Here is a 60,948-nt window from a genome sequence, read left to right on the forward strand (position 1 = left end):
GTTCTGGACGTCACGCGTAGGGAGATATCCAAACGTTTCGGGTCGGCGTCTTAATATTATTTTGAATCATATTTAGCTCTGTAAGATGCATTATAATTTTTGTCTATTATTCTGTAAACATGTCAAACCGAATTAATATTATGTTTTTCTGTTGAATTATATATTATATTCAAGGTATTGTGTAATACGTTTTCGTCGTGTTTGCACGAAAAGCGTCACTAGGTGCATGTAAGTACGTTTAGTCTGCCTTGGCCAATCAGGTTCAAACTCCATAGATGCTGATTCTATGGACCAATCAGGGGTGATTTTGTTAAGGGGGAAGGAGTACTCTACACGCGTGGGAGAGAGAAAGACTGAGGATAGCACATAGAGAGGACGTGTCCTCGAGCAGAGATTATCGGAGATTATTGGGAAGCCTGGACAGTGAATTTCTCGATAAGTATTTCTCTTTCACCCCCGTTAAGAATTGTGTTTAAGAACTTGGAATCGAGCTTAGAATTTATTTGTAAATCCTTAATTCAAGTATAAGTCCTTGTTTATAATTATCTTGTTATTTCTGTTAACTTTAATGAATAATGTTAAGATTTCCATTTGTTTCATTTTTTTCCATTTTCATGATAACGTACAATGGAATGGCGACCTGACACAATTTTATTCTCTGAGCAGATATCCCCAAAGACATAGGGTCTTGGGAACCATTCAGATCACCTTAGAATATTTTATGTTATAAGTCAAAAGTACTCGTAAGATTCGTAACAACACACACACACACATACATACACACACTCAGAGAAAGAAAGAGAGAGAGAGAATACACAGGGTAGCAACCAAGGTAATCCCAAGTCTAAATGACAAGACATATGAGGAAGGACTGAAAAATAAATCTGGAACTTCCCACATTGGAAGAGCGAGGAGAGAGAAATGGCACGATGGTATCTAGGTATGATAAAGGCAAAGAAAAAATGGACAGAAAGGGTTCGCTGTAATGGGATGGAAGATCAACAAGATGTCATAGTAACGAATTGAGAACATAAGAATAGGGGAAACTGCAAGGGACCATAAGGTCTACACTAGGCAGTTCCGTGTTCCTTACCACCTGTCGTCCCTATCCATAAAGTTATCTGATCTCTTAAAAAACAATTGATTCAGCACTTACTACATTGTTTCTAAGTCTATTTAATTCGTTAATCACTTTGTTGGTAGATCAAACTTTTTTGAAAGATGTTAGGAAGTATATCTTTGTGCATAGAAGTGTAAACTTATAGAACAAGTTGGATGAAAATGTAATCCAAGCCAACAACGTGAATGAATTTAAAGCAAAATTTGAATTACTGGAGGCAAAGAGACGGGACCCATGAGGACGATTCCAACCCTATATACGGCAAGCAGGTAAACACACACACACACACACACACACACACACACACACACACACACACACACACACACACACACACACACACACACACACACACACACACACACACAGCGAAAGCTCGTTGGGACCAAAATGTAAACGTCTTTGTATCTCCATTTTATCTTTTTTTATTATCATTATTTTTCATCGTTCTTAAAAAAAAAAAAAAAAAAATGGAAAGAAGCGAAGAAACTCCAAGAGACAAAGAACCAGCAAAGAGATGCTTAGAAGAAAGTAGAATTGAGACTCCACTTGGTGTCACTCGAAAGAAGACGTGTCCTTCTCAAACACCAAGGGAATACCAAAGGTTTGAAAGAGTTTTTTTCGGCGTTTGAAGGGGAAGGAAATGTTATGCATAGAGGATTAGAAATGGATAGAGAACCCAGGTATAGAAATATAATGAGAAATATATATATTAATAACATTTTGGATGACTTAATGGAACTCAAAAGTGAGTACAAAACAATGTATAAAGAAGTATCTATGTTAAGGAAAGCCAATGAAGAGAATAATAGGGAGATAGATGACTTAAAAAAGGAATTAAATAAATGAAAGGTTGAAAAGTGAACACATAAATAGGAATGAGGCATTAAAAAAGAAGATAAAAGATCAAATGCAATAAGTGACTAAAAAGGTTGAAGAAAAAATAAAAGAAAATGACTTACAAGAAATAAAGAAACAGTGGAAAGTTAAACAGGAATGTCAAAAAGTATCCCTTAAAGAAATAATGAAGCAACAGGTCAAGGAAAATACCAAGGAAACGGTGATCCAAGTAATTAAAGAGAAAGGCAATTTAGTCAGGGACACAGTGGATAAAAAAAAGATATACTGTAATCTATGGCATTAAAGAGAAGCATGATGTACCTAGATATCATAGGGAAAAGAAAGAGAAAGAGATTGCTAAGGAAATTTTGAAAGAGTTACAGGCGGAAGGACAAGGCTTGGATAGGGAAATTGAGGAAACCTATAGGATGGGCAGATATTCTAAAGAAAAACAACACAGGTCACTGAAAGTAAAGCTTAGATCTCAAACAATTGCAGAGGAAGTACTATCCAGAACAACGAAATTAGCAAATAGTGAACATTACAAAGATATATGGATAAAAAAGAGACGAGTGAGGAAGAAAAAGAAAAAGAACTTAGAAACGAAGCGAATGAAAAAAAAGAGAACTGAAACTGAAAAAAAACTATTTTTTTTTTATTTATTTTTTTTTTTAGAGTGGTGGACCTGAGGCTGAGAAAATGGTATATAAGGAAAAAGGAAACAAAGAAGACAGAAAAAGACGAGGAGAAAGGAAATAAAAAATAGCTTATACCAATATAGATGGAATAACTTCAGGAATGAATGAATTAAATGATTACCTGGCCTTAGAAAAACTAGACATAATGGGAATAGTGGAAACTAAATTAAAGTGTACTCCACCACCCAGCACTGTGGGACAAGGTTTATACAACTGCTGGACGAAGAACAGAAAGGATAAACAGGGTGGCAGAGTATTAATTTTGACTAATAAAGATTTAAATGTAACAAAAATAACTGAAGGAAAAAATAATGTAGAATCAATTATGATACAAGTTGAAAGCAAACATATGAAGAGTAGAAAATTTGTAGTGGTGTATGTGCCCCCCAAAACACAGTCCTGGACAGAAACTGATCATTCCAAAATATTAGAAGATACAAAATATGAATTAACTAATATACTGAAGGACAGAGGAAATACAGTTATTGTGGGTGACTTTAATTCAAAAGAAATATGTTGGGAGGAAATGACAGTGAAGGGTGGAGAGGAACTCTGGGGCAGCGTTCTGCTCGACATGACCATCGAATACACAATGACTCAGTGGATAAGGGAAAATACCAGATACAGAGGTAGTGAAGAACCATCAAGGTTGGATTTAATACTTACGACAGAGCCTGAAATTGTCGATAAAACTTATTACAAAACTCCGATAGGAAAGAGTGACCATGTACTATTAGAATTTGAGTTGAAAGAGGAAATGGATCAAAGCAGGAATGGTAAACATAGAATAGGAAGAACAATGTACAACAACAAAAATTTTGAGAAACTCAAAAAACTCTATCGCAACGCGAACTGGGAAAAACTCCTAAATGAAGAAACAGGGATGGAAGAAAAATGGAATATACTAAAAGAAATTTACAATGAGGGAGTAAATAAATACGTACCACCAAAAAAAAAAAAAAAAAAAAAAAAAAAAGGGAGGAAAGAACATACATAAAAAGCTGGTACAACAAAAGTTGTAGTGAGGCTAAGGATAAAAGAGACAAAGCTTGGAAGAAATGGAAAAGAGACAAGAAAACAAGCAAATGGCAAATGTACATCAAACTAAGAAATGAGTATGTAAAAATACGCAGAGATGAAAAGAGAAACTCTGAAAAAAAAAAAAATGCAAGGAAGAACCCAAACTATTTTACGGGTATGTAAATGGCAAACTGAAGAACAAACAAGAAATAGAAAAGCTGCGCCAAGGTAAACATGAATATACAGAACTGGAAATGGCTGAAATTATGAACAACCATTTCAAATCAGTATTCACAGCAGAAAACTCACCTAACTGTGAGGAAATAGAGAGAGATCCCCCTCAATGAGAGAAGTAATTGTAACACAAAAGGAAATCAACGATCAAATCAAAACCCTTGACGTCAGAAAATCACATGGACCAGACGGAATTGCAAATTAGATACTGAAAGAATGCATGGAAGAATTAACATACAAAATATACAATATAATCAAATTCTCACTTAAAGAAGGAAAAGTGCCACAGGACTGGAAGAAGGCAAACATTGTACCAATTTATAAGGGAGGAAACAAGGAAGGCCCATCAAATTACAGACCGGTCTCCCTGACAAGCACAGTAGCAAAGATTTGCGAAAAGGTCGTCAAAAAGAGATGGGTTAAACATTTGGAAGAAAAAACTATACTGAATCCAAATCAATTTGGATTCAGACAAGGAATATCATGTACAATAAACTTGATCTGCTTCTACTCAAGATTAATAGACATAATACAAGAGAGAGATGGGTGGGCAGAGTGTGCCTTTCTGGACCTATAAAAGGCATTTGATAAGGCACCACACAATAAACTAGTAAGGAAGATAGAATCAATAGGTGGCATCAGAGGAAAATTATTGGAATGGATGAAAGGCTTCCTGACTGGGAGGAAAATGAGAGTAGTAATTATAGACAAATTCTCAAACTGGGAAGAAATGATAAGTACTGTCCCTCAGGGATCAGTACTGGCCCCGATCATGTTTGCTATACACATAAATGACATGGACGAAGGAGTAGAGTGTTATATGAATTTCTTTGCAGACGACGCAAAAATACTAAAGAAAGTAAAAACGGAGGAGGATTACAACTCATTACAACAAGACTTGGACAAGATCTGGAAATGGACTCAAAAGTGGGAAGTGAAATTCAATATCAAGAAATGTAGTATAATGGAATTTGGAAAAAGTAAAAACCAAATATCGAGAGATTATAAAATTGGTTAAGAAGAGGTCAAAAAAGTAAACTCGGAAAAAGGCCTTGGAGTGATGATCAGCAAAGACATGACACCGGATAAGCATATTAATAAAATAGTCGGAGAAACCTATAATTCATTGAGGGCAATAAAAGTGGCATTTGCCTATTTGGACGAGGAAATGATAATAAAAAAACAAAAACAAAAAAAAACTACACTATTAAGACCAAAACTCGAGTACGCAGTAACACTATGGACACCCTGTACCAAAAAGAATATAAAAAAAGGTAGAAAGAATACAAAGAGCAACAACAAAACTGGCACCAACTCTTTCCAAAATGACATGAACAAAGACTGTCCAAATTAGAATTACCAACTCTTGAACAAAGAAGGGAAAGAGGAGACTTACTATCTATAGAATTATGAAGGGAATGGAAATCTTAGATAAGAATGACTTATTGAAATGGGACAATGGAAAAACAAGAGGACACGAAAAAAAAAAAGATAATTACAGAAGAGATCTGAAAAAAGCCTCCTACACAGAGTGATACATACTTGGAACAAATTAGACAAAGAAACAGTGTATGCAAACACTATTCAAGATTTTAAGAAAAAACTTGATGCTGAGAGATACAAAGATGGGTCACCACGAGCATAGCTCTCTTCCCGTATAATACAACTAGGTAAATACAACTAGGTAAATACACACGCACGCACACACACATCACATACACACACACACACACACACACACACACACACACACACACACACACACACACACACACACACACACACACACACACACACACACACATCTCTTGATAGAGATGATCTATTAAAATGGGACCAAAGAGAAACAAGAGGACACGCAAAGAAACTAAAGAAAGACAGCTACAGAAGAGATCTGAAAAAGAACAGTTTCCCACACAGAGTGATTGACGTCTGGAACAAATTGAACAGTGAAACAGTTAATGCCAGAACTATACACGAATTCAAAAGCAAACTGGATGTGGAGAGATACAAAAACGGGTCAAAACGAGCATAGCTCTAGTCCTGTAAAATACAACTAGGTAAATACACACACACACACACACACACACACACACACACACACACACACACACACACACACACACACACACACACACACACACACACACACACACACACACACACACACACACACACACACACACACACACACACACACACACACACACACACACACACACACACACACACACACACGACTCGTGGCGCAGCGGTAGAGTTCCTAGCCGCCACTACGGTGGTCCGGGTTCGAATCCCGCCCAGGGCTGAAATAATTCCAGTGTCGCTGCGCTGCGAGTCGTTACTCCAACTCTCGTGATCGGGAAGTTGTGTGTGTGTGTGTGTGCGTGAAGGTCCCAGCATTACCCATAGATCGGTCATATCTGAACTCTGAGCTCTCTTCCGGGAGGGTGGTAGCTGTCGATCACGAGTCCAACACGTGATCCAAGACCATGGTGAATTACACGCATACACACCACACACAAATCCTAGAGCAGTGGCTTCCTTTTTCTTCAAGTTTGTTTTCCCGGTACACAAAATTGGGTCAGTATGCGTGATCACTAGATTGGTTAAATTTTAGTTTGGTCTGAATATGTGCGATAGACTATACTTGATACCCTGGCGACAGGATCACATTGCTTTCTCGTTTTTTTGTGTGTGTTTTATAAGTTAATTTATCTATTTATTTGTTTATTTATTTGTTATGCATCTTCGTAGCCTTTCCTCCTAAATTGTTTTATTACCCGTAGGAGTCAATTTACCTTCAGTTTGGGAATCATTGTCCTAGGAGGATGGAGAGAGACATTGTTGCACCTGCCCTCATTTGTTTACAGTACATCGCCACTCCCACCTCCACCCACCTAGACACCCTCTCCCTCCCCGAACAATTCACCTCCTCCTTCTCCCCTCACACTCCCTCCATGAGAGGCGAGGTGTGAAGCGTGACTATCGAAGACTGCAGGAGGGAGGTCTGACTCCTCTTCAGAGTACATAACGCTAGTGTGGCTCCTCACGTCTCATTGGCAACATCAGCGTCACCACCGGCACATCGTGGGCCACTCTTTCCGAAAATCGGAGAGCGTGACAAGGAAGTCCTCACTCTGCTTCTAGGTAAGGGGTACCGCGGTTTAAGGATGGTCACTGGATGGTGTATAGCCGCCCTTGTGATTGTTCTGTAGGTCAAGGGTTCTCAAACTTTTTCCAACTAAGGACCCCTTTTATGACAGAGAATATACCAAGGGACCCTTTCACATAGTTGGTTGACACAAAAGGGGGGGCATACACAAACATAAACTAACAATTAACAATACAGATATAATTACATGCACTCCTGACGGCCACTAGATGTACAGTGCCGGTGGATGACATTCCACCAATGTTGCCAGATGGCTGTCAATGACCCCCTGTCAAAGTACCACGGACCCCACTTTGAGAACCCATGCTCTAGGGTACCTATATGTCTGTGTACACCTCTTAAGAGCCTTGAGAACCAAGTCCTCGAGGGTGACAAGGCCTTTAGGGTGTTGGGGGCCTCTCAAGGGACCGCCATCTTCACAGATTACACTGCATGGCCTATAGAACTGGAACCACCTTGGAAGACGCTTTCAGTCCTTGCCTAGCCTTCATTTATTTTCCTCTTCTTTTCATCCTCCCTTTCCTTGCTTTTCCTCCTTTTTCAATCGTTTCACCTTTGACTTAGCCTTCATTTATTTTCCTCTTCTTTTATTCCTTTTCTTCGCTTTTCGTTTTCCTCGTTTTTTCAATTGTTTCATTTTAATGGACTTGTTATGGTTTTACCTTGTTTTTTTATTCTTTTTTTTTTTTACTCTGTTTTCTCTTGTTTTTGTTTCTTCTTTTATCTTCTTTTTTTTCTCTTTACTAGTCTTTCCTTTCCTTTTCCTCTAATTTCCCTTCCTCAATTGCTTTCCGCTATATTCGTTTATTTTCTCTAATTTGTGTGGTTCTGTTTCTTCACCTTATTTATTTATCTTTTTCTTTTCTTTTTTCATTACTTTATTCCTTAAAATTTCCACCTTTCTCTTCTATTATTTTATCCTATTCTTATCTATTTCATATTTGTTTTTATTTGTTTTCTCTTCTCTTGTTTTTGCTTTTGTTTGCTCTTCTTTTTCTCTTCTATCATTTGCATTCTTTTCTTTCTTTTTCTTTTATCTTTTCTTTTTTAATTTGTTTTGACCTATTTTTTCTTTAATTTTAATTAGTTTCTTTGATTTAATTATTTTTCTTTCCTTTTGTTTTCGTTGTTCTTTGCACTTTCTTCTCTTTTTCCTTCTTTTCCTTTATCTTCTTTTCTTTTGTATTATCTCGTTCATGTTCTTTTGTTCTATTTTTTTTGTCTTTAAAATCCTTATTTTTTTTCTTTAATTGTTTTGCTCTATTTTACTTTAGTTATACTTTTTTTCTTTATATGTTTACCATTTGTTTACTTATTTACTTATTCATTAATTCATTTATTTACTTGTCTATTTATTCATGTAATGATCCATTTTTCATTTCTTTCCATTACTTATATTTTATTTTCTTCTTTATCCTCTCTTTTCTTTTGTTTCTAGTAGATTTTCTGTATTTTATTTCGATTTATCTTATGTGTTTCAATTTATACCATTGTGTTTTTTACATTCTCTTTTTTATAATCATTTCTTTTCCTTTCCCTTATTTTCTTTGCTTCTTTTTACCTTTCTCTTTGTTCTCCTTTTTCGTTCCTCTTCTTTCCTTGCTTCCCTTGATTGTCCCGCCGAACCCCACAGCACCCCACATCAAAGCACGGCACAGCACAGCACAACACAGCGCAGCAGGTCTAAGATGCTGCGTGTTCGGCCGCAACCTAATGAGAGACCTGCTGCGTTGTTTTTTCATTGTTGAAAGAAAGGCATGGCGAAAGTATTCATATAAGAGATTCCATGCGCATGTCTAATTTCTATTATATACATGGACGATGCACTTTTCGACAGTAGGCTACGTGTGTGTGTGTGTGTGTGTGTGTGTGTGTGTGTGTGTGTGTGTGTGTGTGTGTGTGTGTGTGTGTGTGTGTGTAAAATTGATGACTTAACATGCAAGTATCGTTTTGCTCGTCGTGTGTAATTAACGATTCTTGATTTTTCCATGACTTGCACGAATATTCTTGTAATTACAAGACGCTGTCGAGAATATTCAAGAATGGCGTCACTATTTAAGAATGACGTCACTATTTAAGAATGACGTCAATATTTAAGAGTAACATCATTTCTGGATATCAGCACCTGCGCATCATCACAGAAATAGTCCTGTTTATCCTGGCGTTGTGTAAACTTGGCTGGAGTGCACGCCATTGCTAACTGTAATTTATTAAAATGTGAATATATCTTTGATAACATATTCAACGGGGTTTATTGAATCCAGGGATATGCAACAGTGTGTATATACCTAATTGTATTTACCTTAATTGTATTTACCTAATTGTACTATACAAGGAAGGAGCAACATTCGTGGAATCCTGTCTTCTCCTCTCAAATTATCATACTTATGTGTGGTTCCAACTTGGGTTATGTTCATAGTTTCCAATTATCATATTTATATTTGAATTCATGTAATGTTCCAGCCTGGGGCCATATCATCTAATTTATTCCAAGTAACTGTGCATCTATATGGAAAACTGTATTTCTTCGAATCCTTTAGACGTCTCTGTTTGTTCTCATGACCTCTTAAAGCTCTCCTATCTCTAATCAAGAGATATCTTCTATTTGTATATTCTGATTTAGCTGCCTGAATAATGTAATTATATCATCTCATTCTATCCACTCTTTCGAAGTTATCAGGTCTAGAGCTTTTAGTGTGGTTTATCTGTTAGGCTGGTAACCAATTTGGTTACTACCATTTGTACTCGTAGTCTCTCGATCTTACCACTGGCGTGTATTCGTGTCTCAGACGCAAGTGTATTTACCTAGTTATATTTACCTAGTTGTATTTTACGGGAAGGGGTGCTATGCTCGTGGTGTCCCGGCCTTCATATCTCATTTTATCTAAACTGTTTTTAAATTCATGAATTGTTTTTGCACACACCACTTTTTCGTCTAACTTGTTCCAGATGTCTATTACTCTGTAAGGAAAGCTGTTCTTTTTCAGGCCCTTCTATAACTATTCCATTTTATATAGATCCTCTCTAGGGTGTGTTTGTGTGTGTGTGACTGTGTGTGTGTGTGTGTGTGTGTGTGTGTGTGTGTGTGTGTGTGTGTGTGTGTGTGTGTTTACCTAGTATTTTACGGGAAGGGGAGCTATGCTCGTGGTGTCCCGTCTTCATATCTCATTTTATCTAAACTATTTTTAAATTCATGTATTGTTTTTGTACACACTACTTTCTCATCTAACGTGTCGTGTGTGTGTGTGTGCGTGTGTGTATTCACCTCGGATCTGCTGCAGTCTCTGTCGAGACAGCCAGACACCACCCTACGGCAGTGAGCTCAGAGCTCCTTATTAGCCGATCTCTGGGTAGGTCTGAGACCACTCACACACCACACACCGGGACAGCAAGGTCACAACTCCTTGACTAACGTCCCGTACCTACTCGCTGCTAGGTGAACAGGGGCTACACGTGAAAGGAGACAAACCCAACTTATCTCCGCCCGACCGGGGAATCGAACCCCGGTTCTCTGGCTTGTGAGGCCAGTGCTTTACCAATCCGCCACCGAGCCGTGTGTGTATTCACCTCGGATCTACTGCAGGCTCTGTCGAGACAGCCAGACACCACCCTACGGCAGTGAGCTCAGAGCTCCTTATTAGCCGATCTCTGGGTAGGTCTGAGACCACTCACACACCACACACCGGGACAGCAAGGTCACATTGACTAACGTCCCGTACCTACTCGCTGCTAGGTGAACAGGGGCTACACGTGATAGGAGACAAACCCAACTTATCTCCGCCCGACCGGGGAATCGAACCCCGGTTCTCTGGCTTGTGAGGCCAGTGCTTTACCAATCCGCCACCGAGCCGTGTGTGTGTGTGTGTGTGTGTGTGTGTGTGTGTGTGTGTGTGTGTGTGTGTGTGTGTGTGTGTGTTTGTTTGTGTGTACTCCCAGCACACAGTCGCTGAACTGATGAAAAGTCTGGAAAAGAATTAAATAAAAAAGTTCAAATGGAAGTGATTACACTGACTCTCCTTTGCTGATTATCGACCCGGCCCGAGTTTCAGCAAAGTAGTGTTAACGTGATTACCTCAATTATAACTCTTTTTCTCCAAAATTGTGTAATCTATTTTCAGGCACTTTCATTAGTTCAACTACTGTGAACTAAAAGTACCAGCGCGCGCGCATACACACACACACACACAAACACACACACACACACATACACACACACAAGCACACACACACACACACACACACACACACACACACACACACACACACACACACACACACACACACACACACACACACACACACACACACACACACACACACACACACACACACCGTGGTGCGGTGGTTAGAGTTCTCGCCTGCCACTACGGCGGTCCGGGTTCGAATCCCGCCCAGGGCTGAAATTATTTCAGTATCGCTGCGCTGCGGATTGTTACTCCAACTCTTGTGGACGGGGAGCTGGGGGTATGTGTGCGTGTAAGGTCACAGTATTACCCATAGATCGGTCAGACAAGCTCTGAGCTCTCATCCGGGAGGTTAATAACTGTCGATCACGAGTCCAACACGTGATCCAAGACTATGGTGAATCACAGTGGTTAGAGTTCTCGCCTGCCAATACAGTAGTCTGGGTTCGAATCCTGCCCAGGGTTGAATTAATTTCCGTATCGCTGCGCTGCGGGTTGTTACTCCAACTGTCGTGGGTAGGGAGTTGGGTATGTTTGTGCGTGTAAGGTCACAGTATTACCCATAGATCGGTCATATATGAGCTCTGGGCTCTCTTCCGGGAGGGAAATAGCTGTCGATCACGAGTTCAACACGTGATCCAAGACCATGGTGAAAAACACACACACACACACACACACACACACACACACACACACACACACACACACACACACACACACACACACACACACACCACAGTAATTTTAGCCATCTGCTCCCCCCCTCGTCTCAGAGAAGCGGCCTTACAACTAAGAGAAAATGAAAACATCATTGTCCGTAAAATAGATATGTCTTCATGCTATGTAATCTTAGACAAAGACATCTATCTTCAAAAGTGTAGTGACATCCTGAAAGATCGTACTAATTTTAAAAGAATTTCCCTTAACCCTATTGAAAACTTAAAGAAGTATTTAAACAAACTTATCTCTGTAGTGAATGCAGAAGCAGGAGGAACCAAATTTGCTAAGGTAACTGGTGATTTTCAACCCGGTTACTTCTATGGTAACGTAAAAACTCATAAACAGGGAAACCCACTAAGGCCAATTATTTCCCAGATTCCCACCCCTTCATACCATGTTGCCAAACGGCTTCATGATATCATCTCCCCTTACATCCCTAAAATTTACTCCCTCCGCTCTACTGAGGGATTTGTAGATATCCTACGGGAATCCTGGCGTCATTAAATGCTCAAAATCTTTTCACTGAAATTCCTGTAATAAGAACCATCAAAGTCATTCTTGACTATGTATATCACAATAGTGAGATCCCACCTCCTCATATCCATGAGTCAACTTAAAAAGAATTACTTGTCACGGAAGTTCCATTCAGGTGCCCAGAAGGAAATCTATACGTTCAGCAAGACGGCGTAGCGATGGGGTCACCATTAGGTGTCCTCTTCGCTGAAGCCTTCATGTCTGCTGTAGAAAGATCATTCTTCCAGGACGGAGAATTAAAACCATCTATCTACTATAGATACGTAGGTGACATCTTTGTCAACACCCCTTCTGCTGTTTTATTAGAGAATTTACTATGCCGCCTTCAGGAAATTTCAGGCCTAACTTTCACCACAGAAGTGAATAACAACGGTCTACTCCCCTTCCTGGACGTGCTGGTCGATTCTAAATCTGACAATTTTATTACAAATGTGTATCGACTACGACTGTCCCTCCGTTATGCTGTCCCCCAACCCCTTGTTGCTGTCCTGTACCATTTCTCTGAGTATTCTTTTTCTGTGATGGGGGAATTCCCTGTGGTGGGGGAAAAGAATACTGCCACCAAGTATTCCCACTTGGATCGTAAGAGGCGAGAAGAAAGGGACGGGGATTGGGACTAGGCATCCTTCTCCTTGTAGCCCCACAGGGGACATTCCTAAACAAAAAAGAGAAGGCATAAGAGGGTCTGGAAGTTCTCGGACCAGCACCCTAAGGTTTGGGTCTTTTAATGTGCGTGGATGTGGTACAGATGAGAGTAAAAGGGAAGAGATAGGTAGTATGTTTGTGAGAAGAAAGATGGATGTGTTGGCTTTGAGTGAAACTAAGTTGAAAGGGAAGGGTGAGTGTAAGTTTAGGAGTGTAAGTGGGAGGTTATCAGGAGTGAAGAGAAGGCGAGGGAGGGAAGGGGTGGCTATTCTAGTAAGTGAAGAGATAGGTAAACGGGTAGTGGAGTGGAAGGAGGTTTCCTCAAGGATAATGTGGATGAAGGTGAAACTGGGAAAGGAGATGTGGGTCTTTGTAGGTGCATATGGGCCTGGCAGTGAGAAGAGTGTAGAAGAAAGGGAGGCCTTTTGGATAGATTTAAATGAGTGCATAGAGGATTTAGGGAGAAATGTCAATGTAATAGTACTGGGAGACCTTAATGCTAGGGTGGGAAATGGTCCAATCGATGGAGTGGTTGGGAAATGTGGAGTTCCAGGAAAGAATCGTAGTGGAGAGTTGATGGTGGAAATGTGTCAAGAGAGTTGATGATAGCAAATACAGTGTTTCGGAAGAAAGTCAAGCATAAGTACACATGGGAGAGGGTGGTGGATGGAAGGGTGGTAGATAGAGCGCTAATGGATTATGTAGTGGTAAATAGGATTATGATAGGAAGAATTGAGGATGTACATGTGCTAAGGGGAGAGGGTGGGGGAATATCAGATCATTTTTTGGTGGAAGGTAAGTTGAGAGTGGAGGATAGATGGAGAAAGAGGAAAGGGACAAAAGGTAGGGAGGTTCTTAGAGTGAACTTTTTGAATGAAAAAGAAAAGGAGAAGGAGTACGGAAAGAAGCTGAAGGAGGAGTGAGAGGGAGTAAAGGATAGAGTAGAGCTGGGTGTGGAGAAGGAATGGGGATGGTTCAAGGAGGGAATCACAAAGTGTGCAAAGATGGTGTGTGGAACAAGAAGGACAGGGGGGAATAGAAGAAAGGGTAGTGAATGGTGGGATGAGGAAACAAAGAAGGTTGTAGAAGAGAAGAAGCGAGCTTTCACAGATCGGTTACAAAATAGGACGAGGGAGTCATATGAGAGGTACAAAGAAAAGAAAAGAGAAGTAAAGCAAAAGGTAAAGGTTGCAAAGAGGAGAGCAGATGTGAAATGGGGTAAGAGTATGACAGAAAATTTTGAAAGTAATAAAAAGATGTTTTGGAAAGAAATTAAGAGAGGAAGAGGAGGCGAATCAAGTAGAGAAGAAAAGGTAAAAGGTGCAGATGGAGAGATGATAATGGAAGAGAAGGCAGTAAGGGGAAGATGGGCAGAATATTTTAGGGAGTTGCTAAATGTGAAGGAGGATAGGGAAGGAAAGATAGCTGCAGTGGGAAATGCGAAGAAAATGAGAGTGATGAGTGAGGAAAATGGAGGAGAAATAAGGAAGGATGAGGTGAAGGCAGTTGTTAAGATGATGAAAGCAGGTAAGGCACCTGGTCTGGATGGATGCCATGCAGAATGTCTGAAAAAGGGAGGTACAGTGATGGTGGACTGGTTGGTGAGGTTATTTAATGTTTGCTGGAGAGAGGGTAGAGTGCCAGAGGACTGGAGGAGTGCCTGTATAGTTCCTCTTTACAAGGGAAAAGGGGACAAGTGTGAATGTAGTAGTTTCAGAGGGATTAGCTTGTTAAGTGTAGTTGGGAAGGCTTATGGGAGGATCTTGATTGAGAGGATTAGGAGAGGAACAGAAGGAGTTATTGGTGAAGAACAGTGTGGATTTAGGACAGGTAGAGGTTGTGTAGATCAGATCTTTGTGGTAAGACAGATATGTGAGAAAGCTATAGGAAAGGGGAAGGATGTTTTTTTGGCTTTTATGGATCTGGAAAAGGCTTATGACAGGGTAGACAGAAAGGCACTGTGGGAGGTTATGCAGATATACGGGATAGGAGGAAAGCTTCTGGGAGCTGTCAAGAGTTTTTATGAGAGTAGTAGAGCTTGTGTCAGAATTGGAAATGGAGAGAGTGAGTGGTTCGAGGTAAAGGTGGGACTTCGTCAAGGATGCGTTATGTCGCCCTGGCTGTTCAACTTATACATGGATGGGGTAGTGCGAGAGGTAAATGCAAGGGTAGTGGGCAAGGGATTGGAGATGGTTAAAGAAAATGGAGAAAAGTGGGAGGTGAGCCAGCTGTTGTTTGCTGACGACACTGCGCTTGTGGCAGGATCGGAGGAGGGACTGAGGAAGCTGGTGACAGAGTTTGGGAGAGTATGTGATAGAAGAAAGCTGAAGATAAATGTGGGTAAAAGTAAGGTGATGAGATGTACAAGGGGTGAAAGTGGCAGTAGACTGGAAGTGAGCATTAAGGGAGAGCGACTGGAGGAAGTGGATAGTTTTAGATACTTGGGTGCAAATGTGGCAGGAAAAGATGGAGTGGAGGTGGAGGTAGAATGTAGATTGAGAGAAGCGAGTAAATGCCTTGGTGGATTGAAGAGTGTAATGAGGAATAGACATTTGGGAATGGATGCTAAGAGGAGACTGTATGAAGGAGTGATTGTGCCAACAGCACTGTATGGGGCAGAAACATGGAACATAAGAGAAGAAGAGAGAAGGAGTTTGAATGTGTTTGAGATGAGGTGTCTGAGAAGTATGATGGGGGTTACTAGGCTACATAGAGTAAGAAATGAGGTGAGGAGGAGAACAGGGGTGGAAAAGGAGCTGGGAGATAGGGTTGATGAAAGAATATTAGGATGGTTTTGACACATGGAAAGAATGAGAGAAGAAAGACTAGTAAAAGAGGTATGGAAGGCAGATGTGGAGGGAGTAAACATGAGGGGACGTCCTAGGATGAGGTTGATGGATGGGGTGAAGGGGGCTTTGGGGAAGAGGGGAATGTCTGTTGAGGAAGGACGGGAGAGGATAGAAGACAGGGGTGAATGGAGAATGGTTGTATATGGATGATGTTGTGATTGCATGAGGTGGAATGGGCGGGGGGGGTGGGGGGTGAGGTAGTATGTGTGAGCAAAAGTTGACGCAGCCCGAAGGGATTTCTCCACGTCCTCTCCTTTTATGCAATGGGGGGACGGAGAGAAGGAGTCGCCGATTTAATGAAGCGGCCTTGCTGTGGATGTGCTGTGTCTTGCGACACTGCTTCTGACCCAGGGCAGTGGACAAGGTGCAGGGATGACCCGTCATCCAGGAGGTGCTCAGATAAGAGGGAGGGTGGAGGGGTGTGGAGTGTATTCAGGGATGGAATGGGTGGAAATGATTTTATGCCTTTCCCTTTTTGGCTACCTCCCTAGTAAGGGAGAAAAAGCCTTGGTATATGTATATGTATGTATGTGTATCGAAAACCCACCAACATAGATAAATGCATGAATGGTAATAGCGAGTGCACTGACAACTACAAGAAAGGTGTCTTAAGAGCTTATGTAAAGAGAGCCATATCGGTGTGTTTCTCGTGGCACGTATTACACAGTGAGCTTCAACACCTTAAGCAAATGCTCACAAACAATGGGTACTCTAACACTGACTTTGATTCCATAACCAACAAGATGCTAGAATCATATCACACAATCAAAGCACAAAAAATCATAACTACATCAACATATATTACCGAAACACCTTTACTAATAATTACAAAAAAAAAAAGTAATTAAAGATACCATCCAAAGGAATTGCCTCCTTGCAAGCGAGAACAACAAAATCAGAGTTCTCGTTTACTACAAAAATCCCAGAACTTCCTCTCTGATAATGACGAACAACTCTTCACATCTAGAACCAATATATTTGTTCTTCGGAGGATTGTAAGCCATACCAACATCGGTTTTACTAAATGCAAAGTCAGCCGTCGCTTATCATCTACAGGAGGGAACAATCAAAGAACATCACAAAAATTTTCACAACGCTGTACTCAGCAGGGAAGAATTGATTAATTCCACCAATATTATTGGAACGAGTGATGTCCCTAGGAGGCTACAATTGCTCGAAGCCTTTCATATTAGAGACAGAGCTCCAGTCATTAACATCCAGTCTAATATGACATCTAGTATATACCTTTGTTTTCCTCTAAGTATAGAAACAAAAATTTCCCACTCCTCCCCCACCCCCTCTCTTCTTTGTCGTCCCCTCCTTCCCTTCCACCTCCCCCCCCTTCCTCCTCTTCCCTTTCCCCTCCCCCTCTTCCTCCAGTTTTCCCTCTCCCCTACGGTAACCACACCCGCCTAACCCCCACCCCCCACCTCCTTACTCCGTGACCTCTGAGGTCACATTATCCAACCACCTGACCCATGCGTATATATACCGTACATTCCTAGCTTCTCATTTTGTCTCACCTCCCATTAAATGTATTCGCTTCCTTATCACTCTCTTCTGTTGAATTTTTATGTTCTTGTATACTTCATTTATGTACCATTGTCATCGTATCTGTATGCATTTATATTGTATCCCCCACATTTTACCAGTATTGTTCTTGTATATTTATTTTTACACAATTGTCACCATTACTGTAATTATGTAATTTTTGTTATTTTAGTTTACTCTTGAAAATGTCTTTATTAAGACGAAACGTTGAGCTCAAATAATGAAAAGAAATAGAATAGTGATCTAGTTTTAGTTCACCCGGTTAATGGCAAAACTCTAATCAGAAAATTCGAGAATATGAGAAAAAAATGGACAACTACAACAATGCTGTCATTTTCAACTCCACTTGCATTACCGAAAACCTGCTCCCTCCTTTTACGAATATACATATATATATATATATATATATATATATATATATATATATATATATATATATATATATATATATATATATATATATATATATATGTGTGTGTGGGAAATATTTCAAAATACGCTCACTAAGATGATTCAAACTTACATTCCATTTAAGGACAGACGTCCACCAAATCAGGCTCGCCCAAAGTGGCTCGACAAAGAAACTGAAAAAAGTATTGCTAAAAAGAGACAGGCTTATAAGAAATATAAGTGCTCGGGTGCATCTAATGACTATGAAAGTTATGTATCAATACAGAGAGATTTAAAAAAGACAATAAGAAAAAGAAAACGACAATACGAAATGAACATCGCTGATAAATCCAAAGAGAATCCCAAAGAATTCTATAGTTACATTAGAGATAAAAAGGTTGTTAGGAATCACATTGGTCCACTATTATCTGCTGACGGTCAACTTGAATATTCAAATGAAGGAATGTGTAATATCTTAAACAATTATTTTAGCTCGGTATTCGTAAACGAAACACCTCAAAGTGAATTCCAAACTGAAACCTGTGAAAAGTCTGGGGTAAACTTACTCACTACGGTAAATATAACAAAAGAAACAATTAAAAGGTGTATAGACAAACTCAAAGTTAATAAAACACCAGGGCCTGACGGTTGGCATCCAAGAATCTTAAAGGAAATGAAAAATGAGATTGTTGTTCCATTAGAAATTATTTTCAAGAAATCCATCATATCCGGAGATGTCCCAAGAGAATGGAAGCTAGCTAACGTTACTCCCATATTCAAAAAAGGTGACAAAAAGAAACCAAATAACTATAGGCCTATAAGTTTGACTTCGATCGTAGGAAAAATAATGGAAACTATCATCAGAGATGCTATCGAATATCATTTAGAAAGTAACCGTTTGATAAATGATAGCCAGCATGGTTTCAGACGGAAACGTTCTTGCGTGACTAACTTACTCGAATTCTACAACACAGTTATCTCGAATTATGACAAAAGAAACAATATAGATTTAATATATCTAGACTTTGCAAAAGCTTTTGATACCGTCCCACACGAAAGACTACTTACTAAATTAGCTTTGCATGGAATAAGTGGTAGCCTATTAGGTTGGACTAGTAATTGGTTGAAAGGTCGAAAACAGAGCGTTGTTTTAAATGGACAAACTTCTGGATGGAAAAGTGTTGCAAGTGGAGTTCCTCAGGGTTCCGTTCTTGGGCCACTTCTATTCATAGTATATATAAATGATATAGACCATGGACTAAAATCTACTGTTTCCAAATTTGCTGATGATACAAAACTGTGCGGAGTGGCAAATGATCACTCAAACCAATTAGATATTCAAGAAGATTTAGATCAATTACAGCAATGGTCTGAAAAGTGGCTAATGAAATTTAACACAAGTAAATGCAAGGTAATGCACATAGGTAAAAATAACAGTAAGTACGATTACAAGTTATTTGGAAATTCGTTAACAAAAGTGGATAGTGAAAAAGATCTCGGCGTAATTATCAGTAACGACCTCAAATCATCCAAGCAGTGTATTTCAGCCTCTGAGAAAGCAAATAAGATTCTGGGATTGATTGCGCGATCTTTTGATTTCAAAAGTTCATCACTCATTAACAAGCTATATAAATCGTTAGTTCGTCCACATTTGGAATATGCTGTTTCCGTATGGTCACCGAATCTCATTAAAGACATTGACAGACTGGAAAAAGTACAACGGCGAGCCACAAAACTGATTCCAAATATCAAAAATAAATCATAGGAAAATCGACTTAAGCACATGAATCTGTTTTCCCTAAAAAAGCATAGACTCAGAGGTGACTTGATACAGGTCTTTAAGATTTTAAAGGGAATTGACAACATCAAAAGTGACCAAATTTTCACATTGAATGAAAATCAGACAAGAAACAATGGTCTCAAACTGTCCGGAAATAGATTCAATTTGGAAGTAGGTAGAAACAACTTTGCCAACCGTGTAGTTAATGAATGGAATAAACTTCCTGCACAGGTAGTGCAATGTAGTTCAGTTCAAAGCTTTAAGAATCATTTAGATAAATACCTAAGTAAGATGCTGTAATGATTATAATTTATGTTATATTATTTGTTTTTGTTTTGTTATAATTTGTCTGTCTGATTTTCATTTATTATTAGTTATATGTCAATTTATAATTATTTACTATTTACCTGTTTGTTTGTTATTCAACTATACCTATGCATTTATTTGTGTATTTTATTTGTTATTTTTACATTATTATAGTTTTAATTTATTATTATGATATATATATATATATGTATATATATGTATATGTGTATATATATATATATATATATGTATATATATATATATATATATATATTTTTTTTGCATCCGACCTAGATATGGATCAAAAGGTCTCCTGTCGGCATGCTCCGCCTTTGTAATCCTTTGTAATATATATATATGAATAGAATCCCGGGGCGATCCCAAAAAATGTATACACATACATACATACATATACCAAAGGCTTTTTCCCCCTACACGGGGGGTAGCCAAAAAGAAAAAGGCATAGAAATCACTCCCACCCATTCCATTTCCTATATATTCCACCCCCTTTCACTCTCCTTCCTCCCTCATATCTTGGCACCTCCTTGATGATGGGTCATCCCTGCATCCTGTCCACCGCCCCGGGTCAGAAGCAGTGTCGCAAGACACAGCACATCCACAGCAAGGCCGCTTCATAAATTCGGCGACCCCCCCTCTCCATCCCCCCATGCAGAAAAGGAGAAGACGGGGGGAAATCCCTTCGGGCTGCGTCAATTTTTTTCTCATACTTCCTCACACCCCATCCCCCACCCACTCCCCCTCATGCATCACGGCATCATCTATACACAACCATTCTCCATTCACCCCTATCTTCTGTCTTCTCCCGTCCTTCCTCAACAGACATTCCTCTCTTTTGTAATGCCCCTTTCACCCCATCCATCCATCTCATCCTAGGACGTCCCCTCATATTCACTCCCCCCACCTCCGCCTTCCACACCTCTTTTACTAATCTTTCTTCACTCATTCTTTCCATGTGTCCAAACCACCCTAATACTCTTTCATCAACCTTATCTCCCAGCTCCCTTTCCACCTCTGTTCTCCTCCTCACCTCCTCATTAATCACACTATCTAGCCTAGTAACCCCCATCATACTTCTCAGACATTTCATCTCAAACACATTCAAACTCCTTCTCTCTTTCTCTCTTATGTTCCATGTTTCTGCCCCATACAATGATGTTGGCACAATCACTCCTTCATATAACCTCCTCTTAGCATCCATTCCCAAATGTCTATTTCTCATTACACTTTTTAATCCACCAAGGCATTTACTCGCTTCTCTCAATCTACATTCTACCTCCACCTCCACTCCTCCCTTTCCTGCCACATTCGCACCCAAGTATCTAAAACTATCCACTTTCTCCAATCTTTCACCCTTAATTCTCACTTCCAGTCTGCTGTCACTCTCTCCCCTTGTTCATCTCATCACCTTACTTTTGCCCTTATTTATCTTCAGTTTCCTTCTTTCACATACCTTCTCAAACTCTGTCACAAACTTCCTCAATCCCTCCTCTGATCCTGCTACAAGTGCAGTGTCGTCAGCAAACAACAGCTGGCTCACCTCCCACTTTTCTCCATTTTCTTTAATCATCTCCAACCCCTGACCCATTACCCTTGCATTCACCTCTCGCACCACCCCATCCATGTAAAGATTGAACAGCCAGGGCGACATAACACATCCCTGACAAAGTCCCACCTTTACCTCAAACCATTCACTCTCTCGATTTCCAATCCTAACACAAGCTCTACTACTCTCGTAAAAACTCTTGACTGCTCTTAACAGCTTTCCTCCTATCCCATATATCTACAGTACCTCCCACAGTGCCTTCCTGTCTACCCTGTTGTAAGCCTTTTCCAGATCCATAAAAGCTCAAAAAAGCATCCTTACCTTTTCCCATAGCTTTCTCACATATCTGTCTTACCACAAAAATCTGATCTACATGATCCCTACCTGTCCTAAACCCACACTGTTCCTCACCAATTACTCACTCTGTTCCTCTCCTAATCCTCTCAATCAAGACCCTACCATAAGCTATCCCAACTACACTCAACAAGCTGATACCTCTGAAATTACTACACATGTTCCCCTTTCCTTTGTAAAGCGGAACTATACAGGCACTCCTCCAGTCCTCTGGCACTCTACCCTCTCTCCAGCAAACATTAAATAACATCACCAGCCAGTCCACCATAACTGTACCTCCTTTCTTCAGACATTCTGCATGGCATCCATCCAGACCAGGTGCCTTACCTGCTTTCATCATCTTAACAGCTGCCTTCACTTCATCCTTCCCTGTTTCTCCTCCATTTTCCTCACTCATCACTCTCATTTTCTTAGCGCTTTCCACTGCAACTACCTTTCCCTCCCTATCCTCCTTCACATTTAGCAACTCCCTAAATACTCTGCCCACCTTCCTCTCATTGCCTTCTCTTCCATTATCATCTCTCCATCTGCACCTTTTACCTTTTCTTCTCTACTTGATTCGCCTCCTCTTTCTCTTTACTTTCCTTCCAAAACATCTTTTTATTACTTTCAAAATTTTCTGTCATACTCTTACCCCATTTCACATCTGACTTTTCGAGAGGCTACTTAGGAACCCCAGCTTCTAAGGAACCCCGGCCCCAAAGGAACTCCGGCTCCCAAGGAACTCCGGCCCCAAAGGAACCCCGGCCCTAAAGGAATCCCGGCCCTAAATGAACCCCGGCCCCAAAGGATTCCCGGCCCCAAAGGAATCCCGGTCTCAAAGGAATCCCAGTTCCGAAGAAATCCCGGCTTCAGAGGACCTCTGGCCTCCTAAGCAATCCCCGACTCCAAAGGAACGCTGGCACCAAAGGAACTCCAGCATCTAAGGAGCCCCGGTTCTATGAACCCCGGCTCCTAATGAACACCGGCTTCTAAGGAACCCCGGTTCCTAAGTTAGTTTTGCAATGTTAATCAACAAAGCTCAAGGCCAATCACTAAAATTAGTTTGATTTCACTTTCTACAATCCCGCTTTTCTCATTTTCTTATGGTCAGCTATGATGGAGGCTCCTGAGTTAGAAATACAAAAACTCTTTACATCCTTACCCCCCCCCAAAAAAAAAAAAATGCTGTGTATCCTGCTGCATTGGAGTAAATATCTACTATAATTATTTCAAATTAGAACAAATTAAACGTGTAACTTAGTCTATTCTTTTTAGGTAATCATTTAAGGCCGAAGGCCCATTTGCTCTACGCAGGAGCTAGTCAAAAGTCCGCCCGAAGGGCAGCTTCATCGCTAGTGTGTGTGAGCGTATATATATATATATATATATATATATATATATATATATATATATATACTGTATATTGTTGTGACCTTACACGCACACACACCCCCAACTCCCCGCCCACGAGAGCTGGAATACCGACTTGAAGTGCAGCAGTACTGATATCATTTCGGCCTCTGGCAGGACTCGAACCTGGACCGCCGTAGTGACAGCCGGAAACTCTACCAACCGCGCCACCATTAGTGTGTCATGATATTTACCTAGCTGTATTTACCTAGTTGTATTATACGGGAAAGGAGCTATGCTCGTGGTAACCCGTCTTTGTATCTTTCCGCATTAAGTTCATTCTTAATATCGTGAATGGTATTTGCACACACTGCTTTTTCATCTAAGACTCTAAGTTATTCCATATATCCAGCATTCTGTGTGAGAAGCTATTCTTTTTCCTATCTCTTCTATAGTTGTCCTTTTTGAGTTTCTTTTCATGACCTCTTGTTTTTCCATTGTCATTTTTAGTAAATCTTTTCTGTCAAGGATTTCCATTCCTTTCATGATTCTATATATAGTCAGTAGATCACCTCTTTATCTTCTTTGCTCTAGTGTTGGTAGTTCTAACTTCGATAATCTTTGTTCGTATGTTAATTTGGAAAGAGCTGGTGCCAACTTTGTTGTTGCTCTCTGTATTCTTTCTAGTTTCCTTATATTCTTTTTAGTACTGGGTGTCCATTGTGTCGCTGCATATTCCAGTTTTGGTCTAATCAATGTGACTAATATTTTTTTTATCATTTCTTCATCCAAGTATTCAAATGGCACTTTCATTGACCTTAGTAGGTTGTATGTTTCACCTACTATTTTGTTCATATGTCTGTCCGGTGTGTGTGTGTGCGTGTGTGTGTGTGTGTACGTGTATGTGAATACTATATGTATATGGATGTGTCTGCAGTATTATCCCGGTACCTTTATATATGTCTTCAGTAAATGAAAAACGCTGTCGACCCCGACAAGACAGATTACTTTTCGATATTCATCGACTTCTCTGTGAGAAATGATCCTTGTGTTGTCCTGACTTATTGATCCTGTTCTACATGACTTAAGACATGTTCGCTGTACGATCCAGAGGAGACCTGAGTCATTATCAAATCGAGCTTTTTTGCACTCAACGCCAGAAACATGTTAACATTACGAAATGGAAAATATAATTGGTTAGTTGCAATACCAAGATACCGAAAAATTACTCCTATGAAATGTCTAATGTATCAGTTATGTTTAATAGTGCCCTGTAGTGTTTATGAATAGTAACTACGACAGTTATACCTCGGAATGACCACTAACCAAACTTATATTTACTGTTATGTAGATAAACACACGCCGTTATTCCTAATTCTCGTATCTCACAATAACTAGTAGTACTACAGATGTTTCTATATTCTTCGTATTATTCTCTGTTAAGGTGAAGTCACACCAGAGACGGTCCCTACCACGTCAGCAAACGGTCACTACCCTGTTCTAAATCTACGCTTTACGTAAAATTTGAGCAGAATCAAAACTGGTCCACGTCCAGGCTGTCCGGCACGATGCCATTTTATGGGAATTTTCCACAAATTTGTGGAAGAAATTTGAAGAATTATACTGTATGTAGAATCTGAAGAATTATAAGTCGCAATGAACTTGTGTATATAATATTTCCTTCATTTTACTGGGAAAATGTGGAAATCCCGATTTCCTGGTGGGAATTTTGTGGAAAAAATCTCACTCATATGTTGGAACTGGCATAGATCACGATGGCAACACTGCTATTCGTGCTGTCCACACTGGGTCACCACTGCGTACGTATCAGGACATGGTGAGGACGGGCTCTAGTGTGACTGCCCTATGCCTAAACAGGCAAATACGGTATTGGCATTCCATGGTGATGGCATCCATTCAGTTGGGAGTGCATATAGGCAAGGTTTTGATCTATATCTCTACTTTTAACTACTTTTGTATATTTAGCCATATCTCCCCCTTACCACAGTTCAAGGAAGTGGTCTCGATGGGCACTCACCATTGCAAATAATCAAGTGTGTATATGAATTATACTGAAACAGTTGATTGTTTTTCCTTACCTTTGTGGATGGAAAAGTGACAGTAGAATGAGTAACTAATTTAAATATTTTGAATAAATAATACTTTACATCTTAAAGTTAGAATATAGTTATTCACAAAACATATATAATTAAACAGCTCATTCAAACCTCATGCATTCGACTTTTTTCTTCATTACTTTTGGTTCGACTGAAAGTGGTGTAATGCCACCTCCATGATATGATTTTCTCAATCAGTTCAGTTATACCTACAATTAAGATAAATAAATAAAGAAATAAATCTTTGTTACTATTAATCAGGAATATTTATAGTTCTCTTTCCGGTGAGTCCATTTTCACATTTTTACGTATGGGTTGCCAGGAGCCGCCAAACGGTCGCTGTAAGTGTAAGTGTAAGTGTAAGTGTAGGTCGGCTACAATGTGGCCAATGATACATAACGTGCAGCCAGAACCCCCAGTTACAAGTACGTGAGTTTGTATGTAGACTCGATTTTTACATTCACCAAAAAAGGACAAGAGGATTGAATAACAAGTTCATAATTATTAAGTGCCGGAAGAGAGATGTCTTGCTAGTTTCCCTTCTGAAAAAGTCCAAGTTATAGGGAAATGGAAAAATGCCCGATGAAAGAGTTCTAGGTCCTCTCTCTCTCTCTCTCTCTCTCTCTCTCTCTCTCTCTCTCTCTCTCTCTCTCTCTCTCTCTCTCTCTCTCTCTCTCTCTCTCTCTCTCTCTAAAAAAAAAAAAAAAAAAAAAAAAAAATCTTAAGGCCGTCCAGACGATCGAGCACAGCTCGACGGGCACTGCCCGCAAACGAGCAAAGCCCACAGGCACAACTGTAATGTCCACTCGGTGCCGAGCTGGCCCAGTCAAACCCGGCCACAGCCAGAGCGTGTGATCGTTCAAGCAGGACCTACAGACCGTGTGCGGTACGATAACCACCAGTATGATGGCCGATAGTTCTATCAAATGAGTGGAAAAGGTGGTAAGGAAACTCAGGTTGAACCAGGAACACTAATGTGATCTAACGTTTCGACATTACCACCTTTTCCACTCATTTGTCACTCCTATTAAATGTAGAATATGAGGTCTTGACTACTGATCCATAGCGAGAGCAAAGACAGATATTGTTAACACTGTTAGTTCTGTTACCATCACTTTCAGCTCCCTTCTCTCCCTAATTACTGGTTTTAATTCAGTTAACTGTTTCTTCATTCACTTTCAACTTTCTTCACTTTCTTTTCATTATTGTATAATTGTAAGTCACTCATCTGTAGGCCCCATGCCTCTTTCGTCCTATTTAGTCAAGTACCTCTTAATATACTTTAGTCAAGTTCCATTACTCAGTAAACAAAGGGGAATTAAATTGAACTTAAATTTTTCTTCATTTTCTTCACTGATTCTTCTACAACGTTACACCAGAGGATTCCCGCCTGGGATCCTTATTACACTCATCAAGTCCAGTCTGCTTTGACGTCACTATTTAATTCATCCAATAACTTTGACCGTTACAATTAAGTGCCACCCTTTAAGGGCGTGACTTCACTTCCATGCACCAATAATTTCTCTCCTCCACCCTTTTCTCCATTCAGAAAGACTGTTACACTGTATCAAGCAATACTGCTTACGCAAGCAATCTTGTCACGAAGCGGAGTGGCTTTAGTGTTTACATTTCGTAACATCAGCACCAATATCGATACCCTAGCTTGTGTTTACAAACATTAGGTAGTGAGCGAGATTATGCAACTCTGCAACTCCGTAGCGACCCTTATTTTCAAAACATGTAAATCGTAAAAATGAATTTCTCGCCACCTACCCCTCTACCTACTTGTCTACTACTTGTCTACCTTAATCTACCAGCCTCTTACAGATATGCCTGCCAAACACTAAAGTGAACGATGATAACCTCTGCCTCTTGCCTCCATAGAAAGCCTCGTGTGTCTGGCAGCGACGTCATATCACCGGCCACGGGAAGTGGCTGGTGCTTTCGCTGAACAACCGAATCGGGCACTTTGCCCGGGTTTTAGTGGGCACAAGCAGTAAACTTGTTAACGGGCAAAATACTCGCTTGTGCACGCGAGCCATGCTCGATCGTCTGGACGGGCCTTTAGTTAACTTGCTAAAAGTATTTGTTCAATAAGAGATTCAGTTTATTCTTCCAACACACGTCACACGCCACAAGAAAATGCTTCGCATTAAAATGTTTGGAAAGACCAAGCAACTTTGTGAAGACTAAGTAGTTTATTGCTATTTGCAGTGTTTACCTTGTTTGCGTTTTTTACATTGCAGGCTGGACCTGACAAACTGGGTTATTCCCAGCAATCTTGGAACTCTTAGTACTTTTGAGACTCCCAGGGCTCTTGGAACCTCTGGTAGTCGCCCATCCCACCAAGAATGTTAGTCCTTTGTGAAGCCTGGATAATCACAGTGTTCCTGCAGTGCAGCATCACGCGAGTTTATGGTCAGTCTCAGATGTCCGTGTCAACAGTGAGTTCCTTGGGTTTCGTGGGATCCCCAGACTCCACAGGCGACGGGAAGGAGTTGCCATGTGGTGAAGGTTCAGTTCCTCTGCAACAACCGAAGTCTAAGAACCTTAAGAAATTAAACCAAACAGTCATGTGTCTAATTAATGATAGAAACTTTCCAACATCACCAGTGTCAACACAACTTCTTCATCACTCACAAGTTATTCCAGAATCTTTGGTCAAGAATTCGGATTCCTTGCTAGGTCTTCTAAAGAGACTCACACAGATGCATTTGGCCCAGTGCACCCTCACCGTGCTGTTCGATGCCTCGTTTGCTAATTCCGCTGCTGTGGAGACTCTTCTCACGTTCTCAAACCCAATACAGGTAAAGTTGAATGGTACTTTTGTGAACTAAACGGTATACTAGGATGTAGATGTCAATAGGCACTTGAGGAATGGCGGTACACTCGAGAATTTTGTTCTGGCTGGCTCCAGACTATTTTATTCGGCTCGGAAAAAATATCCCCCAGAGGATTAAATTATTTTTAGATTAACCCTTCGGGAAGTGTCTTGCGCATGTGAATTTTGTTTTTAGTGTCAATATATATCAACGCCAGATATTCTTATTTATCTGTGAGAAATATTCGCTACTTTACCCTTAAAATTCCAACATAACATGCCTGAGCGTCAATTTGAGTTTATGTGAGACATCAAAGGGCCTGGATTTTTTTTAAAAAGAACTTATCGAGCTTCATTGTATATTTCGTTTATTTCTGCCTGTGACTGGCTACCATGTGTCCTAATATATTGGTGAACCAAATTTATATATCATCATATTGATTGGTTTGTGTTGTTCTCTCCTCCTACAGGTGATTTTCGTGGAGTCTGAGAACGACTTCAAGCTGGTCCTGTTGGAAGCAACGCAGTGTAGGTCCTACTTCTATATATTTCATCAACCCAAGACATTCCTGGCTTTCGCTAACGATGGACAAGACATGTGGGACTTTCAAGGTTATCACATTTTCTTGGGCAGGTCTGTCGATGACCTGACGGCCTTCGCCACGTCCAAGAAAGGGAAGAAAACGGAGCACATCCTCGGGCTGGTTCCGGTAAGTGATGCCATGCATGAGACGGTGGGAGTGTTAAATTTTGGTTACGACTGAAACAATGTAGAGAAACGACCGAACAATGTAGCGAAATGGTTGGTAGCGAACTGGCTATGTAGAGAAACGACCAGATACTCAACCCAACGTAACTTTCTTTATATTTTTGTCACCGGAGAATTGCAGGAGGGGATCATAATATATATATATATATATATATATATATATATATATATATATATATATATATATATACATATATGGGGGAGAAATGGGTGGGAAAGGGCAAACGAAGATGTATTGGAAATAGAGTTTATTGCCCTAACGTTTCGACCAATTTGGTCTTCTTCAGAGGACATGTTGCATTACAATAAGACCACAAGTCTTATACTCGCAGCGAGGGGGAACCCGGCCAGCTTTGAGTGGATGTGTCAGGTCTTCTCTTCGGCTAATGATTTAATTATCAAGACACTTGCTGTTTTTGACAGGCATTTAAATCCGTCTCTGTCATTGTTATTTTCCCTGGTGGCGATATGTGCGGCTTCCACAGTTTTTCTCATTTTCTTTTTAAGTCCCTCGTGTAGAATTTTCACGCGCCAGTCAGGTAGGTTTCCGCATTTGTCCAGATAACGAACCAGGGAGTTGGATGTTCTATGTGCCCTGAGGTCGTTTTTGTGTTCATTCAACCGTTTCTTGATCCCTCGACCTGATTCGCCGAAGTGCGAGGAAGGACAGCCGCTGCATGGAATGCGGTAAACGACACTGAGGTTATTATGAACATTAGCATGTTTTTTAAATATTTTTCCTATCTTATTGGAAGACACTTTAAGCTACATTTACTCCACCTTTTAACAAATAATTATCAATAGCTCCGGTGTTAGTAGAATTAGGGACAGTTATAAAGTGTGACTTATCTTTTCCCGGGGCCTGGACGTTTGACCCATCGTAGATCTCGGCTTTCCTCATTGTTCTGGTGATCAAACCTCCGGGGTATTTCAGCTTCTTAAAGGTATTCTTGATGTATGCCAGTTCGTCATGTAGGAGTCTTTTACTGCAGATACGAAAAGGTCTGAGAAAGAAACCTATGAGAACACCAGTTTTGACACGTCTGCTGTGTGCTAAAAAATAGTGGATAAAATCATCCCTATTGGTGGGCTTCCTGTACACTGAGAAACTTACCTGTTCAGACTCTCTATGTATCAGTGTGTCTAGAAACGGTAACTTACACTCTTTTTCTAGCTCAACTGTGAATTGAATGTCTTTATTCACAGCGTTGAGTCTTCTTAGCTTATTCTCTACATTAGTTCCTTTTGGCATCACCACGATTATGTCATCCACGTACCTTAGCCAAGTGGTACCTCTTCCCAAATACATCAACATCATGGGAAGAGTGTAAGTTACCGTTTCTAGACACACCGATACATAGAGATTCTGAACAGGTAAGTTTCTCAGTATACAAGAAGCCCTTTATGTATCAGTGTGTCTAGAAACGGTAACTTACACTCTTTTTCTAGCTCAACTGTGAATTGAATGTCTTTATTCACAGCGTTGAGTCTTCTTAGCTTATTCTCTACATTGGTTCCTTTTGGCATCACCACGATTATGTCATCCACGTACCTTAGCCAAGTGGTACCTCTTCCCATGATGTTGATGTATTTGGGAAGAGGTACCACTTGGCTAAGGTACGTGGATGACATAATCGTGGTGATGCCAAAAGGAACCAATGTAGTGGAAGCCGCACATATCGCCACCAGGGAAAATAACAATGACAGAGACGGATTTAAATGCCTGTCAAAAACAGCAAGTGTCTTGATAATTAAATCATTAGCCGAAGAGAAGACCTGACACATCCGCTCAAATCTGGCCGGGTTCCCCATCGCTGCGAGTATGACTTGTGGTCTTATTGTAATGCAACATGTCCTCTGAAGAAGACCAAGTTGGTAGAAACGTTAGGGCAATAAACTCTATTCCCAACACATCTTCGTTTGCCCTTTCCCACCCATTTCTCCCCCATATATGTATATATATATATATATATATATATATATACATATATATGTATATATATACATACATATATATATATATGCATATATATATTAATGGAGAAATTGTGGAAGTTGATTGAGAAATCTTTGGCCACTGTCTGAAAACCGGAAATCAAGGACCAGCCCCTTCGGGGTTGGCACCTGAAGGTGGAGGTGAGTGTTGTGAGCTTTGGAGACGGGCGGCGAGATGATCGTCTCTGAGATCCGTTGTAATAAATGTAGCAATTCAGGAAAAAATATGTGTAACTCCTGACCATTTCCAACCGTGGACTAATTTATACTTTGCTGTAGGACGTGGCGATGCGTGAGGAGGCTTGGGCCATTTACACGAACCGCCTCTACTGGACGCAGCCTGTCCAGCGCATCAACACTTGGGTGCGCGACAGCTTTGTCCAACCCTTACCTCTCTTCCCAGACAAGTTGTCTGACCTCAAAGGAGTAACACTTGACGTGAGTTTCTTCGCCTGCATGCTCAGTACCTATTGCGGTGCAAGGATTAGAGAAATTTTACACAATCAGTGGTCCTCAAACTATTTCCCCTATAACACAGATTTGTTTCCGTAAAAGTGCATAAAATCCCCATATTAAACTTTCCTAGCGTAACCCAAGAATACTTAACATTACGTGGTAGGTTAGATAAAGTTAGTTTAGGTGAGACTATGTTAGTAAAGCCAACTGTGCAAGTCTTTACAGTTCTTCTAAATTAGCCTCTTCCAAAGTTGCGTAACCTAAGGCCAGGGCAATCTGTAGCTCAGTAATTCACAGATATTGCACGTACTAATACTGACCACTATGAGTTTTTTTAGGTTTTCTGAAATTCTCCTTCGAAGTGACTTCTCATCCCGCTATCCACTCCTGGCCTATCCCTTCAGCCCCTTTAGCATGAGTGGGAGGTCTTTTGCCAAAGAAAAATATCTGGCATTAAAGTATGTCACTGTAACGAAGGCGTTTGAGGATCCCTGAAACTCTAAAATCTAAAGAACAGATCAGTTCGCTTCAGAAAGAAAATGAGCAACATGACGTCATGGCACGGTGCACAAGATTGTGAGACCGATTGAATGTCCCCGCTCATGATGCCCTATTATCAGTCTTTTTTCCAAGGTGGATTGACATCTCGCCATTTAGAAATTGGGTGCTCGAGCTGAATGTTTTCCCACTCCGCAGGTGATCACCTTCGAATGGGAACCGAACGTCCTCTACTTCCGGTCCGACGACGGCGAGGTCCTCTACCCTTATGGGACCGAGATCGAAGTAGTTAAGGCTTTCGCCCAACACCTCAACTTTTCCGTCGAGTTTCAGGAACCACCATTAGGTAGGCTCTAGATCAACTTCTGCAAGATAATGGAACCGCTCTCCCTCCCGAAGCTCAAAGAAGAAAAAGAAGAAAACATCCTAAGACATATCTGCCTTCCACTCTCTTCTTTCTAACCTTTCCTCACTCATTCTTTCCGTCTCACCAAAATACCCCAGTATTCTTTCATTTACCCTATCTCCCAGCTCCCTTTCTGCCCCCGCTCTCTTCTTCATCTCCTCATTTCTCACTCTATCCATCCTTGGAACACGCATCATTTTTCTCTAACACTTCATTTCAAACATATATAAAATCATCTTTTCTGCCTCCCGTAAATTCCAAATGTCCTCCCCTTATAGTATCGTTGGCACAATCACCTCTACATATAATCTTTTTGCATCCATTCCTAGATACCTATTTCTCATGACACTTTTCATCCCCAAAACATTAATTTGCTTCCCTCACTAATTTACCTCCAACCCCCACTCCTCCACTTCCTCTATCCTTTCTCCTTTAAGACTTACCTCCAAATTACTGCCACCCTCTCCCCTTGTACATCTTATAACTTTGTTTTTAAGTGCATTTATTTCCAACTTCCTCCTGTCACATACCTTCCCAAACTTCATTAACTGTCTTAGACCCTTCTATAATACACCGTAGCCCCACCTTCACCTCAAGCCACTCGCTTTCACCATTTCCAACCTTAATGCAAACTACCTATGTACTGCCCTTAACAGCTTCCCCCCTATCCAATATCCTCAAAACATCTTACAATGCTTTCCTATCTACCTTGTCATAAGTCTTTTAAAAAATCATAAAGGCCCAAAAATATTCGTACGCTTTGCCACATAGGAGGCAGGGTAATAGTAGCTGTAAAAATATATATAATTAAATAATAAATGAATAAGTAAATATATAGACTGATAGAAATTAAAATAAAAGAGAGAGAGAGCGAGAGTTGTACAGTGATGCGGTTTCCTCTTGCTGCAGAGGAACTCTGGGGTCGGCAACAGGAGGATGGCACCTGGACCGGCATGGTTGGGATCCTCTCCCGGGACGAGGTGGACCTCGCCGTCGTCGACCTCTACCTCTCGGCCGAGCGCACGCCCTTCATCGACTACAGTGTTCCCTACGACATCGAGGTGAAACCTACCTCATCCTTCTTCTTACTTCCTCCTTCTTGTTCTTGTTCTTCTCCTCCTTCTTCTCCTCCTTCTTCCTCTTCTCCTCCTTCTTCTCCTCCTTGTAACGTTCGTGACCGAGAACGTGGGGACAGCCCCACAATTGGTAGCACCGATTCACTTGAATGAAAATGCTGTCCCCCAAAATGACGTTCCAGCTTCACAGGATAGTCCCCAACCGGTACCACAGGAACCGATTCACTCGCGTGAAAGTACAGTCCCCAAAAATGACATTCCTGCTTCACGGGATAGTCCCCAGCTTGCACCGCAGGATGGAGGATGGAAAATGGTCAAGAGAGGTGCCAAACCCCGCCGGAGGGCACAGATATCATCAGGACCCACCACCTCCAACAGATTTAAAGTTTTAGAACTAGCCAAGGAGGACGAGTTTGAAACCCGTTTAGTAGGGGACTCCATAGTGAGGCACCAATCCGAAGAGTTCTGTGGCCGTTCTTCAAATGGCCGCAGAAGGTGTTATATGTATAGAGGTGCCGGTCTCGATGACATTGCCGAGTCCTGTGACGATGTCACAAAAGAAGCGGACGCAAATACGGTCTTCATAATCCACGCCGGTACGAATGACATCGAATCAACTCGATCGGAAGAACTCATAGAAAAGTACCGGAGTACAATCAGGAAATATAAAGAAAAGGTTCCCGGGAAAAACCTTGTCATCTCAGGGATCCTTCCCAGATTCCAGGGAAGGGGAAAATACTTCGACATAGACAGTTTCTACAACAAAGCATTCAGTGCAAACAACAGAGTAAAAACCCTCTGTGACAAGGAAAAAGTACACTTTGTCAATTTCTGGGACAACTTCTACTTTGATAAAATTCTTTTTGAGGAAGATGGTCTCCACTTGAATGTGGCCGGAGCAGCAAGGTTAGGTAGGCTGCTCAACAACAACCTGACCGACATCAGAAGAAAAAACTCCTCAGCGGAGCCCCCATCAACACTCCCGTAATAGAGCAAACCAGAAAAGTGTCAGATATCAATCTATGTTACGTTAATGCTCGCAGCGTACGAAACAAGTTCGAAGATCTAGAGACAGGTAACTATCACGTGATAGGAGTAGCAGAGACATGGTTGGACACATCAAGTCGAGATTTTATAGCGGAATACTGTTTGTCAGGCTACACAATTTTCAGCTGCGAAAGAGAAAATAGAATAGGTGGTGGAGTAATCCTGTATGTCCATAACTCCCTCCAACCATCACTGTTAAAAACAGAAACAGTAACAAATGTTGACATATTAAATCTAAAGTAATAATTGGACTTGTTTATAGACCTCCGGGTCAGCTACTAGTAAATGACGAAAAATTATTCGATTTAATCGTAGAAACTAACCAACGCTGCGAGACAGTCATCATGGGAGACTTTAACTTACCGATGAAGAGATGGGGTGAAGATTTGAGTTCGCATACAGGACGAGACTTGTATAGTAACTTACTGGAAAGTGGCTTCCACCAAGGCGTAAACTGCCCTACCCGAGGAGATAATGTCCTTGACCTAATATTCTCTACAACAGAAAATCTTGTAAACGACATAAACGTCGGCCCATTATTCAGTACTAGCGATCATCGTACCATCACATTCAAGATTAAAATGGAAGCCAGTTTACCTAAGACCAGCAAAGAAAAAGTACCCGACTTCTGTAGAGCTAATTTCAATAGACTCCGATCATTACTAGCAAACTTAGACTGGAGTACAACTTCGAATGAGATTGATATTGATAATGCGTGGCAAAACTTCACCACGGACCTAAACAATGCTGTAAATCTCTGTGTTCCCTATCGTGAGAGACGTCCGGCAACAAATAAACCAAAGTGGTGGAATAGGGAAATTAGTAACAACCTCTCTCGTAAAAGGAGTGCGTACAAAAAGTATTTATCAACTAAAAGCCAAGACGATAAACTAACACTAGACAGAATTCGCCGTGAAACCAAAACACTGATAAAACGTAGTAAGAAACATCCTGAAGAGTATATTGCAGAGGCAAGCAAGTCGAACCCTAAAGAATTCTACAGTTATGCGAATACGAAGAAAACGCTTACCTGCGGCATTGGACCATTAAATAACGATGAAGGAAAACATACGAATGATGAAAATGAGATGGCCTCAATCCTTAATAATTTTTTTGCATCCGTCTTCACAGACGAAGATTGCTTAGTGTATCAGCCACCGGAACATAAAATGTCCCAAAACGTTTTAAATCAACTCATGATTACAGAAAGGGATGTCGTCCAAGTGATTGATAAGCTTAAATAAATAAAGCCCCGGGACCTGACATAGGACCTAGAATTCTGCGAGAAGTCAAAAATCAAATCAGTAAACCCTTGTGCATCCTCTTCAACAAATCATTAGCACTCGGTAAAGTCCCATCAGATTGGAAATGTGCTAACGTAACACCAATATTCAAGAAAGGGGACAAATCACAACCAGGCAACTACAGACCGATTAGCCTGACTTCGATTGTGTGCAAACTGCTAGAGACAATTATCCGTGACAGTGTAGTAAAATTTTTAGAAGAAAATAAGATTATGAAAGATTCGCAACATGGCTTCCGTAGCAAACGCTCATGTCTAACTAATCTCCTTGACTTCTTTCATGACGTTTTTAACAAATACGAGGAATGTAGATCTGTTGATATAATCTATCTAGATTTTCAGAAGGCATTCGATAAAGTTCCCCACAAACGATTGCTCGACAAACTAAAAATGCACAGTATTTCTGGCAATATCCACAACTGGATTAAAGATTGGCTCTCAGAGCGAAAACAGAGGGTCGTAATAAACGGGACATCATCTAGCTGGCTCGACGTTAAAAGTGGCGTACCGCAAGGATCAGTTTTAGGACCCGTCTTGTTCTTAATAAATATAAATGATCTAGATGACGGCCTCCTCTGCAAAGTGTCAAAATTTGCTGATGACACAAAAATTGCCGGTAAAGTGACAACTACCAAAGAGAAAGAAACTCTACAATCCGATCTAGATAAATTATCAAATTGGGCTAGCAAGTGGCAAATGAAATTTAACGTTAACAAATGTAAAGTCATGCACATTGGAGGAAATAATGATCACATCCAATACCAAATGAATGGCGAAACATTGGATTCAGTAACTAAAGAAAAAGATCTAGGAGTTTTAATATCAAATGACTTGAAGCCAAGTCAACATTGCTCAGAAGTTGTTAAAACAGCAAACAAATTAGTTGGCTTCATCGGAAGAGTCTTCGAAAATAAATCAGAAAAAATATTGCTAAACCTCTATAATTCCTTGGTCCGTCCCCATCTCGAATACTGTGTACAATTTTGGTCCCCATACTACCAGAAAGATATTAACAAACTAGAAAGAGTACAACGGAGAGTGACCAAAATGATACCAAGGCTGAGAAATCTGCCGTATGAAGAAAGACTAAAAAATCTAAACTTATTCTCCCTCTCAAAAAGAAGAATGCGAGGAGATTTGATTGAGGTTTTTAAAATGTTCAAAGGCTTTGACAACATTAATGTCAAAGATTACTTCTCATTAGACCAATCAAATACAAGAAGACGCCACGATTTCAAAGTAATTGGCAAAAGATTCTCTACGAACGAGAGTAAGCACTTCTTCTTTAACCGGGTTGTTAACGTGTGGAACTCGTTACCTTCCACTGTCGTTGAAAGTAACACGATAACAACATTTAAAAATCGCTTAGATAAATACTTGGAATCTAATCCACAAATGAAATATTATCCTTTGCAATAAAAGATATGACAACCAGACATTTAATCGCAATTGGACTAATTGGATAGGATAGTTATAGCAGTAGTATTAGTTCATCTTCTACCGCCTAGTTACCCTGTTTCCTTAATTGTAGTGTAGTTTAGTTAACACAAACAGCCTCGTTAGGGCCAGTAGGCCTGCTGTTGTTTGTTCTTCCTTTGTGTTCCTTTGTGTTCCTCTTCTCCTCCATCTTCTTACTTTCTTCTTCTCCTCCTCCTTTTTCTTCTACTATTTCTCTTTTTCTGCACCTATTTTTTTTCTGATGCAAAGGATTCTTTCGACAAGATAATGCAGAATTCGAGGTATGCGCCGTCGGCTCGGGAGATTTTATTCCACTGTAATTAACGCTAGAGAATTTTATTGAGCTGAAAAATATTGCACTCCTTCTGGAATGATTGATTAAGGTAGCGATATCGAAGTGAGGAGGAGCCTTTGAAAAAATGTCTTCGCGGTTTAATCAATCTTTTCCGGACCAGAGGTTCGTTTGTAGCCTCATATGACCATGAGCCACGAAAGAAAGGCAGAGACATTTCTCAGTTGAATAAAATCGTGTTGTTGGTCAGAACACATTTTCAAAAGGATCAATCCGCATGGATGAGCTCTTCCTTTCTAAACAAGTATGTGGCGTTGCTTCACTGAAAAAATAATTAGGAATTTTATATGACAGAAAACAAAAGAGTAAACTGAAAATCCTCTCATTTCTCGAAACGCGAATTTCTATCATCGATCAACTTATCCGAGCTGCCTTTTTGGTCGTGTGTCCTCTGACAGGGAAGCTGCTTCCTGTCCCGCATGCCAGCTCCGCTCCCGAGGTGGCAGTCTCTCGCTCTTCCCTTCCGGCTCGAGACCTGGCTCTCCATACTCGTGGGTCTCGTCCTCAGCGGTCTCGTCCTCTTCGTCCTTGCGCGCTTGTCCCCACAGTAAGAACCAACATTTTCATTGCCGCATAAAAATCACTCCGCACCAACTTACGAGTGCACACACTTAAGCTTTTCTCCAAAGTGATGGATATTACACACACACACACACACACACACACACACACACACACACACACACACACACACACACACACACACACACACACACACACACATATATATATATATATATATATATATATACATATATATATATATATATATATTATATAATATATCATATATATATATATATATATATATATATATATATATCATATATATATATATATATGTATACATATATATACATATATATATATATATAACATACATATATACATATTATATATATATGTATATGTATGCATATATATATGTATATGTATGTTATATATATATATATATATATATATATATATTTATGCATATATATATATGTATATATATATATTATATATATATATATATATTTATGCATATATATGTATATATGTATATATATATTATATATATATATATGCATATATGTATATATGTATATATATATATATGTCTATATATGTATATATATATACATATATATTTATATATATATATATATATATATATGGGTATATATATACATATATATACGTATATATATGTCTATATATATATATATATATATATATATATATATATATATATATATGTATATATATATATATATGTATATGTATCTGTTTGAAGACAAGGTGGAAATGGGTCGGAAACTTACCAAGAATGAAATTATTCTAGAAGAGAAATGAGATAATAGCTATACGATGTTGCAGTGTTTAACCCTACCCACCACTTCTTTGTTTACTCTGCGAACCCCTCCCCATTTTACTTTGACCACCCACAGCCAAGAGGCCCCCTACTTCCAGTCGGTGCAACTGTGCTACTTGTATACCTTTGGCGCCCACTGCAAGGAACCTGCATCGAAAGACCCCAAACGAGATGCCACCAAAGTCCTCGTGTCCTTCGTCTGGCTCTACACCATCCTGTTCACGACAGCCTATTGCTCCAACTTGACAGCATTCCTCACAGTCACCCTCCAGCCCTCGCCCATGGATACCATCCAACAGCTCTATCACTCTGGCATGGAGGTATCTGGCCTTGGCAACTTCTACCAGAAAGCTCTTCTTACAGCAACCGATCCCTACCTTAAGGTCAGTTCAGGAGGCATGATGTACAGTACTTCAGAGTTATCAATAATCCCCAGTGGGTTTTCATAATGTACAGGCACTACATTTCTTGTTATTTAATTGACATATTTTCTGTATTGTATTTACAGTAAAAGGTACTTGCTTGTATAATATATGCATGCATATATACACACCGCACACACACACACACACACACACACACACACACACACACACACACACACACACACACACACGCACACACACACACACACAGTCAGATTGACGGCGAAGATTGGAACTCCGGGAAAAACGCAAATTTTGTGGATTTCAGCGACGAGGGAGTACCTGTGTTGTATTAGTAGGGAAGGGAAGCTCGTGGTGTAGAGGGCAGGTGAAGAAAAAGAAGTGGAGGCATTATTGAGGAAAATGGAAGAAAATGAGGAAGGGGACGAACAGGCCTTGGACGTCAGAAGGGGTGTCAACAAAAGGTGTGCAGATGACACAGACGAGGTCGAACAGGTGAGCAAAGGTATTAAAAGTAGAAATATAGATAATAGCAGCTCAGTGGAAAGAGGAGATAATGGGTTTAATGAGGGAAGAGATGGCAACTTTCCCCGACTAGTAAGGCTAGAGGAGAAAAAAAAAAAATGAACGAAGCATGGGAGGTTAGGTTTAACCAACTAACAGTAGTTACACAAAGAGTTGACAAACTGAAAGAACTAAAGGAGAATCAAAACCTAACTAAAGAAACAGAAGAATTAAAAAGACAGTTAAGAGAAGTAAAGGACGAGAATGAGGAATTAAAGAGGAATAAAGAGAAAGAGTCCATAGCAAAATAGGTAAGTGGTTGGAAAAAAGTACAAGAGAATAACAAAATTGAATTTGGAGATATAGTAAAACCACAGATGAAATAACAAACTAAGGACACAGTTATTAAAGTGACGAGAGAGAAGGAGAATATAGTAGGACACTTAGCAGATATAAAGAAATGTATAATTATATTAAGAATGGCAGAGAAGCATAATCCAAATGGACTACAGGAGTAGAGGAGAAGGAAAAAGTAAATAAGGTATTAAAATAGTTCAAGATGAACAAGAAATAGGGAAAGAAATTGAAGAAATATATAGAATAGGAAAATACAGCATAGACAAGACTAGACCATTTAAGGTTAAATTCAGGTCACAAACGACAGCAGAGAATGTCTTATAAAAAACAGGGAAACTAGCAAAAAGTGATCAGTATAAACAGGTATGGATAAAAAGAGAAATGAATAAAGAGGAAAGAGAGGAAGAGAAAATAAAAAGAATAGAAGCTAAGGAAAAACGAGAACAGAAGAGAGTCAGACAAAGAGAAATTCTATTGGAGAGTAGTGGATATGAAAGTGAGGAAATGGTTCATAGTAGAGAAAACGGAAGGGAAACAGAAAACAGGATGGAGGTAGCAGAATATTGAAATTGTCTTTCACAAATATAGAAGGCTTAATAACAGGCTTGAATGAACTGAATGATTGCCTGAAGGAAAAAAGAACCTGACATAATGGAAATTGTAGAAACAAAATTGAAAGGTCTATTACCATCCAACAGTGTAGGACATGGTGCATATAATTATTGGATTAGAAACAGAGAAGTAAAACAAGGGGTTGGAGATATGTTCTTGACTAAGAAGGATATAAATGTGAGGTATATTACATATGGAAATAATACAGTAGAGATGATTATGATGGAAGTGGAGGACAGGGATGGGAAGAGCAGAAAGTTTGTGGTAAATTATGTGCCTCCTAAAACGGCTTCGTGGGAAGAGAGAACACAAGAATATGTTTAAAGACACAAGGATAACACTTAATAAGATAATGAAAGATGGAGGAAGAATAGTTATAATGGGTGACTTTAATTGTAAAGAAATCTGCTGAGAAGAGATGACAGTGAAGGGTGGAGATGACCTATGGGGAAATGTACTACTTGATATGATTATAGAACATAAAATGACACAATGGCTATAAGAGAACACTAGGTATAGAAATGAGGAAAATCCATCGAGACTAGACCTAATAATCACATCAGATCCTAAAATAGTGGACAAGATTATATATAAGGCACCAATAAGTAAAAGTGACCTCATATTAGTTGAATTAGAACTAAATGAGGAAAAACACATGGGAAAAAACGAACAATATAGAAAGGGAAGATTGATGTATGGAACAACAAATTTTGATAAAATAAGATATTTTTTCAAAAGGCAGATTGGGAAAGGATACACAAGGAGGAAACAACAGTAGAAGAGAAATGGAAAATTTGACAAAAAATTATAAAGGAGTGGAAAAGTATGTTCCAAGACAAAAACAACAAAAAGGATTTGTAAAATGTTGGTACAACAAAATATGTAGCGAGTTAAAAGACAAAAAGGGATAAAGCTTGGATGAAATGGAAGAAATACAAAAGACCTGAAAAATAGAAAATGTATACTAGTTATAGAAATCAATATGTACAAGTGCGCAGGGAAGAAAAGAGAAAATACGAAAAGGATGTCATTGAAAAATGTAAAGATCAACCAAAACTATTTCATAGATTTGTAGACGACAAACTGAAAAACAAACAAGAATTAGTTTAAACTACGACAAGGAGGAGTTGAATACACAGAGGAAATAGAAATGGCAGAAATTATGAACAAGCATTTTAAATCAGTGTTTACGAGGGAGAACATACAACTTAGAGATGTCGAGTGGGAGGAGAAAGTCGCCCATATGAAAGAGATAGAAGTAACAAGGAAAGAAATAATGAATCACTTGAGTAATGTCGATGTTAGAAAATCGCATGGATCAGATGAAATGGCAAACTGGATTTTGAAAGAATGCAGGAATGAACTAACAGACAAAATACATAGTCTAATAAGCAGTTCATTGAAGGAATGAAATGTTCCAGAAGATTGGAAAAGAGCAAATATAGTACCAATATATAAAGGGGGAACAAGGAAGACCCTTTTAACTATAGACCTGTCTCTCTTACAAGTACGGTAGCTAAAATTTGTGAAAGAATGATTAAAATTCTATGGGTAAAGCATTTGAAAAAAAGTACTAAATCCGAGGCAGTTTGGATTTAGACAAGGGATATCATGTGTCAAATACTTGATGTGTGTCTATTCAAGACTAATAGATATAATACAAGAAAAAGATGGATGGGCTGATTGTGCATTTCTAGACCTGAAAAAAGCTTTTGATAAGGTACCACATAAGAAACTGCTAAAGAAATTAGAAACTGCAGGAGGAAGACAGGGCAAACTACTTAAGTGGATGGAAGACTTCTTGCATGAAAGAAAAATGAGAGTGGTGATAAGAGACACACATTCCAATTAGGAGGAGGTGATTAGTGGAGTTCCACAAGGAACAGTTTTGGCCTCAATAATGTTTGATATATATATATATATATATATATATATATTATATATATATATATATATATATTAATGATATGGATGAAGGAATTGAAAGTTATGTGAGCTTCTTCGTAGACGATGCAAAAATGTTGAAAAAGTGAGCACCGAATACGATTGTGACTCGCTGCAGAGTGATCAGAGTGATTCTTTTTGTTTTCTCTTACTCTCTTTCCTCTTTATTCATCTCTCTTTTTATCCATACCTGTTTATACTGATCACTTTTTGCTGGTTTCCATGTTTTTGATAAAAATTCTCTGTTGTCGTTTGTGACCTGAATTTAACCTTTATTGGTCTGGTCTTGTCTATATTGTATTTTCCTATCCTATATATTTCTTCAATTTCTTTCCCTATTTCTTGTTCATCTTGAACTATTTTAATACCTTGTTTACTTTTTCTTTCTCCTCCTTTACTCCTGTAGTCCTATTTGGATTATGCTTCTCTTCCATTCCTATTATAATTTTACATTGCTTTTTATCTGCTAAGTCTCTTACTATATTCTCCTTCTCTCCCGTCACTTTAATAACTGTGTCCTTAGTTTGTTCTTTCATCTGTTGTTTTACTATATCTCTAAATTCAATTTTGTTATACTCTTGTACTTATATCCAACCACTTACCTCTTTTGCTATGGACTCTTTATTCTCTTTTTTGTTATTCTTTAATTCTTCATTCTCATCCTTTACTTCTCTTAACTGTCTTTTTAATTCTTCTATTTCTTTTGATTTTCCTTCTTTAGTTCCTCCAGTTTATCAACTTTTTTGTGTAACTAGTGTTAGTTGGTTAAACCTAACCTCCCATGTTTCGTTAATTTATTTATTTTTTTACCTCTATACTTACTAGTCGGGGGAGGTTGTCATCTCTTCCCTCATTAAATCCATAGAAGCAATTGTCTCCTCTTCCCATTGATCTGCTCTTACCTATATTCCTACTCTTAATACATTTGCTTACCTGTTCGACCTCGGCTGTGTCGTCTGCACATCTTTTGTTTACACCCCTTCTGACGTCCAAGGCCCGTTCCTCACGTTCCTCATTTTCTTCTATTTTCCTGAATAATACATCCCCTTCTCCTTTTTCTTCACCTGTCCACTACACCACGAGCTTTCCCCTTCCCTACTAATACAACCCAGGTACTCCCTCGTCGCTGAAAGCCACGATTTTTTTTTTCGTAGTTCCAATCTTCGCCGTATGTCCGACGTGTGTGTGTGTGGGGGGGGGATGTATTTACCTAGTTGTTGTACTTACCTAGTTGTATTTTTTCGGGAAGGGAAACTATGCTCGTGGTGTCCAGTCTTCATATCTCGTTTTATCTAGACTGTTTTTAAATTTGTGTATCATTTTTGCACACACCACATTTTCATCTAACTTGCTCTAAACGTCTATTTTCCTGTGGGGAAAGCTGTTCTTTTTCAGGTCTCTTCTATAATTGTCTTTTTTTTTTACGTGTGCTCTTTATTAGATCCTATCTATCAATAATTTCTATGCCTTTCATGATTCTATAAATAGTTATCAAGTCTCCTCTCTCTCTTCTTTGCTCCAATGTCTGTAGCTCAAGTTTTGCCAGTCTCTCCTCATATGATAGTTCTGAGAGTGTTGGTGCCAATTTCGTAATTGCTCTTTGCATTCTTTCGACTTTTGTAATGCATTTTTTATACTTGGTGACTACGTTATCGCTGCATACTCCAATCTTGGTCTTATTAAAGTGACTAGTATTATTTCGTGCTGTACTGGGCAGGTGAAGAAAAAGGAGGAGGGGAGGCATTATTGAGGAAAATGGAAGAGAATGAGGAAGGCGAGAAACGGGCCTTGGAAGTCAAAAGGGATGTAAACAAAAGGTGTGCAGACGATACAGCCGAGGTCAAACAGATCAGCAAAAGTATTAAGAGTAGGAATATAGATAAGAGCAGCTCAATGGGAAGAGGAGATAACAACCTCCCCCGACTAGTAAGTATAGAGGAGAAACTAACAAAAATTAACGAATCATGTTAGGTTAGGTTTAGCCAACTCGCACTAATTACACAAAGAGTTGATAAACTGGAAGAACTAAAGAAGGAAAATCAAAACCTAACTAAAGAAATAGAAGAATTAAAAAGACAGTTAAGAGAAGTAAAGGATAAGAATGAGGAATTAAAGAATAATAATAAAGAGGATAAAGAGTCCATAGCAAAAGACGTAATTGTTTGGAAAAAGTACAAGAGAATAACAAAATTGAATTTAGAGATATAGTGAAACAACAGATGAAAGGACAAACTAAGGACACAGTTATTAAAGTGATGGGAGAGAAGAATATAGTAAGAGACTTAGCAGATCAAAAGAAATGTATAACTATATTACTAACGGAAGCAAATAGAACTACAGGAATAAAGGAGAAGAAAAAGTAAACAAGGTATTAAAAATAGTTCAAGAGGATTAATAAGAAATAGAGAATTAAATTGAAGAAATATAAAGACTGAGGAAATACAATATAGACAAAACCAGACCATTTAAGGTTAAATTCAGGTCACAAACGACAGCAGAGAATGTCTTATCAAAAACAGGGATACTAGCAAAAAGTGATCAGGACAAACAGGTATGGATAAAAAGAGAGGTGAATAAAGAGAAAAGAGAGGAAGAGAAAATAAAAAAATAGAAGATAAGGAAAAAAACGAGAACAGAACAGTCAGACAAAAAGAGATTCTATTGGAGAGTAGTGGATATGAAAGTGAGAAAATGGTTCATAGCGGAGAAAAATGGAAGAGAAACACAAAACAGGATGGAGGTAGCAGAAAATTAAAAGTGTTTTTCACAAATATAGATGGCTTAATAACAGGCTTGAATGAACTGAATGAATATGTGAAGGAAAAAGAACCTGACATAATGGGAATTGTAGAGACAAAATTGAAAGGTCCATTACCACCCAACAGTGTAGGACATGGCGCATATAATTATTGGATTAGAAAGAGAGAGGTAAAACAAGGGGATGTATTCTTTAATTCTCGTCTCCGTCAGGCTACTGTACTCATCTTTGTGGTAGCCCCCCCCTGGGTCAAAAGGATAATATTCTTTTTCTCTCTGCAGGGCCTAGCAGGTCATTACAAGGACTATGTGTACCTCAAGGATATGTTCCCAGGTGTGCAGGAGAGCAGGGCGGTCATCCTCCAGAACCGCCGGTTCCTCGAGTTCACCATTGCCACCCGCTTCACGAAGGGGTCCGGGGAACCCTCGATGCGACTCATGAAGGTGAACTTGTCAACAACTGTAGCGTGTTATGATGAATATCGTATTTGTGTGCTTGTCTGCATATCAGTACCCCGCTACCTTAACACTTAATGACATCGCGAAAGATAAATTAAGTCTCTCATTATCAAAACGGTGCTACGTCCGTGAACAAAATTTCCTACAACAACAACAAATATTCTTCATCATATACGGAATGTTTTACGGTGTCAGAGTAGTAACAGCTTATTACATGCATGCTTATCACATGTGACAGTGTTGTTCTAGTTCCATATGTGCAAGCAGCTGAAAGGAAACCTTTCTAATACCGAGTAGGGTGGGTGTCTATGCCGGAGGTGGGCAACCTATTTAAATATGGGTAACAAGATAAGCCAAGTCTTTGATACATTTTCTCGCGTGCTAGCAGAGTAGAATTATAGGTTTACATACAAGTATGGCCCCCCCCTTTTCACCTCCCAGGGCCTAAATCTACTGCCCAGCACAGCATGCGGTTACCAATGGTATGGTCATATAAGAGGAGCTGGGAATTTTCAGTTATTTTCTCCTATTACGATGAGGTTAGGGTTTTGTATGCTATAAAAAAGTCGTTATTGTGCCAGATTTTGCACGTATGCCAAGGGTTGCCCATCCCTGGATTATGTGGTGGAGTAGAATAGGTAGCAGATGAGACTGGATCTTCTTTCGCTTCGTCGTCTCATCTTTATGTGACATTTTCCTCAAGGCCTCTGTCAAATGGGTGTGCCCATGTTGCAGTGAGAAGAAATGAAAGATGAAGAAAAAGATGAATGGAAGGAAGGGTGAGTAGATGATAACAAGAAAGAAAAAAATGGGAGGGAAAGAAAGGAAGATAGAAAAACTAAAGTAGAAAGGAAGGATAGAAGAAAGGACTGAATGGTAGTATGGTCAGAGACTTGAAATTTAAGAGAGGCAGAAAGGAGGACTCTAAATGTGTTTGAGAAGTATGGTTGGTGTTGCAAGGATAGATAAAGTGAACAATGAGGAAGTGAGGAGGAGAGCAAGGATAGAAAGGGAGCAGGCAGATAAAGTAGATGAAAGAGTGGATGGAGTGAAATTGAGAAGACCAAGAATGAAATGGATGAATGGAATGAAATAAGTCTTAAGTAAAAGGGAAATGTCTGTTGAGCAGGGAAGGGAGAAGGTAAGAGATAGGTGTGACTAGAGAATGGTTGTGAATGGAATATAATTTGATGCAACCCGAAGGGATTTCTCCTCGTCTCCAATAATTTCGTATGAGGGAACGAGAAGGGAGAGTTATTGTGTAAATGAAACAGCTGGCCCTGGTGTGGATGTGCTGTGTCTTCTTGCATTGCTTCTGACCCCACCAGTTTACAGGGGATAGGGATGACCTTTTATTCAAAAGGAGCTAAGATGAAAGGGAAATAGGTAACGGATGGGAATGGGATGACCTGGGGTGGTGTATGGCTCGGCTGGTTTACTTCCTTATAAGGATGAAGAAGCATATTGGTATATGTTATGTGTGAAACAGAAACGCGGGGGGACGTTTGAAATCTTTATTGCGACGTTAAACGTACAGGAGTGAATCACAATAGGAGAGCTACATAATGAAGAGCCGGTATTGCCGGTGACGGCGCTCCTGGCGTGAGGAGGGGGACGAGCGGACGATGGTCCGTCATCCACGAGAAGTGGGGCCATCCAAACGGGCATGGCTTGCATTTGGATGCGGCCCAGATGGCAGCAAACATCTCCAGTGGTAGTACCGTGTCGGGTTTCGGCGTCCGTCGGAAACCGTGGGCCACACTGCACGAGGCGGAAGTGCCCGGTATATCAGTCCTGCATACACACCGCGTTGGGGGCGGAATCGAAGGGGGTCCGTGCATGAAGACGACGGGTCCTTCGCCGAGCGGAGAGGGTAGCCCGGTGCTCGAAGAGCGCCGGCACGGGCGCCAGCACGGGGGGCGGCGACAGAGCTCGCCTAGTGCCCGGTATTTCAGCCCTGCGTGTACGCTGCGTCGGGAGCGGAATCGAAGGGGGTCCTCGCACGAAGACGGCAAGTCCCTCGCCAGGCGGAGAGGGTGGCCCGGTGCTCGAAGGGCGCCAGCACGGGCGGCGGCGACAGAGCTCGCCTTACGACAGGCGTGACGATACTTTGCTGCATCATTGAGTCAAGGTCTTCCATCGCCTGAACCTGAAATACGAACGGTATCGTCCTAGGCGTGTGGGTGGTGAGGGGCGTCGTGTCGGCTAGCAAGTGGGCTCTCACGAGGGGGAGGGAGAACCGTCGTCTTTCCTAGGGAGGCGGTGCTGGGGTCGTCCTTGGAGACCAGCACGTCACTAAAATCCCGTAGGAAGTAGTCGCGAGTGGCGGCCGGTGAGCTGTCAATGGGCAATGTTAGCTCGGCGCACCTGTTCGCGTATGTCATCGCCAGGACAGACTCCGGAAAGTCGAGTGGGACTGGCCAAGCCGAAGGAGAGGAGGGGCGTTCGGACCTCCCCGTGAATCCGTATGGCGGCGTTGCGGTCCCTGTCTCCGACGTCGAGGTGGTCCGGAAGCGTTCCGTGGCGGAGGGGCAGGTGAGATATGTCGGCCGCGTCGTCGGCGCCAAGAGTGGCGTCTGTAAGCTGGCTCCAGATATCTCCAACGTGCCTAGGTGCCGAGTGCCTATCCCTGTGATGTCCGCACCTGTGTCAGGCAGTACGGCGCGGGCGCTGACAGGTGGCGGAGGGCGGTCGGCCGAGAGCGGCGGCTGTAGGGCTCTTGATATCTCCGACTTGCCTAGGTGCTGAGAGCCAATCCCCGTGATTTACGCACCTAAGTAAGGCAGCGCATCGCGGGCGCTGACAGGTGGTGGCAGGCGATGGACCGGAGGACACTAGGACGGCAGGTGCCAGCCTTCTAGGGAGAAGGGGCAGGGGGTGCGTGCGTCTGGCGGTGAACCCTTAGCGTGACGACATGGTGCATGCGTGCAGGTCCTACTGGGCGTCTGAGACGGCCCCCATCAATGCCTCTAGTGGGCGGCAGTACTGTCGCCACCTCCTGCTGTGACGTAATTGCCACGAGGGAGCAAAGGCGGTGATACAGGCCCGTGCGAGTCAGCTGGGCTCCGCGCGGGTGGCTTTCGCGGCAAACGGGGCGAAGCGGGACAAAGACCTCCTTGTTCGCGTGACCTGCGTAAGTGGCCTGGGCCCCGTGCAGGTTGACATTTGCGGCTGATGGGGCGAAGCAGTGGGATGAAGGCTTCTTTGTTTGTACCACTTTATGCACGAAGGCGCGTCTTTATCTCTATCACATGATTTTGTACGGTCCCGTGCATGCTCACTGTAATCGGCACTGCATTTACAGTCCAGCAAATTCACTGTCGCCTGTTGGTCTAGTTCCGTCGGTAATCCGTTCACGATTCACGTATCGTCCCATGTTTCACTGTTGTACGTTGCAAGCACTTGAAAGCAATTGCAAGCACTCTCCTACTCACTGCGCCATGTTCTGTGTGCAACAGAAACGCGTGGGGACGTTTGGAATCTTTATTGTGACGTTAAGCGTACAGGAGTGAACCACAATAGGAGAGCTACATGCTCCAATAAGACAGATAACTATAGACTGACGTGGGGGAACGTCGTATTCCCTGCGCATAAGGAAGGCGATGCCACGCCCTACATATTTAATCAATGAGGGCCTTGTGCCCGTAACAAAGAGTCCTTTAGTCCTTGTAATCTTATGGTACCCTGCTCGTGTCAAATGCCAGGGCCCCTCATAGCACTATACCGCAGTATATAGACAGACAGATTTACAGAACAAAAACATGCTAGGTTTTAGTCACACTATTGTCCAAACATCATTATGAAGAAAACTAGAATGTAATTAGAAACTACAAATCTAATGAAATGTGAGAATTACAATCCAAATATTCAGTCGAATGAAGATAATCTCAGTCAGGCTAAAATAAACAGATAGAATTTTGCTGCAGGAGTGTTTCGCGCCCCACAATGTGGCCATGGGTCTGCAGAAGCATTCTCCCCTCACCTCTCGAGTCAACCTTGTCATCCAGAGGATGCTCCAGGGTGGACTGATCGACCGCTGGTTCCTCGAGTCCTTCAGAGTCGCCAGGGACGTAAGTCACAGTGTCAAGTTTGCTCAGTTTTGGTGACATCACTCTCATTATAGTCTCATTATCCAATTATTCCTTTTCTATGTTTAGTTAATTCCTTCGTTCTCACTGTAAATCTTCTTTAATTCGCCCATGGCTTTGCTCCATTATCTATGTAATTTATAGATTCAATATAATAAGTGAGCTTGGAAAATATGCCTGAAATTAGGATTTGAAAAATAGAAAGATAGACTTTCCACATTTCAATGGACAACCAATAATTTCTAACAATGCCCCCCCCCCAAGTCCCAGGCGAAGGTAACATCAAAACTGATGAAAACATAACACAATAATTGTAAAATTTTAGATAGCTCACTCTCTTGTGCTTGTGCACATGCTGCCTATTAATTGTTGTCATGTTTTGTCACTCAGAAATAACTGTCAGTAACTTTAGTCTGCCCTAGAATCTATCTATTTGAAGTATCTTTCAAGTTGGAAATATTTGGGACTCCAAGCCCAGAAGAGCTTTTGGAAGATTTGCACTCATAACTTGCTTTTCTTCTCCCCCTCTCCTCTTTATTGGGGGAAATAGGCCAAGAAAAGCAAAGCCAAAGAGGAGAATCTTTCCGGGGTTCAAGAAGACTCATCGAAGGACAAAAGTATTTCTTCAGGGGTCATTCCACTGAGCATCGACCATCTCCAAGGCGTCTTCTTCATCCTCGCTATATGCCACCTCTTCTCTTTCCTCATTCTCTTGGTCGAGATCAAGATTGGGAAGCAACGTTCCATTAGCATCTGATATGTCTTAACCAGTTCACATCAACCTTTTTCCGCTCGTCGGCAGCCACGTTAGGCCTAACGTCGGCCTTCACAACTGATTATTTTTAGATGCAGCATGCCCACGCACTGACAGACTCACCAATTTTGCAGGAATCTGATCACAGGGTTTTAAGAATATGGCATTCTGTGAATTTGATAAAATTTATGTTTTTGTTTTTTTTTCCTGTATGAGAATATTTTTGCCTCTGTGGTCAAGAAAGATGTTGAAATGCTCCCATGTCATCATTTCATACATATTAGTCCTTGCTATAAACCATTAGATACTGAAAATGAGTATTGTTTTTCTACGACAGCTCAAAGTATGCACTTTCTTATTTTCTCTTTTCCATTAAAACTTGGAAAGGAGGGAATATATGACAGTAACTGTGTGGTGCTCATATTTTTTTTTTTTTTTTTTTTTTTTTTTTTTTTTGAAAAGTAACAAAAGGCAATATCATAACCAACACCTTTGTGTGTGTGTGTGTGTGTGTATACAGTATATATATATATATAATATATATAAGTCTAAATAAAAATATTCTAAAAAACGCTGTGGAAGTCGGGGACAGGTGGTGTTACGGTGACACTTTGTCCTAAAATTATTCTTGAAAAAGCGCTGGGTAAGTCAGGGTCAGGTGGTATTCTTCTTCGCGTTCTTCGTTTTCTTCTTGTTCCTCTTCTTCTTCTTCGCGTTCTACTTCTTCGCGTTCTACTTCTACTTCGCGTTCTTCTTCTTCTTCGCATTCTTCTTCTTTTTCTTCTTCCTCGCGTTCTTCTTCGCGTTCTTCTTCCTCACGTTCTTCGCGTTCTTCTTCGCATTCTACTTTGTGTTCTTCGCGTTCTTCTTCCTCGTGTTCTTCTTCGTGTTCTTCGCGTTCTTCGTGCTGGGGATCCCGTGTTGGGGTTCCGCCCCGAGGCCTAAGGGGAAAACGAGGGATTAGAGCGCGGAAAGCTGCGGCCGTAGGCCGCTGTTTGCGCAGCCAAGCCCCCGGCGAAGCCCGCTGCTTGTATATATATATATATACATATATATATATATATATATATATATATGTATAATAAATAAATATATGTATATTATATATATATAATTATATATATATATATAAATGTGTGTGTGTGTGTGTGTTGATTTGAACTATGACAAATTTAACTGAAGGTGGAGGAAGTATACGAGGAATAATGGAAGAATTTTACTGCCTTAACGTTTCAACCCTTAGGGTCTTTGTGATCAAAACCCTAAGGGTCGAAACGTTAAGGCAGTAAAATTCTCCCATTATTCCTCGTATACTTCCTCCGCCTTCAGTTATATATATATATATATATATATATATATATATATATATATATATATGTATATATATATATAGTAGTCAGTCAAGTGCTACCTCATATACTCCAATGTCACAAAACCCCAGGCGACCTGCGGAGCATCGGTCCCGTTACCTGAGCTTGTTCCTTCTCCCACCGCACACCTTTGTATACAAGCATATGCCTTCCACTATGTATTCATTCTGCTGAAGAGGGTCACAGTTAGTGATCGAAATATACAGAACATTCGACATTAGTGTCTTCTTTTTTCGACTGTGGGATAAAAAGTTTTTATATATAGATATATATATATATATATATATATATATATATATATATATAATGTAATATAATATATAATATAATACATGAATACAGCAAATTATGTATACAGCATAAATATACAAATACAGAAAAACCGGAAATAGCGTGTGCTTTTTCTTGCTACATTACTTCTGTCACAGGACAGTAGACATTAGGCAGGATAGAGGGATGACACAACAGACACATTTACATTTTTTCTTTTCCTCAAGGTACTTTTGAAAGCATACATACTTGCAGGGTACCTTGTTGCACACTCTGCATGCAGTGTGGGTTATTTTTCTCTTACCATAGCGGTAACATAAGAACACCGCCAGTATTTGCCCTCCACTATCTGCATCCTTTTATGGGGTGTCTTCCTCAGCAGTCTTGAAGGAGAGGGCAGCCTTGCTGACTGTAGAGCTCTAGAAGTCCAACATATTCATTCAGTATATCCGTTCCCAGGTTTACACGGAACTAGTACTATTCCACTGTGGCCCAGTGTTTTATATATGGCGTGGCAATTCACCGTTGCCACATCCTACATATGAAAGAACAGCTTTTTGTACCACTTCCGTCACTGCCTGACAGAAGGGTACGACCTGGCCAGCTGGTCGCCAAGATCAACACCCTTCATATACCGATTGGGTGTAGTCGGCAACATATTGTGACCTCAGGAACACCTTGCCATGCTTTTCCATATCTACCATTTCGAACATATGGGTCGTGTTTAGCATAGCGACTGCCCTCTTGTCCTTCCATGCCAAGCACAACATCCCAGTGGCAGAGCTCCTGTGGTCTACATCACCTTTTCTCTACCCTGAGGTCCATAGGTATAACCTACCTGTTGATTCTGGCGGCTCCAACAGCACCAGTCGTTTGGGCCTGCAGGTAGTGGAATAAGGCAGGGGATGTATACCAATTGTCGACATATACAACATACCCCTGATCAAAGAAGTGACCTGCTTCCACCAGACCCACCACCACCTTCTGTAACGAGAGGAAGTCATCTTTGTCCTCCCCTATATACACCTTGAAGACGACGATGTACCCACAACAACTTGTAGACCTGTAGAATAATAATAATGATTCATGGTTTATTCAAACATTTCCATAAGCTGAAACTATACCATTTATATTATTTACAATATATTTGTGTGTGTATGTGTACCAAATTGTAGTATACAGGAAAGGAGCAACACTCGTTGGGTCCCATCTCTTATTCACTAATTTTCTAGCCATACTTAGATTAAAATTCATGTACAGTTCCAACTTAATCTATATCCTTTATTTCCAGTTATCATATTTAGATTTGAACTCATGTACTGTTTGAGCTTATAAGCTATTCCACATATTTATACATCTATATGGAAAACTGCATTTCTTCACATACTTTCGACGAGTGGTCTATCTTAATTTACTTCCATGACCTCTTAAAACCCTTCCATCTTTGATCAGGAGATATCTTCTATCAATGCAATCTATCCCCTTTAGTGACCTAAACACTATAATCATGTCACCTCTCTCTCTTCGATCTTTCAAGGTTGACGGACCCAGTACTTTTAGTCTTTTCTCATATGGTTTATCTGCCAGGCTGGGGGCCACTTTGGTTGCTCCCCTTTGTATTCTCTCAATCTTGCTTATATACTTCACTCTCTGTGGGTATCATACTATTGACATATATTCCAGTCTTGGACGTATCAGTGTTTCGATTATTTTTTTCATCGTCTCTTCATCCATATAATGGAACCCCACTGTAATCTTCTGCAGTAGTCCATATGTCTCTCCCACAATCCTGCTGATATGTCTGTCAGATGACAGGTTGTCTTTTATCAACAGTCACAAGACTTTCTTATCTTTTGCTTTTGTAATGTGTTCGATTCCCAAGGAATAGTTTAAGGATGGCCTTTTACTGCTGTTATCCATTTTTAGTACTTTGCATTTTCTATTGAACTTCATTTCCCATTCGTCCATGCAATAATAGTATCTAGATCTTTTTGCAATATTCTACCGTCCTCCTCATTTTTCACTCTTCTCATTTTTGTATCATCTGCAAACATGTTAGCATAGCTTGCTGTTCCATCCTGTCATTAATATAGACACCAATAAGTAAAAGTGACCACATATTGGTTGAACTGGAACTAAATGAGGAAAAATACATGGGAAAAAACGAACAATATAGAAACGGAAGATTGATGCATGGAGAAAAACTGATAAAACAAGAGAATTCTTTCAAAAAGCAGATTGGGAAAGGATACACAAGGAGAAAACAACAGTAGAAGAGAAATGGAATATTTTGACAAAAAATTATAAAGGAGTGGAAAGGTATATTCCGAGACAAAAACAAGAAAAAGGATATGCAAACTATTAGTACAACAAAAGATGTAGAGTTAAAAGACAAAAGAGATAAAGCTTGGATAAAATGGAAGAAAGACAAAAGACCTGAAAAATGGAAAATATATACTTGTTATAGAAATCAACATGTTCAAGTGCGCAGAAAAGAAAAGAGAAAATATGAAAAGGATTGTTACAAAATCCCTGGACAGTGGAAGGAGGAGGTGGAGGTTGAGGGGGCGTGGGAAATACCTACCTTAGGTGAGATGAAGGGGGGGCGTGATAGCTACAGTGGGGAGCCGAAGTCCAGGAGATATATGTATCACCGACCGGGACCACGCACGCTCCCTTCACGGCGTGCGTGTACGTAAATCAAAGAGGGGGGGGGGGACAACTCATTCAGTAGATCGTCCTAGGCTAATCAAACAATCATCCTAATGTGATGTTTAATGAACAAATTAATTCTACAATCAAACACTGGAATCATGCTACTCATCATTTAGTAGTGTGGTTTAACAGGTAACCTAATTTCACTTATGTATCCTATCTAATCCTGCGCGCTATTCTACTATCTAAATAGCTTAAACACTAGGTCCTCTTAACTTAGCGTCTTCTGCTGGTTGTGGGAGTGGGTTCAGTTAGGCGCGGCTTTGCGTCTGGTGTGGGAAGGCCTTTGTCCTTGAGCTCGGCGGGAGTTGATCAACCTCACGTGTAGCACCTCGGGGCGGGAGTCGAGGGTGGTGATGGTGGCGTCTCCCAGTAATCTTGCCAGTTCCTTTCCGGTCAGGATGTCCCGAAAGGGGCGATTCTACATTCCTCTAACTGCGATACAGTTGGGTAGTTGAGTTGAGTAATCACTGTAGGTAACACTATGGCGACATGTTCCTGGTCACTGGATGTCGTGGCACTGTCATTCCCGAATTCTCCGGGCACTAGTCACTTGTAATATAATTAGTCAACCGTGTCCTGTTGACGGTGTTTAAACAGTTCGTATTGATGAGTGGAATTCGCATTGACCGCTCTACGAAAACATGATACACATGTTGACCTTCCGAGGACACACGTCCCACCGCACTCTCCGTGAACCCAAACGTAACTGCCCAGTGCCCAGCGGCGTGCCAGGTCGAACTGCCCGCCTTAACCGTGGCATCCATCGTTGCCGATACTTCTACGTTTCCAATCACTAGTTTTGAAGGGAACGACGAACAATGTTTATGTAGAAGTTGAAACAGTTCTAATTGTTCCTTGAAGGTAGACGCTATTCACGAGAGTGGAAGATATGATCCTAACTAGTCTAATTAAAACTAGTCTAAGCACTAAATGGCAAGCGCGCAGGGGGGGGGGGTATAACCGTTAGACCTAATTCGAACGGTAACACCTAAAGGAAATATTCTTATTCTATTCATAAAGTAGCAACTTACAACTGCAATAAGAAACAGTAAACTTGAGAAATTGTGGAACCCCACACTTAATATTAAACATTCGTGACTTTGCACGTAGGCATACGTAAACACTTGGAACTAAAGGGAGGGGGGAGGGTTTCCCTGAGTAATTAGAAGTCTCTCTCAAATTCGTTAAGGCACTGTAACTGATTGTCAAGTTGGCACAATAGTTAATGAGGATAAGGAGAAGGAAAAATATCAAGAAGTAGTTGCTAGAGGTACTAGGAGCTCTGGTGATTCCCAAGAGTGTAGGGAATTGCTGTCCGAAAAGGGCTGAAAGGATACGAAAGGCAGTGGAACCTGCGTCGGCTAGGCCCATGAGCGAAAGTATGCGGTAACTGGGGTTTGAAAGCAGACGAAAGAAAATGAAAATGAATAGTAGGCCGTTTGTCACAACCCAAAGTTGTGACAAGGATGTCATAGAAAAATGTAAAGATCAACCAAAACTATTTTATAGATTTGTAAACAACAAACTGAAAAACAAACAAGAATTAGTGAAACTACGACAAGTAGTTGAATACACAGAGGAAATAGAAATGGCAGAAATTATGAACAAACATTTTAAATCAATGTTTACGAGGGAGAACATACAAATTAGAAATGTCGAGTGGGAGGAGAAAGTCCCCCCATGAAAGAGACAGAAGTAACAAGGAAAGAAATAACGAATCACTTGAGTAATCTCGATGTTAGAAAATCACATGGTCCAGATGAAATGGCCAACTGGATTTTGAGAGAACCCAGGAACGAACTAACAGTCAAAATACATAAGCAGTTCATTGAAAGAAGGAAAAGTTCCAGAAAACTGGAAAAGAGCAAATATAGTACCAATATATAAAGGGGGAAACAAAAAAGACCCTACTAACTATAGACCGGTCTAAAATGGTAGCTAAAATTTGTGAAAGAATGATCAGAATTAGATGGGTAAGGCATTTTGGATTTAGACAAGGAAGATCATGTGTCACAAACTTGATGTGTTTCTATTCAAGACTAATATATGTAATACAAGAAAGAGATGGATGGGCTGATTGTGCATTTCTAGACCCGAAAAAGCTTTTGATAAGGTGCCACATAAAAAAAATGCTAAAGAAATTAGAAACTGCAGGAGGAATACAGGGCAAACTACTGAAGTGGATGGAAGACTTCTTGCATGAAAGAAAAATGAGAGTGGTGATAAGAGACAAACATTCTAATTGGGATGAAGTGATTAGTGGAGTTCCACAATAAACAGTTTTGACCCCAATAATGTTTGCTATATATATTAATGATATGGATAAAGGAATTGAAAGTTATATGAGCTTCTTTGCGGACGATACAAAATTGCTGAAAAAAGTGAACACTGTAGAAGATTGTGAGTCGTTGCAAAGTGATCTCAATAAAGTATGGGAATAGAGTAGGACGTGGGAGATGGGATTCATCATTAAGAAGTGTAGTATAATGGAATTTGGAAGAAGTAAAAAAGAATAGTGGGATCATATAAATTGGGAGAGGAAGAAATTAAAAAAGTGGAAAAGGAGGACCTGGGAGTCATTATTGAAGAAAATGGAAGGAAATGAGGAAGGGGATTAACATGCCTCAAACGCCAGAAGGGGTGTAAACAACAAACGATGTGCAGACGACACAGCTGATGTCGAACAAGTAAGGGAATTAAAAGTAGGAATATAGATAAGAGTAGCTCAATGGAAAGTGAAGATGAATATTACTATGGATTCAATGAGGGAGGAGAAGACAACCTCCCCCGATTAGCAAGTCTAGAAGAAAAACTAACAAAAATGAACGAATCATGGAAGGTTAGGTTTAGCCAACTCGCAATAATTACAGAGAGAGTTGATCAATTGAGAGAACTAAAGTAGGAGGACCAAAATCTAACTAAAGAAGAAGACTTAAAAACATAGTTAAGAGAAATAAAGGATGAGAATGAGGAATTAAAGAGGAATAAGAAAGAGAATAAAGAGTCCATACCAAAAGAGGTAAGTGGTTGGAAAAAAGTCCAGAAGGATACCAAAATAGAATTTAGAGATATAGCGAAACAACAGAAGAAGGAACATACTAAGGACACAGTTATTAAAGTGATGAGGGAGAAGGAGAATATAGTAAGAGACTTAGCAGATAAAAATAAATGTATAATTATATAGGAATGGAAAAGAAGCATAATCGAAATAGGACTACAACAGTAAGGGGTGAAAAAGAAAAAGTAAATAAGGTATTAAAACATTTGAAGAAGGTGAACAAGAAATAGAGAAAGAAATTGAAAAGTATATAGGCTAGGGAAATACAGTATAGACAAGACCAGACCAATTAAGGTTAAATTCAGGTCACAAACGACAGCAGAGAATGTTTGATCAAAAATAGAGAAATTAGCAAAAAATGATCAGTATAAACAGGTATGGATAAAAAGAGAAATGCAAAAAGAGGAGAGGAAACAAAGAATCGAAGCTCAGGAAAAAAAGAGAGAGAGAGAGAGAACAACAGAGTCAGACAAAGAGAAATTCTATTGGAGAGTAGTAGATATGAAAGTGAGAAAATGGTTCATAGTAGAGAAATACAGAAGAGAAACAGAAAACAGGATGGAGGTAACAGAAGATTAAAAGTGTCTTTCACAAATGTAAATGGCTTGATAACAGGATTGAATGAACTCAATGATTACCTGAAGGAAAAAGAACCGGACATAATGGGAATTGTAAAGACACAATTGAAAGGTCCATTACCACCCAACAGTGTAGGACATGGTGCACATAATTATTGGATTAGAGACAGAGAAGTGAAACAATGGGGTGGAGTTATGTTCCTGACTAAGAAGGATATAAATGTGAGGAATGTTACATATGGAAAAAATAGTGTGGAGATGATTATGATGGAAATAGAGGGCAGGGACAAAAAGAGCAGGAAGTTTGTAGTAAATTATGTGCCTCCTAAAACGGCTTCGTGGGGAGAGAGAACACAAAAATGTGTTAGAAGACACAAAGATAACACTAAGATAATAGAAGATGGAGGAAGAATAATTATAATGGGTGACTTTGATTGTAAAGAAATCTGCTAGGACGAGATGACAGTGAAAGGTGGAGACGACCTATGGGGAAATGTACTACTTGATATGATTATAGAACATACAATGATGCAATGGATACAAGAGAATACTAGGTATAGAAATGAAGAAGAACCATCGAGACTGGACCTAATAATTACATCAGAACCTGAAATAGTGGACAAGATTGAATATAAGACACCACTAACTAAAAGTGACCACATATTAGTTGAACTGGAACTAAATGAGGAAAAATACATGGAAAAAAACGAAGAATACAGGAAGGGAAGACTGATGTATGGAAAAACAAATGTTGATAAGATGAGAGAATATTTAAAAAAAAAAAATGGGAAAGGATACACAAGGAGGAAACAACAATAGAAGAGAAATGGGGAAAAAAATGACAAAAAAATATAAAGGAGTGGAAAAGTATGTTCCACGAAAAAAAGTATGTAAAATGTTGGTACAACAAAAGATGTAGGGAGTTTAAAGACAAAAGGGATAAAGCTTGGATAACATGGAGGAAAGACAAAAGACCTGAAAAATGGAAAATATATACTTGTTATAGAAATCAATATGTGCAAGTGCGCATAGAAGAAAGGAGAAAATACGATGCAATATTGTTGAAAAAAGTGAACACAAAAGATTGTGAGTCGCTGCAGAGTGATCTCAATAAAGTATGGGAATGGAATGGGAAGTGGGAGATAGAATTCAATATTAAGAAGTGTAGTACAATGGCATTTGGAAGAAGCAAAAAATAAATAGTGGGATCATATAAACTGGGAGAGGAAGGAAAAAAAAAAAGTGGAAAAGGAGAAGGACCAGGGAGTCATTATTATGAATAATATGCTCCCTGAGAAACATATAAACATTTTTTTGAGAAACTTATAATTTAATAAGAACAATCAAAGTGGCATTTACATACCTGGACGAAGAAATTGAGAAGAAAATGCTAGTCACTTTTGATAAGGCCAAGATTGGAGAATGCAGCGACGACGTGGTCACCAAGTACAAATATATATATATATATATATATATATATATATATATATATATATATATATATATATATATATATATATATATATATATATATATATACTGTATATGTATACAACAAAACTTGAAAGAATAGAAAGAGCAATTACGAAATTGGCACCAACGCTCCCAGAACGATCATATCAGAAGAGGCTGACAAAACTTGAGCTACAGACATTAGAGCAAAGAAGAGAGGAGACTCGATAACTATTTATAGAATCATGAAAGGCATGGAAATTATTGATAGAGAGGATCTCATAAAATGGAATGGTAGAGATACAAGAGGACACGGAAAGAAAATAAAAAAACACAATTATAGAAGAGACCTGAAAAAGAACAGCTTTCCCCACAGGAAAAAAGACAATTAGAACAAGATAGATGAGAATGTGGTGTGTGCAAAAACGATACACGAATTTAAAAGTCTAGATAAAACGAGATATGGAGACGGGGCATCACGATCATAGCTCCCCTTCCCGTAAAATACTAGGTAAACACACACACACACACACTTCAACGAACGGACGGCTTGGAAGACGTTCTGAAGAAAATTGAAGATTGTGGACCCCAACGCAAAGAGAAGTGCCTATTGTATTTACAGGGTGGGGGGGAAATTGCTCGTGGGGTAGTGGGAAAGTAAGGAAAGAGGAGAAGGGGAGGGATTGCTGG

At 40.1% G+C, this 60,948-nt stretch overlaps 1 protein-coding gene across 1 annotated transcript; it reads left to right on the forward strand.

Moving 5' to 3' along the window:
- The first annotated feature begins 27,668 nt into the window (after window positions 1-27,668).
- Window positions 27,669-51,024, forward strand: LOC143025253 (ionotropic receptor 21a-like). The gene is made up of 10 exons (XM_076184715.1): window positions 27,669-28,220; window positions 28,705-28,944; window positions 31,278-31,436; window positions 32,151-32,298; window positions 33,268-33,419; window positions 37,993-38,141; window positions 39,028-39,334; window positions 45,794-45,955; window positions 49,897-50,040; window positions 50,609-51,024. Exons 1-10 carry the CDS (start codon window positions 27,765-27,767, stop codon window positions 50,813-50,815), a joined length of 2,124 nt encoding a protein of 707 aa, XP_076040830.1. The 5' UTR covers window positions 27,669-27,764; the 3' UTR covers window positions 50,816-51,024.
- The last annotated feature ends 9,924 nt before the right edge of the window (window positions 51,025-60,948 follow it).

The sequence above is a fragment of the Oratosquilla oratoria genome, chromosome 5, assembly GCF_046742065.1.
Source record: "Oratosquilla oratoria isolate Oo_2021 chromosome 5, ASM4674206v1, whole genome shotgun sequence".
In the NCBI taxonomy this organism is placed as follows: Eukaryota; Metazoa; Arthropoda; class Malacostraca; order Stomatopoda; family Squillidae; genus Oratosquilla; species Oratosquilla oratoria.

What these genes read in the sequence shown, in the direction of transcription:
- LOC143025253 (XM_076184715.1), top strand. Translation starts at nt 27,765, where the DNA reads ATGTTAGTCCTTTGTGAAGCCTGGATAATCACAGTGTTCCTGCAGTGC. An exon ending in GTTTCAGGAACCACCATTAG is followed by an intron (nt 32,299 to 33,267) that starts GTAGGCTCTAGA and finishes CTCTTGCTGCAG; the next exon opens with AGGAACTCTGGGGTCGGCAA. An exon ending in CAACCGATCCCTACCTTAAG is followed by an intron (nt 39,335 to 45,793) that starts GTCAGTTCAGGA and finishes TTCTCTCTGCAG; the next exon opens with GGCCTAGCAGGTCATTACAA.